General features: G+C 30.4%; 7 protein-coding genes across 9 annotated transcripts in view; 5 read left to right on the forward strand and 2 right to left on the reverse strand.

The window, feature by feature from the left end:
* Nucleotides 1-32,275: 32,275 nt before the first annotated feature.
* Nucleotides 32,276-36,104, forward strand: LOC141537929 (acetylcholine receptor subunit beta-like 1). The gene is made up of 5 exons (XM_074259134.1): nucleotides 32,276-32,350; nucleotides 32,447-32,583; nucleotides 33,458-33,612; nucleotides 33,714-34,806; nucleotides 34,902-36,104. Exons 1-5 carry the CDS (start codon nucleotides 32,296-32,298, stop codon nucleotides 35,058-35,060), a joined length of 1,599 nt encoding a protein of 532 aa, XP_074115235.1. The 5' UTR covers nucleotides 32,276-32,295; the 3' UTR covers nucleotides 35,061-36,104.
* A 560-nt stretch (nucleotides 36,105-36,664) lies between these two features.
* LOC141538133 (uncharacterized) lies at nucleotides 36,665-39,403 on the reverse strand. 2 transcript variants are annotated; one of them, XM_074259478.1, is made up of 5 exons: nucleotides 38,988-39,403; nucleotides 38,685-38,897; nucleotides 38,457-38,613; nucleotides 37,879-38,383; nucleotides 36,665-37,705 (listed from the first exon to the last, which is right to left on the reverse strand). In XM_074259478.1, exons 3-5 carry the CDS (start codon nucleotides 38,565-38,567, stop codon nucleotides 37,350-37,352), a joined length of 972 nt encoding a protein of 323 aa, XP_074115579.1. In that variant the 5' UTR covers nucleotides 38,568-38,613; nucleotides 38,685-38,897; nucleotides 38,988-39,403; the 3' UTR covers nucleotides 36,665-37,349. The 2 variants fall into 2 exon arrangements, with proteins under 2 accessions (XP_074115579.1, XP_074115578.1); XM_074259477.1 differs by having other exon boundaries at nucleotides 38,685-39,403.
* Nucleotides 39,404-39,544: 141 nt separating this feature from the next.
* On the forward strand, nucleotides 39,545-41,747 carry LOC141538132 (uncharacterized). Its single transcript, XM_074259476.1, has 2 exons — nucleotides 39,545-39,822; nucleotides 39,885-41,747. The coding sequence occupies exon 2, from the start codon at nucleotides 39,969-39,971 to the stop codon at nucleotides 41,076-41,078; it is 1,110 nt and encodes a 369-aa protein (XP_074115577.1). The 5' UTR covers nucleotides 39,545-39,822; nucleotides 39,885-39,968; the 3' UTR covers nucleotides 41,079-41,747.
* A 6,317-nt stretch (nucleotides 41,748-48,064) lies between these two features.
* LOC141537961 (uncharacterized) lies at nucleotides 48,065-49,471 on the forward strand. Its single transcript, XM_074259177.1, has 2 exons — nucleotides 48,065-48,795; nucleotides 48,858-49,471. Exons 1-2 carry the CDS (start codon nucleotides 48,691-48,693, stop codon nucleotides 49,398-49,400), a joined length of 648 nt encoding a protein of 215 aa, XP_074115278.1. The 5' UTR covers nucleotides 48,065-48,690; the 3' UTR covers nucleotides 49,401-49,471.
* On the forward strand, nucleotides 49,352-50,922 carry LOC141537960 (uncharacterized). Its single transcript, XM_074259176.1, has 2 exons — nucleotides 49,352-49,392; nucleotides 49,453-50,922. Exon 2 carries the CDS (start codon nucleotides 49,752-49,754, stop codon nucleotides 50,853-50,855), a length of 1,104 nt encoding a protein of 367 aa, XP_074115277.1. The 5' UTR covers nucleotides 49,352-49,392; nucleotides 49,453-49,751; the 3' UTR covers nucleotides 50,856-50,922.
* Nucleotides 50,923-52,500: 1,578 nt separating this feature from the next.
* Nucleotides 52,501-55,072, reverse strand: LOC141537959 (uncharacterized). Of its 2 annotated transcripts, XM_074259175.1 has the most exons (4): nucleotides 54,778-55,072; nucleotides 54,200-54,704; nucleotides 53,930-54,059; nucleotides 53,641-53,744 (listed from the first exon to the last, which is right to left on the reverse strand). In XM_074259175.1, the coding sequence occupies exons 1-4, from the start codon at nucleotides 54,886-54,888 to the stop codon at nucleotides 53,738-53,740; spliced, it is 753 nt and encodes a 250-aa protein (XP_074115276.1). In that variant the 5' UTR covers nucleotides 54,889-55,072; the 3' UTR covers nucleotides 53,641-53,737. The 2 variants fall into 2 exon arrangements, with proteins under 2 accessions (XP_074115275.1, XP_074115276.1); XM_074259174.1 differs by having other exon boundaries at nucleotides 52,501-54,059; nucleotides 54,778-55,071.
* A 12,014-nt stretch (nucleotides 55,073-67,086) lies between these two features.
* LOC141538298 (uncharacterized) overlaps nucleotides 67,087-72,089 on the forward strand; it is a 7,036-nt gene continuing 2,033 nt past the window's right edge. Inside the window, exon 1 of the mRNA XM_074259680.1 lies at nucleotides 67,087-67,572. Within this exon, the coding sequence (XP_074115781.1) occupies nucleotides 67,087-67,572 (486 nt within the window). The remainder of the gene's footprint in view (nucleotides 67,573-72,089) is intronic.

The following is a 72,089-nucleotide window of genomic DNA, read 5'->3' on the forward strand; positions in this document are numbered from 1 at the left end:
AATATTAAAGTCTGAATTCTTAATTATTATACTTTAACATTTTAGACATTTACATGGCGAATATTACTGTTTGAAATAGTATTTTCTTTCATGTAAAGAGTAAATTGTAAGGTTTAAATTGTAAATATTACAATGTGAATAGTAAAATCATGATTTTACTGTTTGAAGTGGTAATTTATAGCAGTTGATCATTACTTATTATAAATCGACTGTTATTTATTACAGTTTACTTTTTTCCGTGTACAATTGATCCTGTCCGACTCCTCATTCGAGAGCAAAAAGTACTTCGAGAGCAAAATTTACAAAAAGTACATCAAAATTTCAAGTTTAACTGCAAATAATATAAAGAATGATTTTACTTAATAAAAAATTTAATGATTCATTAATTGATTAAAAAAAACTGTACGTTTTTTTAGTTATAAAAACTTTATTTCTAATAAGCAAAAACGTGACGAGATATTTTAAAAGTTGATCTGAAGGATCAAGCAGGTATTTAGTTTCTTAGGAAGTAAAACCATTTAGCAGAATATTCTCATTACTTACCATAAATGCATTTATGGTAAATGTCATTTTTTATAAAAATTACTTTTATTGTCAGTGCTTGAATGTTAATGATTCAATTAAAATTTCACAATTAAATTTTGATGACACTCAAGTACACACACGCACATCTGACTAGCATTGAGTTTGTCAATGGAGTATACGAAAAAACACCAGCTTACTGTAATTTATGTAACCACAATTAAAATTACCGGGGACCTTGTAACTGTTGTTAATGACGTTACGATGATTAAAGAAAAGTGCTGAATTTGATGATATTTTTTAGACCAATTAAATACCAAGAGAAAGTTTCTGGGAAACTGAGACAAGTCTAGTTTGAAATTCTTGTCTAAAACTCCACCATTTTAGATAGTATTGACGTTATTGTAATTTTATTGTAATTTTTAATCAACTATTTTTCAATTTTGTTTGAATAGAATTGACAAGAAACACTTGAATATATTAATATTATCAATAATCTATTTATAAAACAAAAAATGGGTAATAAAATGATCTAAAATAGTTATTCTTGAGTATATTTGTACATTCTAATTTATTTCAAGAAGCTGAATGTTATCATTATGCCAGATTATCAGTTGAATCGTAATAAAGAAACACCTGATGTGGTCTGAAAATAACTAGAGTAGAATAATGACAACAAACTTTACATATCATCTACTTTGTTTAACACTTATCATACATTGACGAGTAATATATGAATAATTGTGTAAAAAAAGAGTAAGTGAACTTCATTTTTATTTAAATTTACCTGCGTCGTGAGTCGATTAACTTGATAAGATATGTGCTCACTTGATTACTCATCCTTTGTTGTTTTTAATTTACGATACAATAAGATTAAATCATTGTTTAACGGTCTCAATTTTATAATGTCAGGACAAGGATAAAAATTCAATGAAAACATCGCAATCATCATAATTAAAAATGCAATGACTTGGAAGAATTTATTTCAACAAGTTTCTGATAATTATTACAAAGTTTCTGAATTGGCACAATTACACAGTGAGAATTTTATGGTAACCCATGTAGAAAAATATTATATTGGACTATAATCTGAATATAATAATTTGTGCATATAATGAAATGTAATCAGATTAGATTACAATATAATCCATTATAATGCAGACCAAAAATTGTTTTTTGAGTTTACAAAGTTAATATTATATACTACTTTTTGTAGTATTTTTTATTAAAAATATTTAAATCAAAATGCTGTATCGTCGAAAATGCTTAGCCTATGGAAACAAAATTTTTTCTTCATACCTCGGTTGAAAGTACGTACTTTCCTCTCTAATGGCAGGAAAGAAAGTTTAACATTAACTCCCTGTGAGAAGTACACGCGCGCCCTCTGTAACGGCGGGAGGAAAGAATTTCTCATGCGTAATTACACTTGTAACTAGGGACTGTTTATTCCGTCACTATAGCAAATTCTTAACCGCTGTAATTTCTATTGCTACCTCTAACCTTAAAAATATTTATCAATGTTGTTTTGTCATCTGTTAAATAAGAAAAATTTCTGAAAATAATGTTCCTACCAGTAAACTATCATCAGAATACTCATCTAAAAATTTTAATTTGAATAATCAAGTTATGAATTATCAAAACTGTATACTCAGTGGAGATATAATTTTTAACTGCTCCAATATCAAGTTTGAAAACTGTGTATTTTATGGAAGGATTATTAATAATTACGATCATTCAAGAGAAAATTGAAACGATTAAAAAAAATGCAATAAGAGTTTTTCGCTTATAATATGTTTTGTTTGATAAATTTTATAATAACTAATATAGTTTGTTAAACTAATGAAAATAAATACATCTTTGAAAAAATAAAATTAATTTATTTTTAAAAAATATGACCAGACTTGACTCTTCGAATGTATTTGATGCCTGCCCCCACGACCAGCAGCACTCGCTTCGCTCGTGCCGCAAATGTCGGGGCAGGCATCAAGACATACTTATCTGCACTTGAAGTTAAAAAAAGTAAAATTGATAACGTACTTTCGACCGGCTATGAAGAAAAATCGTATACACTACACAGGTCGAAAATTCAACTTTCGGCCCTAGTAGTGTAATATACTATTTTTTAGAGTGTGGTGTGCATCAGGAATGAGCTTGAGTCTTATACGGAAAACGATTGAGGTACCAGCGGGTAATAAGGCCTAGCTAAGGGAGATTTTAAAAAAAATCGAAAATATTGCATTTAATTATTACAATGTATCATTAATTTTTAAATTAATCCATTAGCTATGAAATATAATGGAGTAATGGTAATTTTCACCATAAGCAAACACAAAATTAAATTTTTTCAAAAACCTTGCGAATACGCCTTATTTTACTACGGTAGGGTAGTAAAGCCTGCGAGTTGTACATACTGGAAATAGTTACACTATACTTGATAAAATTGGTACTAGAGATCAATCATCACTTAAATTGAGCAACAATACTTTTTAAGATATTGATAAAAATTAGAGCAATGATTATAAATTATTAAATATACAATTATAAAAAATGTTTACTATTTACTCAAATCGTTTTTTAGGAATTCTTCTGAGCTACTTTAGCATATGATGGATGATGAAATATTGAAGACAAGGAACGTTGTATCGGGACTCTATAAACTTGTAGCGACATTTCTATGCTAAACGCTTCTATTGGAGAAGTCTTTAGCAGAAGCAGTTATTTTAAATAGCATTTCTATCACGTAGGCCTTATTACCCGTGGGTACCTTAGATGTGGCTAGAAAAATTTCAAGTTTTGCTACGTTCTATAATAAACCCGTAAACAGTCAACACTATAATAACTTTCCTGAAGTAACCCTGCTGAACCCTTCAAGGAAAAACAATAAGTAAAAATGTAGACTCTATTATAGTAATCATAACTAAAGAAAAAAAAAACTTAATTAGATTACATCACAGAAATTCGAGAAACGTTTCGGAGCAGTTCAACTTGTTGATATCGAAGGAAAAATTCGAAAGTAAAAAATTCTGTTCGTTGTAAATTTATTAATATTTGACAATATCAATAAGAATGCTTGATAATAGATAGAATTGCGTGTATTAAGTAAATACAAATAATCAACATTGCATCTCCATATATATGACTGATCAATATATCGTTTTCCGTCATTTAAAGAAAAAAAAACTCACAGCTGTTACTTCTCGACGTCAATGAAATTTCACAACATGACATTAAGTTTAATATTGAAAACATTAATCTCAATCTCTCTGATATCATGTGTGTATTTATGTATATAATTATAAGAGATACTGACAAAAATTATTTATTAATATTCTTTCTATGTAAGTAATCAACTGCAAATCTGTAAATCTGCCCGGAAATTGTGCAACTCCTTGTACAGGTGGCAAACATGATATTTGTGTCTCCTGTGCCAATAATTGTAAAAAGACGTGTCAGGATCCGGATGGCCCAGATGCTTGTTCTGCTGTGAGTAATTTATAAATAAAATTTTCGTTTGCATGAAACCTTTTTTTCAAACTACACTTTGTATTGTCACAATAAAACTACTTTTGAATCTAAAATGAAATTATCTATTTTCAGGAATGCAAATTAAATTCATGTGAATGTCAACCTGGTTACGTCCGTGGCCCTGATAAAAAATGTATATTACTTCAGAATTGTCCCGTAAACTTTTTTAAAATTAAGTCAAAGTGTCCACCTTGCATGGGTGGTCTTCATGACAAATGTGTTGCATGTGCTAGTAGATGTCCTTTAACTTGTAAAAGTTTACCAACTCCCGCTGTCCATCGTTTTTGTACACGGGTATGTGATAAAATTACACTATCCCTCTGGAATGAAAATTACTCTTGGAAAAAGTTTATTTCAATTATTAATGGGAAAAATTTCCCGGATAAACTGGTCAGTGTTTTTTTTTTTTTTTTTAATAGAAATGAAAAAATAATAGTATAATTTTTTTTTTTTTAATTTTTATAAACGATTTTTTTTTGATAAATTTTTTCTATTATAATTCATTTGTCAAGAAATTCTAAAAATTGTAATATGAAAGTAAATTTTAGTAACATTAAATTTAATTACTTAAGGTATAACAACTACTTTAAGTAATTAATTTATTTCAATTAAACGCTATAATGCTAATAATTTATTATTTTTCATTTTTCACTCCAGAATTTACCGCCAAGTCTTAAAAACAGTATGATTAATTCATTGTATTGTTGTTCATATCCATAATTTATCAATAAAAAATAATAGGTTCACAGTTTTGTGGAAATATTTATTTGATGTTTATTTAAATTTTCACAACGTTTCGTCGGTTTTCCGACTTCCTCAGGTGCTAGAACAATTAAATACAAAAATTACTTTACAATCATGTTTGTATAATTACATTACAAAAACATTATCATAACATTGTACCATTTAGACAGTATAAACTTAACTCGAAAATTCAATTTATGACTAAGTCTAAGGATATAACAAAAACACATACCTCAATTATTAAACATCAATTGTTAACATCATGTCAAATGAATATGATTAATATTAAAATTTGGTTCAAGTTCCAACCCTTATTAAAAAAAAAAAAAAAAAAAAAAAAAAAAATTCAAAACGTGTCAAATTGAATCATTTTTAATTGCTTTGAACCATTTCGAATCGTTTTGAATCTTCTTTTTTAATGAGGGAGAAAAGTCAAATATTCAGAAAAATATGATTAATTCACACACGTAAACTTGAGAAGAAAAATCTCCAAATTTACTTCGTATGCAGAATGTTTTATTTTATTACTCTCGTATTCCGAGTGAAAAAAAATTAAAATTCACTCCCGATTTCTTAGAGTGCAATCACAATAGAAACAAATTTTTCAAAATAATTTTTTTTCCAAGCTTTTGTTCACATTTATTATTTTTTTTTCTCTGTTGTAGCCTTGCAAAAAAAATGCATGTGAATGCGAAAACGGATATGTACGCGACAATCTTGGCTGGTGCATTAAATCTGAATACTGTCCGAACTTAGACGATGATAGCAGTTATTATGATGATTATTATTGACAATTTCGTTCATTTTGAAATTTCATTTGGAAAACTGTATTTAGAGACATTTTATTTGACCGAGACTATAAATAGTTAAAATTTAGAATTAACATCTAATACAAGTGATTTAATCTGAAGAAAGGTAAATTGAAACCAGATTAGATAAAATCTGTCGCCGCAGGTACTAATCTTAGAGGTAAAATAGAAGAAAAGTGTCAGTGTCTAAAATAATAAAATCATTATAAATAGTGTTACTGCATAAACATAATAATACGACTGGCGTACTCTGGCACGCGCTTGGCAGGTGTTTATATTATTCTAGCTATTTAATGCTACGCACTGCTACCCGCACGATTACAAAGATAAAATTCAACTCGCTGTAATTATTATCGTCTAGCTTACGTATAACATGTGCAATCAACGGATTTTTAATTTTAACGTAGTTTTTTTTTTTTTTTTTTTTTTAATTTCGTAAAGCGTATTTTGGAAAACATTTTTCGATTTTACAGCATCAGTTTATTAATTAACTTAAAACTAAGAACAATTTATTAAGCAGAATTTATTAAAAAAAAAAAAAATAAACGATCTACATATTTATTGTATCACCCATGAATATTTATTGCAGTCACGTGGCGAGTACACGCTTACAACTTCATCCTAACAACAAACTTCCGTCACTTTTCCAAACCGGAAATGAATTAATGTAACTGATAAAACCAAAAAAGACTATTTTGTTTGTAATACGAATATCACACCTGGTGTTTTTTACATAACATAAATTTCTGACTTTTTGTAATTAAAAGGTCATATTGACTTTATTTTCGTGGAATTATTTTTATCCTCTATTATTTCATAATACAAAATAAACGAATTTAAGCTAATTATTGAATTGATTATCGCTTTTAATATTTGATACCTTCAAGAAAAAAAAAAGGAAAAAATTAAATTATATGATGTAAACTTGGCCCGTCATTGAGAAAACTGGAAAAATTTAAGTCTCAGAATGTAATTGTTATATTAAAATGTAAATATTACTTTCTACAAAGTAATTGAAGATAAAGAAAAAAAAATATTCTGGAGAAAAATTTAGAAAAATTCTAAATTTCCAAAATTTAAAATTTTTGAAAATCATCAAAAATGATGTTCAACATTGAATTCTTGGCTCATTTCTTAATCATTTAATACCTTTGATTAATTTGAATAAATACTGAAATTTTTAAAAGATTTTTTTTTTAAAGTTGAATTTCTTAATTGCGGTAAAAGAAATAATTTTATTTTTTCTCTTCCTGTTAAGTAAAACTAAAAGTAATTTTGTAATTTTGAGAAGTGAAAAATTTTTATTTATGACTAATTAATATTTAAATTGCGGCATAAATTGAATATTTATTTTATTATGTAAGTCGTATTTGCTCAATAAAAATCAATGTTTCGGAACAAAAAAATAAATTTTTTTTTCAATTATTATGTAAGCTAATTGCAATTACATTTTTTTCAAACAATCGAAGTCTATACTAATAAATGGAGAGCCCTTTTTTTGTCGGTTATACTGCGAAAACTACTGAGCCAATTGGAATAATAGTTATACCTCAAGATGCAGCGTGTTTCGGAGAAGGCAAAACAATACTCTAATTGAATTCCAAGTCTAGATCTAAAAATGCAATTATATAAAGCGCCCAGCGGAACACGGGTTCGAATCCCAAGCGGGTCTTGGAAACCATCTTGGTTAATATTCGACCCTTGCCACGTAGATTAAGATTTTCACAACCCAAAAAGATCTCAACGTACCACTCCCAATAGTTGAAGTCGGCGATATGACCACAGCAGTTAAAACCTACTCCAAATAATAATTAATTAGAAAAAAAAAAAAAAAACAAAAAAGATATAACAAGTATTTATAATTAAAATTAATCAATTACCCCTTATTTATTTTTTTTTCAACTTGCATAAAATTGAAATGAGTTGAAATGAGTAGTGTCGTTTCGTTGGTGAATTAAATTTTTTTGTTGTGTATTACACGACATACTCCTACTATATACAACTGTGTGTTATGTATATAGACATATGCAACATACAATCCGGTCGATCAACGGTATCAAGTTTTGGCAAAGGCCAACAAAGAACCCAAGACCTTAACTCCTTAACTTTTTTTTATACAGACCATTCATAATCATTAGCGCTATATGGTACTGTCGACCATGGTGACTTATTATGTCACTCATGTCCATTCATTATGGGTTTTATATATACAACAAATACAATTGAGAAAATAATAAAAGGTACCTTAAATAAATTTCATTTAATTTTTAATTATAATTATTAATCTTTCCGGCTCAATGATAAATTATTGTAATTTATTATCATTATTTTTTTAGGTTCATTATTTATTTTTTATAATCAAGAGACAGTAGTATGTTGTACTGAGCCTGCATCACAGAGTGATATAGCAAGGAACTACCGTGTCTCTTTGTATCGTGCCAATTTCTTTATATTTATGTCATATGTTGAGAAAAAAAGTGTATTATAATATTTCAAGAAAAAATACTTGAAGCAAGTATTTCATTTCTTTAAATACTGCCGACCGAAAATTTTGTCTAATTAAAGTAATGTTTAATCAAAATTATTGAAAATTCGAAGTCATTCAAATTACTTGCAACGAATGTATGTATAATTACAATATAAAATAGATGTTATTAAGAGCAATACCCTACTTGCATATATTTTTTCGTTTGATTAAGTCAAATTAACTGTTTTAGTTTGAAAATGAAATTTTACTTAAAAAAAGAGAGACTCAAAAATTATATATTATTTATTCTCGCCACTGGAAAAATCATCGTAAAATTTAAATATTCAAGCATTAAGAGGAAATTTGTGATCCAAATCAAAGATTCTTTCCAAAACATGATCACTATTTTTTGTTTGCCGCAATTAATTGTATTTAAATACAATCGCCAAATATCCAATTATGATTATCATAAACTTTCAATTATTGTAACAACAAAACCATACATGATAAAATTATTCGATCACAAGTAACAAAATTTGAAGGAATTACAAGTTAGGTAATTAATGTAAGTTATATGCAATTTATTTCGTTTACTACCGACTAACTAACTTTATTTAAATTATTGAAAATAGTTACCAATAAAATTTATAAATTTTGAACATTAATAGAAGTTTTCAAATATTCTGAGATGAGTTAAAGATGATATGCATCGAATATAATTATTGTCTGGTACTTAATTACTCGATCTCTCACTCTGATTAGGAAAATGTTAGACTACATGGCGCTATTAGACTATTGGCTGTCGCGGAACTATTAACTGTGAATACAATTTGTTTTACAAAATTAGCGCTTGTGTCATAAGGTAATTGATTAAAGTAAAGATTAAATATACAAAAAGTTCTTTCTGTAATAACATTAATCATATTTAAAACTTTTTAGTAATTTTATTAAATAGAAGAAATTATTACAAGTTATTTGCGTCAAAAAATAAATTTATTTATTTATTTATTCAAATTTGAATGCCAAAGCAAAAATCCAAATGGCAAAAATATGCCAGATGCAAAAATGCTTAATTAAAATGATAAATATTGAAAATAAGAAATTCAATTACTTAGTTTAATAGAAACTAGCAACCTTGCAGTTACCATGTGTCCGCCGTAACTTGTGAACTATAAATAAATAAAATTTTGCTTTATTAAATAACTTGTGTCAAATCGCACTTGAATTTTTTAAATATTGACGTCTAAAGATATAAGCTCATCCCGACGTTACATTAATCAAGAGCTTTTATTTAGGTACCTACATGCATTTTGATATATTTTTCTTATATACATATATGTAATATATAAAAATATGAAAAATTGATTGGGTACTCAAATGAAAGGTCTCGATGAGTTTATATCTTTAAAAATGTCAATAGTTCACAAGATACAAGGTCACTACTTAATTATATTTCTAGAAATAGAGCATTTTAGAATGAAGTCTAAATTACTTATCATCATAATTTGACTACCAGTCAAAATGATATAAAACCTTGAAAAGGCACAAATTCAATTCAAGTCAACCTTTGCAATAAGAGTAAATTTTACTAAAAAGAAAAAGCAATTTTATCAAATGATTATCCTGCACTGATAGTAGGATTCGTCTATATTTAAGGGATTATATCCAATTGTAATTTTGATTGGTAGTCTGGCACTCCGTTAACAACGGAATTTTCGAACGAAACTTGGTGTCGGATTCTACCGAATCTGTGGATAAGATCGAAATTTTTTTTTCTGCATATTTCGAATGTATATATATGTGTATATATATATATTCGAGAATATTGTCTGTAAATTTCAAAGTAATCCGGTAAATAGTTTCAAAGTAATGAGCGTATTTGTAAAGACCTCTCCGAGTGTTTGAAAGTAGGCGGAACCGTAACTTTAAATAATAGCCAAAACTTTAGATGCGTTTTTCTCGAAATGATGTTTTCAAAGTCGGTGAAGAATAGTTCTCCGAAACTACTTGACCGATTGACTTGAAATTTTCACAGAAAAGTCTTAGATACTTTTGTCAGGTAACGATCAAAGGAATAAAGTTTTTGATAAAAATTTCGATTTTTTAAGTCACTTTAAAGTGTAAATTTTCGTGCAAAAAAAGATTTTTTTTGTTGGGAAGCCGCCATTTTGTCTAAAATAAAAATTTTGACTATTTCTTCGATCATTACCTGTTTTTATCTATCCTAAAAGTAATCCTTTTGGTTTTTTTTATTTCAAATAATTTGGATCAGAGATATCTTCCTCACCGCCAGACACCTTTTTGTGGAGGACATTCAGGAGATCTTTTACAGGAACAACGGAACCCAATATTTTTATTAATAAAATATGAATTCTTAGAATACGTTAAATTCGCTAAATGTTCATATATTTTATGTATATATTCAATAAAAAGCCTCTCCAGAAAAAATTAACAAAAAAACACATTTTTTCGAACTTACAAGTGGATATAACCCTTTAATAAGCTTTATTAACTGTCAATAAATAATTTTTTCATATCATAGGATTTAATGAATATTTATTAAAATTTAAGAAAGTAAATAATTGTCTTCAAACAAATTAAATTATTAATAATTCATAAATCCTTCTATCAGTGTGTAGTCAAAATTTTTTTTGTTCTCTTGATAATATAGATTACTTAGAGTATCAATTAAAGAAAAAATAGTCAAATTTTTTTTCTTTAACCGGTGTTTTTATCAGCAAAAAATTTGAACAGTGATTTGTAAATTAAAGCTATTTCAAACAGGAAATTATACTTCCATTATCGTGAGTAAGCGCTCAAATATTTGCAAATGTGAATTTTTTATGTTCAACATTCAACCTGATAGACCATTTGTATTAAAATTTAATTGAAGTTTCCTTTTTACGGTAAATTGACATCAAAAAAGAAAAAAAATTTGTAATTTTAAATTTAAAAACGCTTGAAAAAATTGAATGTATTTTAATGTTCTTACGTAAACACCTACACAGTACGGTGCGAGTACTTGGCGCGATTGAGGCACACAGTCTGACGGTCGTAAGTCGTCTGCATCGTGCATAAACCAATCGTGAAGAAAAGAGAACGCGCTATACAACTACAACAGGGTATCCATTTCACGAGCGATGGAGACATCGCGAGGTACCTCGTTCGATTTCAAACCGTATGCTAATTTTCATGTACGAGTTTATACTGTGTGAGACAGAGGCTTGGTCTTAAAATGTTCTCTGTTTGCTGCAGAAAGACACTTAAGTGAGGAAATAACGATTTAGCACTTTTGTCGTTTAACTAACTCTTTTTCCTTGCAATCTAATGTCTGACGTCCGTCTATCAAATAATTTTAATAATTATAAATTTTATCTCATCAATGCAGAATGCCGTTTAAGTGTCATTTGTCATTATGAATTTAAAATATACACCTTGCTCATAAAAGAAATAAGTAAATGATAGTTTTTCACCTGCGCAGACTGCTGGCGCGTCGCCCGCATTTCTTACTGAATTTTTTTTAAATTTATTTCAACCTGTTCGATTATCTTCTTCCGATCAGAAGGCAAAAATAATTCGTTGGTAAGAAGAAAATCTAAAAAAAAAAAAAATTGAGTCAAATTAACAAATTACATTAATGAATACAATTCAAAGAAAGAAATTAAAACAAGCGCCCTCATACTTCCGGTCTGGTAGTAGGTCGAGTCACCGTTAGTAGGTATCCCCTTACAAAGTAGCAGGCGTACCAACGTTAAATTGTAGGCGTATAAAAATTCTAAAGACATAAGAAAGTGACAGCAATAAACAATAAACCACCTCGGGTATGTTTTTGGCGAACAAACAAAAAATTTATAATAAAATCACCGCATAAATTCGTTTAATGTCGAAATAAAGAATACGTCACTTTTAAAACGTCTTTTTTTTTCGCCTCATTCAGTCGGTGATTAATTTTAGTTTTATGTAAGCGAATGAAATTTTCTTAAATATTTATCGTTGTTTTTATAAGTCATTACGCGCATTTAATTTGTACTACAGAAAATAAAAGTTGGGAGAAAATAATGACAAATTTTTTTCAATTACAATATCTGCACAGAAAAAAAAAATTTATTTGAATCAAGTAAATAATTTTGAAAAATTTCATCTTCTTGACTTGAGTAGAAAAATTATTATATTAAGAAATTTTTCTTGGTTTAAGTAAAATTTACTTAATTTAAGAATTTTTCATGTTGACTGAAGACAATTAAACTCTTCAAAATTATTTTCTTGGTTCAAGAATTTTTCTCTTGATTCAAATTAATTTTTTTTTTTTAGTGTGGTGTCTTTGTGAAAAATTTTGAATGTGGTTAGAGAAATCAAGAAATTTTTATTGATACTTTTCGATTTTCTTCATTTCAAGTTTTTTTTTTTTTGCGAATTATTACTGAAAAAAAAAACACTCAAAATTTATGAATAAAGTTTTTTTTTTATGCAAAAAAAAATATTCAATACACACGAAATAATTCTAAGAAATTGAAAATTAAACTATAATAAAGAAAAAATGCATGTTTTGTAAATTTTTTTTAAATAAGATTTTCATCCTAAATACTTCAATGCGCATCGAATCACTCATAGTTGAGCAAGTCAAAACATCAGCACCAAATAAAGCGCTCACGTTGTTCGAAACAGACACTACTCAAAGAGTAAATCCAATTAGTATTTAATTTGAACTATCAAATATTTAAGTCAACTTTCTAGGTAGGAAAGAATTTTCTAACCACACGCCATCTGTAAGAGTTAATTGACACTAAACAAATTTTAGTCCATGAATTTACAGTCAGAATCTTGAAGTATTCTTAGTTTCTGATAGATCATCGAGTTATATAATTTATAATTAAGCTAGCGACAAGAAACTCGTAATTTTCGTATCAGTTTGGTGCAATGACACTACGTAAAATGTGAAAATGTTAAAAAATAGATTTTCACATTTTGTTACACGGTTTAAAAATTGAAAAATTAAAATTTCTCAAAAAATACGGTAAAATAAATGTTTTTTGATTTTTAAATATTTACCTACTTATATTTTTGAAACTAAGAATTTTAGCGATAAAAACGTGATCAATTTTGTATATTTCTATAAAAAATACTTGAAAAATTTAAACAACTCTCACTTTCAGTCAACAATAATTTACTCAACCCTGAAAAAACGTTCCAAAAGAATATTTTCCGAGCTCTTCTTATAATAAACGAGGGCTAAAGCCACAGAAGGGATAAAAGTAAAGCGTAGCTCGGAGCCAATATCGATAAGTTAGGCCGTGCGCTTAGCAAAAAACATTCAGAAAGTAAATACTTGTGTGAGTTTGCAAGAACTTACCCTCCCAAGCCCTCTTACAAATGTACTGCAGCATTACATTGTATAAATATGTTAGTTTTTTCATACAACATATACTTTTCCAATTTATTCGCATTCTCGTTACGCGTTTGTTCCTCCTCCATGTACTAAAACAGCGTTAAAGTATTACCCAGAAGATACTCTCAATACCTACTATACAACTATGCTACCTTCTATCTTTTACATACTCTCAATAGCAAAGGCTGAGCAAAAACACTTGGGGATGAAACTTACGAGATATTTTAAGATTTTATCTCGACCTTATCTTCGTAACGTTAGCTTGTACATTTTTTCTAGTAAATTAAATGGGTCTACACAGTTTGAATTTTACGATTGACTTAAGAATTTTTTTACTCAATCGTAAAAATAATAAAACTTTACTTACTTGAATGTATAAATCCTTATTTTTTAAATGCTCTTCTAAAAAATCGACAGCTTGAATAGTCTCACTAATTATCGGATGCTCCAGATCTCTGTCTAATTCCGATTGCCTTCTATTGACAACTGTTTCATAAATATCATCACTGTCATTGTAAGTATAAGTATTCGGGATGTTATTGGGTAGATGACTCTGACTGACGTTACAATTCGGATGATGATAGTTTTGCAAGTGAATGTTATTTATTTCAATCAGTTCCATAGCAGTCAGTTGATTATTTCTAGATTCACTGAACGCAGCTGCATGATCTACCGAAATAGGAACCACATTTTTATCCGTTCTCTTATTATATTCGCTGTTGCCTCGCTCCATCATCCAACGGAGTCGCGTTTTCTTCGGCCTTTTCATAAATAATATAGCCGGTAAATATTTCAAAAAAAAAGTGACTTTTTCACCAGCTTCTGCTGGTAAATAAAACTCTCCGATAACCAAAAATGATACCATTATAATTGGCACTATCAAATTAACTGGGTAGAACAACGTTTTCCGGCAAATCTTTATGTAAAATGTGATGTCAGTTTTTGTTGGAGCATTGGATTCTGAATATACATTCAAATATGCTGGCACTTTAATGATATCCCAGGTACCACTTTTGCTGTAATCTGATAGTGATACGTAATTTTTGTCGTCTAATAATCCAAGTGAGACTTGATCACCATTATAAATCAATAAGCCAAATTTCATTAAGCAAGTTTGTTGATCAAAAGGAAAATGCACATCTATTCCCCTTGCATGAACTTTGATAAAGAGCTGGTGGTACCCATTGCACATTTCTGTCTGAAAATATGATAATATTGCTTTTGTAACTGCTTCGTACTTCCCATCGGCACTGCAATCAAAAATTATTAAAATACGTATAATAATTTAATGTGAATTCTGATATTGATTATTAACAAACAGCAGAAGATAATTTATCAATTGACAAATTACTTATTGAAAAGAACGATATCAGGTTTCCAAATCTTATCGGGTGGCATTCTCAATTTTTGTATTCCTTGGTAGTGACTGGGATCCCACTGTAACTGATAGTCGTGCCAATGAAGTTCCAACCAAACATTGAATTTCATCACTTGATTTTTTTCATCCTAAAAAAATTTTCATTCAGAAAGATAGAGTTGTAGGCAAATAACTACTTGAGTAGTTTTCGATTATATTGTCACGTGATTCTAATTATCTAATAATCTCAGTAATACTCGCTTACTGTGAATATTGCAAATTACCTAATTAATTATCTGTTTACGGTAACATTTATTTTCAATAACATTAAAAATTATTGTCTTCAACGAACAAATAAATTAAAAGATAATAAATCATTAAACAATATAATTATAAGCATATAACGTCTCCTCATAACAAGCAACATGAAAAAGAAAAAGACATGGAGTAAAAAACGCAAACGATTGATTAATTGAAGTGGATACAAAGCAATAATAAAAAAAAATGAAATGATGATAGTTATTATGATTGTTACAATGATACGTAGCCTGTTAAAAATACTTGTGGCAATAAGTGTTGAATGAACAAATTCATGAGCGCACGTGCGATTGAGTTGAGTGGACATGATGCGTCTCATAACCAAGAATAGCATCAGTATATTAACTCTAAGAAGGCAGTGATAGTGCAAGAATTAACGTTAAAATAAATAAAAGTAATAACTGAGTAGGTGAGTCGATGCGCCAGTGCTCGAAGGACAGAGAGAGAAGATGAGTCCGATGATGGAGAAGAGGGAATTAAAAATAGAGATAAAAAGTACCAAGTGAGGAAAAAACATTAAAAATAAAGAAGGGAGAGAAATGCTGATGGGATTATAAGTAATGCGTTGCAGCACGTGGCCTCAGTGGTACACCACCTTCAACTCGTCAAACCTGTTTGGCACACTGCTCATGCAAGAGTGCGGGTGCAACAGCCCAAAGTACCACCAGATCGATTTTAATGTTAGCCTTGATAGAATCAAAATTGAAATTCTGTATTTGCATTTATAATGTGTAATTTACAATTATTAATTTTGGCTTTTGATGAATATTTTATTCATTTATGAGAAGAATTAAGTGATAAGTTATCAATTACTTGAGAGTACCCATCAATCTGTTGTTTTTGATATGATTTATCAAGGCATAGGATCGATATGACGTGTGCTAAATAGAAGGATGTCTCTAATGATTAGATGACAAACTTGTTCTAGATCGAGATAAAGACGCAAGTAGATTAATATAAAACAATAGGTAGATCAGATGATCAATGGCCAGAGTAAATGAACTAGACCCAAGATGAGTAGTAGTCTGAAGCAGAAAGTGTCAATGCTGAGTAAATGAGAGTTGTCGTGAATTCATTGGGCCAGATAATGTATCAGCCGGATCTTGATGAGGAGAGAGGAGGACAATAAAGACGAGATAATTGATGAGTTAATTGGGTTATTGCAGAGCTCTTGATGCTCGAATGATTTTAGTAGCTTTGTTGATCGACGAGTTGCTCAAAGTGTTTTTGAGAATTGGTGTAGCGACGGGTGATGATTGGTTCACTTTAATGTGCATCATGTGCTGGTAAAGCCTGGATGTAGTTAAGCGTCCTGATTGCAAGTACCAGTTATAGAAATCATAACATATTTATCCAGATATATCTCTGGTTTGAGTAAAAGAGAGCAGTGTACGTTGATTGGTACAAAAATGAGGCGAGGTGAATCGATTCCATGTTTGTTTTTTTGCTTGGTTCTACAACAACTAGATAAAACTCCACCCTCTCACTCTCTGCAATGTTGTGGAGCGTATATCCGATGGATCTTGTGGATACAAGCCGCGTCACTCTGTAGGAAGAGTCGTGACGACTAGAACACACTATCTTTTTCTCTCCTTCTCTCTATCTCTATCCAGCACTCTGGTTGTCTTTCTCTCGCGTTGTTGGATGTGGATATATAGATCGTGGAAAAGCGAGATATTATGCCGCAATGTGATTTACCGAAAGGATCATTTGACTTATAACTTTCATCTGTACTGTTAGCAGTGTAACGATAACCAGACCGCATTTTAAACGCAATTGTTGAGTTAACGTCCTGTTGGACCTGCACACTCACGTCAAATTGACCTACATCATCGACAACAACAATTCATAAATACATAAAACAGTATCTCATTTACCATTCTCCATCAAATACTCGACTATCATTTGGAATTTTCGTATTACGCCAACAACAATCATTCATACTTATTTGTTTCTCCACTGCGAAATCGTGAAAATATAAAATCAATCGTTGTCTGCCAAGTAAACATACTTACATTTTATTTCTACAAAAATTGTGCTAATCTATCTCATACTCATAACAATTCAATATTTCTTACTTGTAACAACAATGATCATTGATCAAAATCAATGTTATCGATAGCATTTGCATTACATTTTCCATCACACAATCGACATAATTTCGTTCATTGGAGATAGCATCGCCCATAAAAGCTTGACAATGATGTTTAATTATTGAATAACGACAAGATAAATCAAAGTTCAAATTTTCATATACTGGCTAGCTGACGTAAAATTTTTGCATCATCATCACAACAACATATTCGCAGATATGTATTCGCATTTGCAAATATTATGCATGCAAGCATGTATTGAGTATTGGATACACGGAGAAAACGATTTTCGGGTGGATCTCGTCCTCGAAAGCTGTAAAGTGGGACCCAGAAGTGATTTATAACCTTGGATGAATCATGCACGCCCGTAAGAAGGCCCAGGACAGCCATGTGTCGATGCCGGAGATTACGAAGATCCGTACCTGATACGAAACTTCTCAGCCAGTTCTTTGGTGTGTAGGTGTACGTAGTATGTGGGTGCGTATGTACCAGGATCACGGTCCACTAAGCGAAGGTGGATCGAGAGCCCGTTTGTTCGTTCCTCACTTTTTTATTCTTTAATTCCTCCGTATTATGATTAATAACAATATTTAAAAGTTATTTATTTTCAGGTTTATCATGTGTTTGCCGTTGGATTTTTCCGCAATAATTGTTTGGGATATGAAATTGATTGTCGATATTATTCACTGATAATGAACCGAATTCTGATGATTAATAAACAAAAATGAAATGAATAAAAATTGATTTTTTAGCCAGTCAGTGTACACATTGTATGAAAGAGCCAATCGGAGAAAGCAGTGTGTGTATTCATGTGAAAGCCGGCATCATCCGAACACTCGATATATTTACGTGTACCAGAAAAGACTCCCGCGCAGCCTAATGATCTTCGAGACGTCCGATTGCAGACAACAATCGATCCCCGTCATACATATATGTACCCTGTAGTACCCACGTATACTTCCGCCTTACTCAATTAGCTTAACACATGAAGCTAACACGTGAAGTCAATACAATATAATTAATATACCTAATGCTACTTTAAAGGTTATCAACTTAAACCTTTTGCGATTTCAGTTGAAAAATCCAAAAGTGCAAGCCTCATAAAGCTCATTTATTTTCATTTTTCTGACATGATTTTTGCAAAAACAAAGAATTTGAAGCCTCGGGGCACTATGAAAAAAAATTGCAGCGCTTTGAATTTTTCAGGGATTTTAGGGAACACTTGAAGGTTAAAAAATTACCGACGATATCCTTTGTTCATCCATTTTATTCAAAGTTGTACCAAGTTATCTAAATATTCTTAATTATGCGAATTTTTGTCGTTTTTTCAGTTAAAGTTTTCAATTAAAAAAAAATTTTTTTGTCAACAGCTATTCACGGTATCTTATAGAGAATATCGTTTCATTTTTAAAACCGTCCTTCGATTTCCTATACAATCATTATTTCTAGAGTTATTGATTGTCAAGGTGAAAAAGTACTTTTCTTGCTTTGACTGACAATAACTCCGTGGCAAATCATCGTACAGGCTTTTTGATTACGTCAAATTAAAGGGCATTAAATTTTCTAAAAAAGTTTTTCAGCGAAACAATGAAAAAAATTTTATTGAAGCCCGTAAACCTTTTTTAAGACGAGAAAAAATTTGGAAAACTTTTTTTTGTAGTTTTCTTAGGATTACTCCAGACTCAAACATGATAAAAAATTTTCATGGTCATATCTAAAAACTAGACACTTGGAGCTACAATTTGCTTTTTTTTTGCTGTACGATCATTTACCTCGGAGTTACAGCTCGTTGAAAGTCACCCAAAAATTTCGAATTTTTTTTTATCCCTTAATTTTTGTGACTAGTGTAATATGATCGTTTAATATTATTTTAATAGGATTAAGCGGCACGATAGTATTCAACTAACAGTTCTTTTGTTCAACTAAAAGTTCTTTTGTTCTCATAGTTTCGGACAGTTTAATTTCTTTGTTTTTTATAATTCATCTTACAAATCTACGTTCAGAATTATTCAAATAATTCAATAACAAATGACATTTTATTGATAAATAGTTAACAATTTATTTTTATATATTATTAAATTACATGTTATATCCAACACGAATTTGTAACATTAACAATTTCTGTTTCAGTAATATACTCAGCAATTTTGACTTTTAAAGAAAGTAAATCTGCGTCCGGTATTCTTTTCGTCCTTGACCATACCATTCCAAAAGAGTCTCTGTACATGATAGGATTATGATCAGTGCAAATAATCATAGCACAATAATTTTTGGTGTCCATTGCTAAGAACTTTTGAAAAAATGGACCTATTGGACAGAATCATTCATCATTCACAATAATTAAAATTTTACAGTTCTTATATAAAAAAGTTGGGCAATTCCTCCGGTGATCTGTCGGAAATCCTGAGGAGTTCATATTTTGACACAAATATGAATTCCAGAAGAATTCCCCATGAATTCCGGATGCAATTGTAAGTGATAATTTTTTTAAAAACTACAGTAACAATTGAAAAAAAAAAACTTTCTAGAATTAATAGGAATTTCATTCAATCTATTTTTAGCTTGAAATCAGCAAAAATTCCATTGAAAATCCTCAGGGTTTTCTCTGGAATTCCTCAGGATTGCTTTAGGTTATCATGATTGATGTTGAATGGACAAAATTGTTACCCATTTTTGCAAATCTATCTAGAAAACTGTCTGAATTTTCATCAACTGCTGAATGAAATTAATGAAACGTTTACTCTGCTTACCTCAAGCCTAAAAACCACAAAAATTCCTACGAAAGTCCGCAGAGTCTTCTCCGCAATTCTTCCGGATTCCCGTAAGAAATATTAATAATCCAAAAAGAAAAAAAAAAAACCAACTTTCTCGAATTCGTGAAATCCGGAAGAATTCTGGCAAAGTTTTAAAGAGCCTGTTGCGGAATCTTTCGGAGTTCTCCAAGAATTGTTTCTAAATTATAGAATTAACTACAATTCGTCATTCTATACAGAACTATATCAAGCCCTATCTACCAAAATCCAGCTGAAATTCTGCACAGGAAATCGTTTCTAGTAAATTAAAAATATATTTACATTTATTTTCCTTCCAATTGTTACTGCAGTGTTTAATAAAATTATCACTTACAATTTTATCCGAAATTCATGGAGAATTCTTCTGGAATTCAGATTTGTGTCAAAATATGAATTCCTCAGAATTTCCGGCAGATCACCGGAGCAATTCCGTAAATTTTTCACACAAGTTAATATCCTTATGAGAAATATCCACAGAACCATAAAAATTGTCAAATTAGCTAGTTTTTTACGCCATAGAAACGTTTTTAATCACTAACAGTGTTATTCATTCAAATTTTACAAATAAGTAAATGATTTCACAATTACCGTATATATTTGGCGAACCATTCATTTGCCAGAACCCCTTTAGTTCGTTTCCCGTTTTTAGTCCGACTACGTTCCAAGAAAGAGTTCCTGTATTTAAAGAGTTTGCCGATGTAAAGTTCATCGCAAACTGATTTGGTCCGTTCACAATAACATCAAAGTAGATGCATTTATTAGCTTTTTGTCTTACTGGTGAAGCAGCTACAGCATACCATCTTCCAGCAAGCTGTAAGAAAAGAACAATTATTTTTCTGCCCTCCGGCCGGAAAGTGGCAACTTTCTGGCCGCTGCGCTAAACGAAGTTGCCACATTCCGGTTACGTCGAGCAGAAAAATAGAATACACACCTTGGTCAGTAAAAAGTAAAGCCTCAGACCACATGTTTGTCAACCTCGGCTTCGCCTCGGCCAACAATTACATGTGATCTGAAACTTTTCTTATTTTACTGGCCTAGGTATGTAATATACTATTTATAAATTAACTGAACCGATTGCTTAGTTCTCAATAATCGGTATATTGCACGCCTTATAACGCGAAAGCATTTGAGATAGTGCTCTATTTTCATTACGTCAAGGTCAAGTTATTTTCTGATCTTAAAATGCTTTCATCACAACCATAATTCATTTATAGGATATGACTAGACGAAAGTCTAAAGAACACTCTAAATAATTAATCTCATATTTTCTAAAAAATTATATCTTATTGCTTCTTTGAAAAAAAGAGTGTGTGTACTCATGTACACGCGTTAGAAGTTATACTTCTTTGGCGTATAGAAAAAAAATAACTAAAATTCAGTGGTGATTAACGATAAATATTATTCTAAAATTAATTAAAAAGATTACATTTAAATGAAAAACGTTTTATTTACGTGAAAATATGACTACATAGTAAAAATATACAATCATTATGACTATGAATTAAATATATTTATAAATATTTTAAATAAACTATTTTATACTTGTAGATTCTTCTCGTAGTGACTGAATAGGAACGTGAGTAACAAGAGGTTTGTGGTAGCTAAAATATGATATAAATAGTCTTGTTGAAACTGTAGATAAGTACCTTGTAAATACACCATCAATAGTGGTGCCATGCCGTGTTGTTGAAACTGAAGTGTCATTATTAATTGATAGATTTAAATCGTCATTAAAAAATTTTATCAGTGACTCAGAAGTCTTTGAATTAAAGTTTATATTAAAGTCTCCACTCAAAATCATAGGTAACTTATCCTCATTTTTACCCATATAAGATGCTCCAATTGTTGGGAATGGAAATAATGTTCTTTTCAAAAAATAAATAATGTCTTCAATTTTTTGATTTGGAGAAATATAAATTGCAACTAAAACAATTTTATGACCATCTTCCATTACACACTCCGCTACACAAAATTCACCTACGGTCGACTTTGATGAACTTACAAATTCGGACTGTCTGACTGTCATATCAATGCAAGGAGTAATAATATTTGTAGTATCGTTTGCATTGTGATAAATAGCAACTCCTCCAGCTCGATGATTTGATCGTTTATATTGAACGATGCAATTAAAATGTGGTATGCTAACTGATTCAGCGTCATCCAGCCAAGTTTCATTTAACATCAAAATCTGTGATTTTTGTATAACTGAATCATTTAAATCAATGGAGTGAGCGCGTAAACTTTGACAGTTGAAAGTATACACTGTCAATCCTTTTCTCTGGCTAATGAAATTTAAGATATCGCCCTTGATAGTAATCAAACGATTATTCGAGAGTCGTTGAAATTCAGTTCGCAGATTAGCGACTGCAGTTGAAGGTCTTCGTCCATGAAAAAATGTTTTATCATTATCTCTTGTAGTGATGTATAACCCATCGACACTTGTAACGCGTGATAAAGCGACATAAACTAATGATAAGGGATGTGTTTTATCATATTCATAGACAATTTCAGGGTATGTACTCCCTTGCGACTTATGAATAGTTGTTGCACAGGCACAAACTAAAGGTAAATGCGAACGTTTAACATTAATCGTTTTACTGTTATTTAGAGAAATAGTCGAAGATCTTCTCGTGATAGGCACTGCTGTTTTACTAATTTGATGCGCAGCTACATGTCCAGCGACTTTTCTTCGAATTTTTTGACCAATCTTCAATGAGTTTGGGAACTCAAGCCACGCAACATTGACGTCTCTATCACCATTATATTCTATATAAACTAGTCTACCAACAGCCCCATTTGCTAAGCCATCAGACACGTCTATATTTGTTGTTATCATGTAGAAGACGTTTACCACAAATACAGTTTCGTAAGGTAATCCTCCTGATTTAATAAAAACACCAAAATAACGTTTATTTACTCACACTGTTTGATTATACTGTAACGAAACACGTGTTCTAACTTAGGGATGCACGATTCAAAATCGATTCTTACTAGAATCGATCTTTTCCTGTTGTCGATTCGATTATTTAGATCGATTCTTCAGAGTCGGAATCGATCGTCTAAAAATAAAATGGCGACGATGACCGGGAATTTTGAAAGATAGTATTTTTTAAGTAATTTAAAAACTTGATTCTAACATTGAGATAAAATTTTTTTTAAATATTATAACAAATTAATTGTAGCAGTTAAAATGAGAAAAAATCCCACTTATAGAAATTATTCAAATCAACAAGTGTAATTTTTTAACTCATTTACTATATAAATAAAATACAAATATGGTGAAATATCCAATAAATTCTGTGTCATTGAAAATTTTTATAATCGTATTAGAAAAAAAAATTTATCGATAGTCCTTCTCAAGAAGATGAAAACGCAATTGAGTTTTGAACCGAGAAAAAAAAATCTGCACCAGTTTTATCATCGATAGCCTTAGAACACCTCACGATTCCTGCAACTTCTGTCCCGTGTGAAAGACTTTTTTCTATTGCTAGTCATATTGGAAATGCTATCAGAAATCGATTAAGTGCTGACCATTTACAGCAAATATTGTTCCTTAAATCCCTACCAACAGCGGAATGGTATTTCTAATAAGAAAAACTTAATTTTACTTTCTTTTAATAATTTTATTATTCTTTTTGAAACTAGAAAAAATATTTATTTTTTTATTAAAATATACATTTAACTAATAATACTTTTTATTTGATTAATATTTAATAGCAGTATTAATATTTAATTAAATCAATTTAATTAATAATTAATTAACTCGTTTAAATATTAGAAAGCATTTAGTAAAAAAATTATAATTCACTGTTATTAAGTGCAATAAAATATTATTTTCAATCTAGAAGAAATGTCTATTTTAATAATTGAAAATGCATTAGTATAAGCCATATTAATTTTTAAATTAATTCATTATAATGATATGGAATTCTTTAAACTTGAAATTTACGCCTTCATTCAAACGATCGATTATCAGTGGATCGATTCTTTCACACTCGATTTTATCAAGGATCAATTCTTTCGATAAAATTTATCGCGATTGTCGAGATCGATTTTTCTTTTGGAATCGTGCATCCCTATTCTAACTTAGAACTTCTAAGTACAAAAATACTAGAATATACAACTTGAACATAGCTATCGACTTTCATGCCACCTAGAACTAATTTCATACTGTTAAATTTGGGAGTCGGTGTGCGCGCGCATCGTAAAAATTCACCCTCATCAATTTTCTCCAACGCGCCAAAAGAAGTATAACTTCAAAAAGAAAAAAAAACGTTTAAAAAAAGTTTTACTTGAACGTCTGGCCCGTGTAAAGAAAAAAATCGCCTCAAAATTATCGTTTGTTTAAGATCTTAAACGTGACACAAACCAAGTCTTTTTTAAGACGCCAAAAAAAAATTCCGAGAGCACATTTTTGAAATTTGGTAAATAAACAATGCGTCAAAGCTTTGTCGTCTGTTCAGTAGTGTACTTGCGCTGTATTTTTCTTATCTAAGACAAAAATACCACTAAACATTTCGATCCATACTTTAAAACACAATTTGTTAAATTATCAGTAAAATACACATATTTCATTTAAAAAGTCAGTAATACGACTTGCTTCGTTAAAATTAAATGAGCGTTATGAGGCGTGCACTTTGGAATTTTTTAATTTTTACCTCGTTAAGATCAATATTTTTAACATTGCTGTCACACGAAGTAGGACATCCACCTGAGCATAATTGCAAGTACAATAAAATTAGGCCAATCGAACTAAATTGACAACTTCTTCGGAACATTTTTAAAAGACGGATCAAAAGTCAATGCTATTGAAGTCAATTTATTGTAATTAAGAACGCTTGCTTTTATTAATCGACACAGACACTTGGTTAGAATGACGAATGCTAGACAACTGGAAAATAAATCGCAAAGCAGACATTGTGGGGTTTTTTTGTCTGAGCTATCAAAAATTTATCGATAAGTAACTGTCATTAGTTGAAGTTCATCTACGTAGAATACTACAAAACGTATACAAAAAATTCCCACGTAGAGCTGATAGTATTGTACTATGATTTTTATTGGTCTGATTATTTGAAGTGTAGCGGGAAATTTTTTTTTTAAGTAAAGAAAACCGATTAATAATTAATATATTTGTCAATTGAATTTGTGAGTGTGAATATTTACGTTGATAATACAATGATGCTTTAATCTCCGGCGGGGAAGTTTTTTAAATAGGAAAAAATGATTAATAATCAATCATTATGGGGAAACTTCTTTCATAAAATAGGAAAAAACATAACTATAATTATTAATAGATAGTTTTAATTGAGATATTTTAACTTACAGCACATTAATCGATCAAAGTGTTTGGGATTTTTATAATTCCAAACTTCAAGTGTTGTGTTAATGACAAGCTTGGGGCTTTCGTTAATATATTGTTTAACGTCAATTTTGTTGCACTAATTAGTACAGTTTATAATTCAATCACCATTAAGCTCAAAAAAGTTTGGAAAATCCAAATGAGCATGCCTTAAGCGCTCACGTCATACACAAATTATTTAAATCGTCAGAAAAATTATTCTTTTTTTTTATTTGAATTTTCCCGCGAGTAGTATTATCCCCTTTGTAGGTCGAGCTAAAGAAAAATTTTAACAGATGATAAAACAGTTAGTAATTATACCATCATGTATGTATAGTTTCTGCTTGTTTATAGTTATTTCAATCCTGTTTTATGAAAAATAATATAAATGGCTGCCGAAATCGCAGAAAAAGTCACCGAACTGACAGTCGAAAAAAATTAACTGTATCGAAACGGAATTATTTTGACACGCAATTTTGACAAGGGTTTTGACAAACATCCTCAGGAATAAAACAAAAAAAAATTAAATCGCGAAAGTGGTTTTTGACAAAGTTGTAGTGTTGTCAAGCCCATTGCACCCGTGAATACCACGCTCTTATTCACTTTTCATCAGAAAAAACTCGTTTTTTCTGAGAAATCTTATTTAATCGATAAGAAAAAATTTTTTAACGTGTTCTGTAGTTATTATTATTTATTTTAATATGCTTTTTATCCATAATTTTTTTCGTTTAAATTATGAAAATCACGTTTTAATCGAAATCACGATTTTTAGGCGAGAGTAGAGCATACCTGCGCGCTTCGCGCTTAAGGCATGCAAAAAGTTATTTTAAGAAAGTTTTTGAGAGACAATTATTGCAGAGATTATTTTGAAATTTGCAGCATATTTATTCATACCTCAGGTTAATATACAAATCTCTTTATTGATCAAAACAAAAAAGTTTCCCATTACTGCAATTATTACAGACTTCCCAAAACTCGAAGTAAAAAAAAAATGTTTGTTCAAATAGAAATTATTTCTCACACAATTACTAAGAATAGAAAAAAATTAAAATAAAACAGGCGAAAGGGTCATCATTTTTCTGCATGCCAAAATTACAATTTTTGTCAATTAAAAAAAAAAAAGAGGGTCATTCTATTGAGAAATAACTACTAAAAAAAAAAAAAAAAAAAAGAGAAAAATTAAATTGATAACATTGCTTGTTATTGAGTCAGAATTACAGCAATTTTGAAAAATATTAATTTTACTTGTTTTGATAGAAAGATAGCCAGGTTACAATGTAAAAAAAATTATTAATGAACAAAATCGATACATTTTAAAGTCAATTAATTGAAAAATGTTATAAAAAATAATCAGCGATACTTAAAGTATAAATGTTGTAAAAATACCATAGAGATTGTTAACACGATAGCTCTGAATAAAAAAAAAAAAAAAATTAATCTAATTGTTTTTTAGCATTGTAGCTAGTTTGATTCTCACCTTAGAAATTTCGTCCTTCGATCGAATATATTATGTTTGAAACAAAATTCAAAATTGAAAACAAATTTAAGTTCCAGAAAAAAAATTTTTTGTTCAATAAAAATCAATTTTCGTTCAATAATCTTGACTAAAAAAAAAAAATTGAATTAGAAAAAAGTTTTCAAAAAAATTTGATGTAAAAAAAAAATTTTTATTTGTATTAGTATAAAAAATTTTTTTTAATTCGAATTTTGACAAAAATTAGAAAACGATTTATAAATTGTAATTTCTAAAATCTCTAAATGCGCAATTTTGTGATTTTTAAACGAGTCAAAACCATTTTTATTTTATTTTTATGCAATAAAAGAAATAAAAAATTTACTTCGCGGAGTGAAGTCTATTTATAATATAATTTAAATCCTTCTCAGAGTAAACCAATTGAAAATTACCTACTCCGCATTCACTCCGAAAATTTTTTACAGTGCATAAAATTTTTTGAAACTAAAATCATCAGATATCTGAAAATTGTTAGGCTTATTGTTAACAAACTAATTTAAAAAAAAATTAAAAGAAAAATTTCTATTCATACAATTAAAAAAATTAAACATGCAATTTTTCAAATACATTTTTTTAATTCTCATTCAACCTATGAAAATTAGAAAATATTGTGTGTAGAAATAAATCTGCTTAAAAAAAACCATCTTTAAAAAATAAATAAAAAAAAAAAGTATTGTACCTGTCAGTATGTTTTGGCAAGTTCCTGACCGCGGCACCTGGCGTCGAGTCCTTGAAGCATGTAAAGGACTACCACTTCTTCCGGATGTCGGGGGATCCCTACTTGTGTATATTGAGATTCTCCCCCGCAAGTCACCGATCATTGACTCGCACTGGCGTAGTCTTGAGTAAATTTTTTTTCTGAGATAATATTACGAATTTTTTCTTTTTGCATATTTACTGTTATGATTATCTTACGCAGAATATATTAAGTATTTATAAATTATTTTTAAAGTGATTTCAAGAGTTAGTAAGAGCAAATAATTTGTAATTATAATCAGGTATTAGATGATCATCGTCGTGATTTAAGATGATATATGATATTGATCATAGATCGGCGATTACAATCTCTCGGCTACTGAGGTTGCTCTTGCTCTTTTATGATACAAGATTTATACAAATACATACGTATTATGTGCTTGTGGAACATAAGGTGGCAATTCTTGAGAAATAATGACTCTATAAAACCTTTTAAAATTTATTTAAAATCAATAAATTAAGTTGAGTAAATAACTTAATACAGTTTTATTTTTTTTCTTGAATATGAATATGTGAATTGTGATAATATTTAAATAATAATTTTTAATTTTAATAAAAAAAAAAGATTTTAATATTATTTACGGGGTACTGTTTAAACAACCTAAATGCTATGATTTAATTTAATTTTTAAATAAATGCTTTTAATTAATTTTTTTCCAAAAATATCATTAATTTAAAAAAGAGCATGTGTACAGAGTACACATGTTAGAAGTGAAACTTCTTTGGCCAACTCAATTTATAATTCATTAATTAACAGTTAATAGATATCAAAGACAGGTACATAAAGGATTTATGCATATATAGTATTGAAAGAATTTAACTGATATATAGTATTGAAAGGATTAAATGAGAAAGATTTACGCTATTTATGTCACATATTCTTTCAATTTATTTCTTTAATATGTACATCATCTGATGGTATTTGTAATGATATGGTTGTCACTAGAGCCTTATGGTAACGAGAATATGAAACATAAGTTCTTGTTTCAATATTTTCTAAATTTCTCGGCAAAAGAGCAATTTCTACCTCATCGCCTATCAATAGACTGATTAATGCTTGTAATTTTATAGTCCAACATGACAATAATATTGACCTCCTGGACTACTCTTCACGTTGCAATGCCAATGTCCTCACATCTATTGGAACTAACTCTAGATAATTTAATCAATGCAGAATATCATTCTCCGGCACCAACATAACCTCACAAATTATATCGAATAATTAAGATTACTATACTTTTTTATTATACTGTGCAATGTGTTTCAATATTAAACACCCTAAACTTATAACCAAAAAATTTCTTCCTTTCCTTTTTTTTTATTTTTGTTTTGTTTTTCTTTTATATTGTTTTTACATGCAACATGTGTTAATACATATCAACATACATCTTTGTATATTTTTGTAACCTCATAACTGACTGTACAGGCTGTCAGGTTTTGTTAAATAAAGAAATAAATAAATAAATATCTTGTAAAAATGGAATCTATTGTGGTTCCGTATTTAGTTGTCGACATGTTAGGATTATTATTTAATTGCAGACTAAATTTTTCATAAAAAAAGTTAATTGATGGTGTCGAATATTAAAATATCTGAATAAAAATGTTAATAAAACAGTATAAACAAACACGAGGTTATAAAATACATAATAATAATAACATTTAAGAGCAGTGTACCTACAATCTAAAATATAACGCATGTGCACATGAAAATAACATTTCTATAGTGTAAAAGTATAGAATTCCTTTATATCTTTATCTTTTTCTCTCCGACTACGTACATATATGCGCCTTTTAATGTGACGCTCATATTATTATTATTGTGATGCGACCTTGAAATTTTACCCTCAACGCGCGCAAAGAAGTTTCACTTCAAAAAGTTTTTTAGATTTCAGAAAAAATAATTTTAAATCAAAATTTGCAAATTGTCGATCTAAAATTGCTTTTTTTCCGAATAAAAAAAAGTTTTTAAAGTAAGACTTTTTTTTTACCATCCCAAAATTTTTCGTTCATCTATCGTATGTCGCATTACAGCTGGCCACGGAGTAGGGATAAATTAAAAAAAATTTTTTTTTGAAATATTGAAAGTTCAATGTTTCAAAAAAATTAATTAGATAAAAAGTTATTTTTTTACTCATTTAATCTTAAAAATTTTAGAAATTAAAAAATTTTACTGAAATTACTATAAAATTTACCGGAGTCTCCAGTAAAAAAGAATCTAAGTAACGGTACTATCCACCAACTTTGCGGCGCTGCAATCGCTCTAGACTTAGCTGTCTACAAAACTTCACAAGTCAGTGATCAGTTGACGCTGAATCAGAGTTAATTCTAACAAACTTTTTTTTTTTTTTTTATTTATTTAAAGTCGCATAAACTACTAAGCTCATGAGCGACTTACTAGGGGGGAACTTTTGAGATTGGAACTCGTTTTTAACTTTTTTGGGCTCAGCAGAATCATACACTTAAATATTGAAAATATTCATTGGTGTACGCCGGACTCGAACCCGGTCCAATGCATTTTGGAAAGCAAGGGCTGGATCCGATAGGCTACTGCGCGCTTTCTAACAAACTTATACTATTTTTTTTACAATAAAATTTTATGCAATTAGTTAATTATTAATTCTGAAGACGTACTTTAATGATATTCGTAATTATTTATTGAGATGTGCTATAATTCTATGTAGGAAAAAGGGGGGCAAAATGGGCCCCTTAAAAAAAATGAAATCCCTAGTGTTTTTACTTTTTTTTAGTCCGTTGCCAAATATTTTACCTTAATTTGCTCTGTTCATTGAAAATAAAAAATTGAAAATGTGGGGCAAAATGGGTCACCTTCAGAAAGTTTTTATATTATGAGTTTTTCAGCTTGTTTTACTTTTTTTGGCGTTTTGCTGAGTTTATGGTATTAATTTTTTTGTGTCTATCGAAATTAAAAATTTGAGAAGAGTGGGGTAAAACGGGCTCCCAAAAAACTCAACATGTTTCTTACTCCAAGCTTCAACTAGCTAGCACCTAAAGCTAGATTATAATTTTTCATGTTTTTTGAAATAATATTCTCATTCAACAATGAGATCAATAAAGAGTATAAAAAAGTGATCAATACTTATTATTATAAGAAAAAATAAGCTACATCATGAAATACAATTAATGCCCCATAACTTTATGAATATTAATCTTGAAATAATTTACATATTATATACGGTGTCGGACGTAATGCCTTTAAGTTGTTCTGGACGTTGGAAGCTCAAGTGTCGGAATAATTTTACGATTGTATTTGTAATGTTTAGATTATAAGGGAGGATGTAAGGGTTACAAAAGTACGTGACATTATAATGTATTTTATAAGTAACTGCATATGTAAGTACCTACACCAGAGAGACCCAGAGTGTGTATAAAAGACGGACATAACATCGAGGACGTAAACTACTATGGATTATTGTCGTTTTATGTTCATGAGTCCTGGCGATCATGAGCTCAAGCTGCTTATTGTCTGGCACTTGCTTGCTTTTGCTTTTGAGGTGGTCTCTTATCTTAAGTAGTTACTTTAAATAATATTTTATAAACTATATTGTTTCTACAGTGTTCAAAAAAAATTATCTAATATTTATGAGACTTTGAAATAAACGTCTGTCTTTTTAAAGTCATCTGCACAAAAATAAATGGTCAATGATCAAAAAATTGTAATAAGTTTGGAATCTGGATAAATTCAATTTTTCCTTTTACAAAAAGAATTTCCGTCATCGCAGCCGTTTGCTGACCCACTGTTGTATTCTTGGTAAACTTGTTGCTTTGCTGGATCAAATAAATGCTGGTGCAGTGTAAAAGTACAAGAAGTACGTCACAGAAAAATGTTAAATATTAAATAATATTAAATAAAATATTACTAATATCATAAAGTGAGATGCAACATCTACTTTTCACGAGGGTGGTTTTTTTTTCATTGCAATTTTTTTATTTTATTTGTCTTGACGTTTTCCCGCACAGAAATAAAAGCTTTATCTTACCTCGAAAAAACTGCCTTAGCCCGAGAAAGTTTTCAAGAACAAAAACATTTTAATTCAGATAAATGTTTTTTTACTGTTGACAATTTAGATTCTTAAATTTTTATAATTTTTAGTCTTACTTATAAATACAAAAAACATTATTCATGCAATTAAATATAACTGAAAAATTTATAAATTAAATTTAAGAGTCTAATTTTATTATTTGAATTTTTCCGAATATCCGATCAATAAAATTAAAAAAAAAGTTTTCATTGATGTATTGTTAGTAATAATTTATCATTGTAATACTTATTATTGAGGAAATAAAATTAGTTTTGTAAATTAAAGTGTTGAAATGAATAAGTATAAAACTTAATCATAGCTAAAATGATTTTATCGCGTCAGAATTATCTCGGAGAAGTTAAACTTGGTAAATCAGATAAAAATATAAAGAACACTTTGTTTATCTTAGAATATAACGAGGGCAAAGAAAATGGAAATATAGTATAGATGAAAAACAGAATAGCTTAAATATAAGACAACACGCACACATGTATTATATAATGGGATTGTGGTACAGCATCTAGATTTCGTAAGGGTAGTTCCCCTTATTTTTTTTTTTATTTCATCTAACTTCCCCTAAAATTTTTCCGACAACAGAAAAGATCCAGTCTGACTATAGCCTTCTTTCGTTCATCATGTGCTCGTATCATTTTTTATATTTGTTTATAATTTTTGGTTTTTTTTGTTTTTGTGAGTAACAAAATTCAGTAAAAATTAATAAGTTACAAAGAATTATTTTCAAATATTTCGTGACGTTTTCTAAAAAAATTCTGTTCTGTTATTCAGGTTCCTGCACGGAGGATGAAGAAAGGTTGGTCCGAAATTTGTTCAGAGGATACAATAAATACATACGGCCGACCCAAAATATGACCGATAAAGTTCACGTAAACTTTGGATTGACGTTTGTACAACTTATTAATGTAGTAAGTGTTTAAAAAATTTTTTTTTAAATTAAAAAATTTTGACAATTACAAATACATTTTTTTAATGCTATGAAATTTTCCATAGATGAATTTTAAATATTAAAAAGAAATTTTTGTGTAAATTAATTTGAGATTTTAATAAAAATGAAAATTCAATCTGACAGTGAGGTGTGATTAATGTAAAGTTACAGTTAGTTACATATTGATTTTTTCGGGGATTCGGGAAGAGAGGAAAATTATATTAGGGTGAAATGAGTCATCAAATTCTCGTGGATTGGAAGTCCACACGTGCATGCGCAAAATAAGACACGTTTGATGGAAAGTAAACACGGAAATTATAGTTTATTTATTATTGAACGGCGAATCGCTATTTTGTTATAGGAAATTGAAATTTGGTTGTTCCCAACTTTTTATTTTTATTATATGTACTAATCTAGCAAGAAATTCAAGTTAAATCCTCCAATTTGGTAATTTCGCATTCCGATAAATGAAATGGATTTATTACATAAATTCTATCAGGTATCAGAAAATAAAAATAAAAGTCAAAAAATCTTGACAGCAAGTAAATTTGATTTTAATAGAATCAAAAAAATTTGAGGCGTTTTTTGATCTCTAAAAATAATATATAGTCAAAATTCAATTGCTCAGAAAATTTGAAAATCTTACAAAAAAATAAGTTATCCTCAAAAAATTTTACGTTTTTTCCGATAAATTTAATTGAGAATTCATGAATTTTAATTGACGTTTTTTCCAACGAACTATCAGGTTATATGTTTTTTTTAATGATTAACAAAAAAATCCCTATGATTTTGAAAAACTACTCAAATAAATATTTGTCTACAACTTAATTCTTTCTGAATAAAAATTGTTTTAGGATGAAAAAAATCAAGTGATGAAATCTAATGTCTGGTTGGAACTTCATTGGCACGACTATCAGTTACAGTGGGATCCCAGTGACTACCAAGGAATACAAAAATTAAGAATACCACCCGATAAGATTTGGAAACCTGATATCGTTCTTTTCAATAAGTAATTTGTCAATTGATAAATTATCTTCTGCCGTTTGTTAATAATCAATATCAGAATTCAGATTAAATTATTACACGTATTTTAACAATTTTTGATTGCAGTGCCGATGGGAAGTACGAAGTACGTTACAAAAGCAATATTATCATATTTTCAGACGGAAATGTGCAATGGGTACCACCAGCTCTTTATCAAAGTTCATGCACAATAGATGTTACTTATTTTCCTTTTGATCAACAAACTTGTTTAATGAAATTTGGCTCATGGATCTATAATGGTGATCAAGTCTCACTGGGATTATTAGATGACAAAAATTACGTATCACTATCAGACTACAGCAAAAGTGGTACCTGGGATATCATTGAAGTGCCAGCATATTTGAATGTATATTCAGAACCCAATGCTCCAACAGAAACTGACATCACATTTTACATAAAGATTCGCCGGAAAACGTTGTTCTACACAGTTAATTTGATAGTGCCAATTATAATGGTATCATTTTTGGTTATCGGAGAGTTTTATTTACCAGCAGAAGCTGGTGAAAAAGTCACTTTGGGCATTAGTATACTCTTATCGCTTGTTTTATTCTTATTATTGGTCAGCAAAATTTTACCGCCAACATCTTTAGTGCTTCCGTTGATTGCCAAATACTTATTATTCATATTTTTGATGAACCTGTTCGTTATTTCAATGACTGTGATAGTCATCAACTGGAATTTCCGTGGACTAAAGACTCATCGAATGCCGTCCTGGATGCGTCTAGTTTTTTTGAAATATTTACCGGCTATATTATTTATGAAAAGGCCGAAGAAAACGCGACTCCGTTGGATGATGGAGCGAGGCAACAGCAAATATGATAAGAGAACGGATAAAAATGTGGTTCCTATTTCGGCAGAGCATGCAGCTGCGTTCAGTGAATCTAGAAATAATCAACTGACTGCTATGGAACTGATTGAAATGAATAACATTCACTTGCAAAACCATCATCATCCGAGTTGTAACGTCAGTCAGAGTCATCTACGCAATAACATCCCGAATACCTATACTTACAATGACAGTGATGATATTTATGAAACAGTTATCAATAGACGGCAGTCGGAATTAGACAGAGATCTGGAGCATCCAATGGTTAGTGAGACTATTCAAGCTGTCGATTTTTTAGCAGAGCATTTAAAGAATGAGGACTTATACATCCAAGTAAGTAAAGTTTCATTGTTTCAATTAAAATTTTAAATTAATAGACCTTGTTTTAGTTATTGTAAAATATTAATCTAATGCTTATTCATTTTCAGACAAGAGAAGACTGGAGATATGTTGCAAAAGTATTTGATCGTCTGCTACTTTGGGCATTTTTCCTATTCACAGCAGCAAGTTCAGCGTCTATTTTATTGAGTGCTCCACACATTTTCTCATACGTTGACCAAGATGAAATTATTAGAAAATATCAATAACCTTATCTTATACATCTCTAGCAAATGAAAAAGAAATTGAAATTTATAAAGATGTATTGGCTCGGATGTTTTGAATTTTTATACATATATGTATAAGTTTTTATATGTGTCTTTAGATTTTCGATGTATCTTGGTGTCTTTCTGTTATACTAACTTTTTGAAAAAGGTATATAATAGTTTAAGGAGGAATTATAGAAAAAAATAACTCTTAATAATTTACAAATAATAAGTCTGAAAACTTTCAATTACTTCAATTTTTGTTAGTTCTTTACATAGAAAATGATGAATAACCATCTCATTGCATTTTGCAATTATTATAAGCTTCTGTTTGTCTTTGAAACAATACATTTCTTTACTTAAACTCAAGAAATGTTAAGAAAATTTAGAATTAAGTAACCATTGTCTACCTCAAGGTAGCGTTGAGCAAAGTAAAACCAAAACCAAGAACAAGTCTAAACCATTTTAGTAACAGTCTCTGTTTTGTGTTTAGGGCCTTGAACTTTCTAAAATACCATTGACACTCCCTGTATTTGACTCGTCTTTTTGGCCCCACTATACTAACTTAAGTCTCGTCTGCGCAAGTCTGTGCAGCCTCATGTGCAGTCTTCAGAAAATATACGTCAACAATAATCCGTACCTAACCTCATTCTCTATGTATCCAATATATAACGCCGTTGTATTCAAATTTGCCCGCCACAATATTTTTTTTTTTTTTTAAGCTTGGACGAAAACTCGTAGTGGGAGACAGGATCATCAAGTACAGGGAGCGTCGACTGTACTTACAATTGTGGTCTTGGTTTTAGTCTTGCATATTCAGTCTTGATCTTGATCTTGCTCACTTATCAATTTACTATTATATATGATTATACACTATTTCCTACTTACTAAAATAAATAAAAAGTTCTATTGAAAAGCATGAGAAAAATCTGAGAAACGGTGAATCTTGCCATCCCTAGAACTTTCCGCTATGAATTTAAAACGCTCGGTAAATTGTTTACTTTAAAGTTTTGAGCTCTAAAATACAACTTGTATACTTTTCCAAAGTCTTTCAGCTTAAGAATTTCGTAGTTGTAAATAGATACTTTTGTGAAAATTATAAACTGTGATATCTTCCGATCGAAATCAAACGTTTCTGATTGGGCTTAAAGCATTCAGCACAATTTTTTAAGCACTATAAGATTATTCATTACCTACCAAACAATTTAACGTTAAATTTCAAAGTCATGTTAAAATGACACTTTTTGGAATTATTTGAAATTAAATATCTCTCGGACGATTTAACCGATTTTGATACGTTTCACGGTAATCGCCAGAGTTGTTTATAGTACAAAAAGATTATTTCTTAATCGCTAAGTAATCTGGACAGAAATTTCGAAGTTATTTAGAAAAATCACTTTTTTGATTTTTTTTGTCAACGATATCTCACGAACAAATCACCAATAATTGATCGTCTTTTTGTTGCTAAGATGATAGCAATATTTCTTCTTCTTTTTTTGAGTGAATTATGAATGTTCGAATTTTCAAACCAAAAAGTATCGACTTAAATAAAAAAAGATGAGTTAGAGACATACCTTTTAAATAATTGTAATAAACCAAAACAAGTGTGCATTGCTACTTTTTGATCAATTTATTAAATACTACGAAGCATAGATATAGATTTTAATTAAATAATAACATTTCGGTTTTAACACAAAAACCTGTAAATTTTAGATAAATCAATTTCATAAACACAACACATCAGTAATATTCTCTCTTCAAAAATTTTTAGACATTTTGATACTGAAAATTTGTAGATAGAATTACTCTAGTAGTAATTGAAAAATTGAAAATTACACCCAAAAAACCAAATTACATACATCTCAAACATAATAATTGGTAGTGAAATTTAACATAACTTATCTACTAATTTGTTCATTGATTTTTTCTTGATTAGAATCATTCGCGACTAGTTGACGGACCAATCCGACTCGAAAAAAAAGTAATTTGTGGTTGTGACCTCAATCTTTCTATGAACTGTCGTCGCTCCTTTTCCCGTCTTATATATTTTGAGTGATTGTGGTAAACAATGAGTTCAATTCCAAATATGAATAAACTCCAGAACGAAATTGTCGCAAACATAATAAAATAAAATATCAAGTTTTCAAAGTCGATACGTTCATAGTTTTCAGCTTCTTTGATTTTCTCCATCTTCTTCATCTTTTTCTGTAGATTTATCGCCTGATCGACATGATCAATTAATCCTATTTCTACCGGTATTGAACGAGCTTTGTCAATTTTGTCCTTCAGAGACTAGTTCTTCTTAGTCCAAAATACGTAGTACAATTTGAAGACACTTTCCTTTGATACATAAAGATTCTTGAGCTTTAAAGCCTCCATAAGTAGCCATTTAGTAAGGGTTACACAAGCGATAGTTGAAGTTTGTTGGGCTGCGGTTATACATTTTTTCAAATTAAGATCACTTGATGGATGCAAGTATTTCTGATCCTCACCGTTCACCCACAATTTTTCATTCATCATGTCATTTATCAATATCGGATCATAAAACACATGGTATTTGTTATCAAATAAGTCCTTTAAAGTTTCAACATTACGTCGGGCTGGTTGCGCTAGAATTGCCGAGATTTGACCGTGAAATTCGGGCATTGCTACAAAAATGAATAAAAATCCGAAGAAATAAGTGATCTTCATTGAGAGACGTTTGATTGGAGACATTATCCCCATTCCCAGTGACATGCTCACAATGTAGTATATTAGCTCAACCGAACCTTTAATTTTTTTTTTATTTAAATCTTAATTAATTACTAAACTGAATAATTACCTTTCGGATACTCCATACTGTATAGTGTCGGCTTTGTTGTATTATTGCCATTTGAAGTTTTAACTTGATTCCAGGGTAACGGAGCGAATTGTGTGTAAGGGTTCAGAGTGTAGAGTATGGTTGAATTTTGATCCTTTTCATAACGCAAGTAATATGATACCAATATATCGAAGCTTGCAAGAAATCCAAGAACCGAATCAGGTCTTGTAACATAAAACTTTTCAGAAATGTCAAGAATGAAAATTGGTGACTTTATACTCCAAATTGTTGAGTCCATAAAATCAAAAATAAGTGAAACCAACTTCGGCATAGATTTAAACAAAACGACGTACGTAGGATAGCCAGGATGATGCCCTTCAATTGGCTTACGTTTGAAATTACCATCCACTATAATCAGCGGATTTTCATTAACAACATTTGCACTGACAACTTGGTCAACAACTAAGTCAGAACTTATTATCACTGGATTCAAATTATCCGTAAAACATTTATTAATCAATTCCATCTGTTAAAACAATGAACAATATTTAAAATGATCTCAAATAAGTAAAATTAATTTGAAAAAATACCACACTCACCGTATGATTGATGAGCCTCGTTTTGATTTCTGAAGCGTCAATGTGGCTTCCATTTGAAAAGTGCCCAGTAAATACACAACAGCAGCATAAAATGATTTTTATGAATCTCATTGTGTAGCTAATGATGTACAATTCAGAAAAGTGACCTTAGCCAATGCTAAAAAAATCAAAAGAAATTTTCAGAATTTATTACTATTTCTCTAAAAGTGCAACGTGATTACAACTTACGAGGAAGCAACCGAATAGTTTCAAGTCATGTTGTCGACTGAATTGAATGCTTTCAAACGTATAACTTTGTTTTAAATTAGTTGTCTGTGACAACAGCAACTTATAGTGAACTGAGTATCGTTCGTATTTGTGTGGTGCCTTTTTACAAGGGACACGTCATCTAGATCAGCTAGGTTATTTCCTTAGGAGCACTCATTAATACTTTTATGAACCCTGCAAAACGTGCACTAGTAACACCGGACTTTCATGTATTTAAAAGTATAAAAAGTTGGAGTACATCAGTGTTATATAATAAGCATTTACTTCATGAATATAAATTCTCCGAAAATAATTTTGGACAGTATTTTTCTATTATTGGAACGTTGATTTCATCAGAGCAAAAAGTAAATGTACAGAAAAGTCCCATTATTTTTACTGCATTATACCGGTAGAAAATAATAGACGTGAAAAATTAATGAGATAAATTGTTAACTTTTGGATGAGGCAGCTGATATTTGCAGAAATTTTTATAGGCCAGTATACTCCTTATTGAACATTGTATGACGCCTTTAGAAGATGCTAAAAATTACGAAAAAAAAAAAAAAAAAAGAAAACATTTTTTCAACAACGGTTAGAATTTTTAATTTAATCTTGAACTTTAATCTTGTTCCTATGATCTCCGTCTTAGCTTTAGTTTTATTTTTCGGTCTTGCGTTACAACTGTTTTTCAACGTTTAATAATATTCTGCAATAAAAAACTTTGATACTATCGTTGTTTATTATTTTTACAATCGATGCTACTGCCATTTATTTTTTTTATGTTCGTAGTATTGGAACAATCGATAAGATAGTGTATGGAACTGACTATTGAATCATCACTCTAGAAAGAGCAAAACATTGTTATACATAATCAGACAAAAAAATAAAATTCACATTTATGTGCTTTGATAGTTTCAATTTTCAGTTGCTACTAGAAACCAATAATATAACAAATAATAGCCAGTACTGAAAGACCAGTTGTTATCAGACCATTCCAACAAACTCTTTTGCCTCAATGGAGTTGGTAAAAAAAATGCTTTGGTTGTTGTCTGTGATAAATACATTAGACAAAATATCCGTTTCAAGTGCATCGATTCCATCAACACTTGCTGCTCAAGTGGTAAGTAATAAGTCAAAGTGCATAATAAGGAAAATCGATACTGAATTCTTTTTTATTGACAGAAAAATATACTGTAATCGTGTTTTGCTGATAGACTGAACCCAATAGTCATCAGCGATGATTTGACCGAAATCGTTTACAAAGAAATGACCGGCTTTCCAGTTCTCGTGATCAATAAAGGTTTCAAAGCTAAAATTATCAAACCGTACTTTAGTTCAAGATATCCGACATATGTGTTGGCGGTACATTATGTCAATAAACTAAAAACAACTCTCCAGGAATTCGCGACTTTGTCTACATGGAGCATCGAATCAATTTTTTTCGTCGTTCGCTACAGTGAAATCAATTGTGATGTTGAGGGACGGAAAGCAACATTATTCCCAGCTTTGAACGTCTCTTCAGTAGTTAACATCTATAGAAGCGACATTTATTCGAAGAATGTGTCACTATCTGCTTCAAATTTCATAATCAGTGGTACATATGACATCTGCTTAGATATAATGTTTATTTCTACGCCGGGTTATGAATTAGTTGATGTTTTTGATCCGAACTTTCAGAATGAGCTGTTCATATTATCTCACAAAAATGGCGCTCAAATGCCAATTGAAAACAGTCCGTACGCTTGGATATCAAGTATTGTAATAGTCAGCTTTTTTGTCCTATTACTATCTTATACTCCAATAATTATTAATGAAATAAGTAATCTTAACAATTGTAATGCTGCTGATGTCGATAATGACCCTGAGTATGGTAATAGTTTTTTAGACACTTTAAGTTTTATTGTAAATGCTGGGATGATGACCCCTCTAAATAGCCTGTCGATGCGTGTTATGTTTGTCGTTACGACACTGTTAGTATTTATTGTAAGTCCCGATATACAGGGTAATTTAATATCAGCAACAACAACACAAGAATATTCTTATCCGAAAAGTATTAAAAATTTGTTCGACTTAAAGTATAATGTATATATCAACCCTAATTTGAGAAATACTTTCATAAACAAAAAAGACGACTTTAATACCAGTCTAGGTCTTTTACACTCTCCAATTCGTTCTATTTATAAATGTCACGAACGAATTTTGTATGACCCTACCACTGCTTGTGTCTTTCTTAATGCAAAGCAAATTGAAATTGTCTTTAAATATGACTTTCCTCTTACAATGATATTTGAAATCGACAAGTACCTTTTCTTCTGGTCAAGAAAGAATTGGCCCTTGAAAAAAAAAAGTAGATATTGTAACTTTGCGATTTCATGAAACTGGTTTTATGGGGTATTGATCAAAACAAGAAATCTATTCGCCATTGAAAAAACTCAGAGCAAAAGAAGACAGTAAGAGTATGTCTGAATACATTCCGACTGAATTTGAAGATTTAAAGTTCTTGTATATTTGCTTAGTATTGTTCACACTCTTGTTGTCGGTTCTTGCTCTAATATTTGAAGTATTCATAGCTAGAAGAAAGATACGACTGCAACAAAAGTTCATTAACGAAAGACGGCGCCGAGTTGAAAGTAGATTACAGACATTCAAAACCGATAATCTTAATGACAGATTTCTACAAGATAAAGTTAGAATTGTCAAGGGGCGGGTTGTCATTTTGCCATAGTGTGGAGAAATTGTAAGTTTTCAGAGTTATTTTGCTAGTAAATAAAAGAGCAAATTGCGAAGTGTGTCTATTCACAGCTTAAAAAATTATAGTTTTATTCATTTTCATTCAATCCTGAATGGATTAAAAGTAGTAGATATTCATCTGAACGACCTAGAAAATATATTACTATACGTTTTCGTTGAGTAAATTTTAAATTTTTTGTCAAATAATAAAGCAAAGTTTAAATGTTTTAGACAATAATCAATATAAGTGTGCTTAGAATCTATAACACAAACTTGTATAAAAAATAAAATTGTTTGATGCTTGCGTGATAATAATGACAATACTTTTTCGTAGACTTGATAAATGATTCTCTTCCAATTTATTGTAGAAGTAGTTTTTATTAGAGAAGAAAAGAATAATATATTAAGATTGAAGAAATAATACACTACTGGAAAAAATTAAGGGATCAAAAAAAAATTCCAAATTTTTTGGTAGTTTTCAACAGGCCGTCACTTTGAGAGAAATGGTCGTACAGGAAATAAAAAAAAAGGAAATTGTAGCTCCAAGTATCTAGTTTTTGGATTAGAACTTCAAAATTTTGTAGCCTCCGCGGTTTCTGAGTAATCGTAGAAAAACCAGCAACAAAAAAATTCTCAAAATTTTTTTAGTTTTTTTTTTGGTCTACGGGCGTGGAAAAAATTTTTTTAGCTTAACCACCATAAAGATCGGATACTTTGTTCATTTAGCTTTAATTTCTTTTTTTAAACACCCTGATACGTCCACTCCTCGCTGAGATATCGGTCTTCAAATGAAAAAGGATCTTTTTGTCTTTGATTATCGATATCTCAGCAACCAATGATCGCACAGAAAGTTAAAGGTGGGTTTCAAGAACTTGAATGAATTCTCCTTAACGACTGTCCATTGTTTTTTCGAAAAAAAATTTTTTCTTTCCGTCACATGAATTTGAAAATGCAACAAAAAAAGGGCTTTTAGTGGTTTTTTGGAAAATCAAGCGCTGGATCGAAAATATTGAGGAAACCACTAATGTTAAGTGTGCCTTTTACAGTTCAATATGTCCACAAAAACCCTACAAAGAATCAAATTAATCCAGCCAGCCGTTTTTTTGTTTCACTTGATCGAATTTTTGAAAAAATTAAAGGATCACGTTTTTTGCTCTGAAAAGCTCATAATTTTTAAAAATGAGAAAAAAAATGGTTTTTTCGAGCTTTTTCCACATTTTCGTTCCAAAAAGTGCTTAAATTTAAAAAAAAAAAAAATTTTCAAAAAAAAAAATTTTTTCGAAAAAAAAATTAAAAAAAAAAATTTTTTTTGGAAAAATTTTTTTTTTAACAAGTTAAGGAAACTCAAAAAACCATCGCCCAATGATTTTTATCACCTTTCCACCCCTGCATTCCTTGATTCTACTGATCTCCTTTTAATTAAATTAATAAAAAAAGTTAATACCCCCAATCGAATTTCGATTTTTTTCATACGCTTTTCGGAGTTTTTTTTTTTTTTTCTTTTTGTGAATCCTTAGCAAATCGCTTCATTCAACAGTTTTTTCAAAACTAATCCCTCTGCGCTAAAAAAATTTTTTTAATTTTTTGGTCAAAATTGAAAATTTCTGACTTTTGATTCTTAATCATGGTTAGACGACATTTATCGGAGGTGGAAGTCGCTCGGTTAGTGACTCTTATCGACGAAGGTTACACTCAACATGCAGTTGCTATCCGGATGGGTGTAAGTCAATCTGTCGTATCTCGAGCTTATACCAGATACCAAGAGACGAATCAATATCATCGTCGCCCCGGACAAGGTCGCCATCGAGTCACTAATGCCCGCGATGATCGAACAATTGTTAGAGAAGTTCGACGACAACCTTTCGTCAATGCGAATATTGTCGCTCGAAACTTCCCCAATCGCAGACAACAGCAACAACAACAACAACAGCGACGACGGCATCAAGTGCGAAACATTTGCTCTCGAACAATCATCAACCGTCTTCGTGAAACTGGGTTACACGCACGACATCCTAATCGTGTACCCCTGTTGACAGCAAGACATCGTCGAGCTCGTTTAGCGTATGCTTACGATCATCGAAATTGGAACTTGAGGGAATGGACAAATGTTTTATTCACTGATGAGTCTCGTTTTAATCTGTATGGCAACGATCGATGTCCTCTCGTTTGGCGCCGTCGTGGAGAACGTTTTCGCCAGAACTTTGTCCGTCCAGTCGTTGTCTACGGCGGTGGATCAGTTATGGTGTGGGGCGGCGTTTCACGAAATTGGAGAACACCTTTGGTAATTGTACGCGAAAATTTGACAGCTAGACGTTACATCGACCAAATTTTAAGGCCCATTGTTCTGCGCAGACGACAACATCTGAGGTCGTTCATATTGATGCAAGATAATGCACGTCCACACACAGCCAACATTACCCGGCGCTTCTTTGAGCGGCATGACATCACATTGTTGCGACACCCAGCAATGAGTCCAGATCTCAACCCCATACAGCACGTTTGGGACATAATGGGCCGTCGGTTGCGCAGAGAGTATCCAAATTTGCAGAACTTAGCTGCTTTGGAGCGCGCGCTTCAGCACATTTGGAATACCATTCCGCAGCCTCAAATTACCGTCTGCATAAACATGGCTGAACGTTTGAGAGCCGTTATTGAAAACAGGGGTGGTAATACCCGGTATTGAACCAACAAAAACCTTCAGAGAATGAGTTTGGAGTCATTAAATACGGTGGAACTGACGAGCCACCGGGTCTCAATTCTCCTGAAATACCACACACACACACACACACACACACACACACACACACACACACACACACACACACACACACACACACACACACACACACACACACACACACACACACACACACACACACACAAGCGTTAATCCGACCGCGCGACCTCCACGTGGTACGCTTTGGATAACGCTAATGCCGGCGGTAATTGTTTTCTTAAACTTTTCAAGAGAAAAAATTTCAAAAAAAATTTTTTTTTTTCAATTTAAGCACTTTCTGGAACAAAAATGTGGAAAAAGCTCGAAAAAACCATTTTTCTCTCATTTTTAAAAATTATGAGCTTTTCAGAGCAAAAAACGTGATCCTTTAATTTTTTCAAAAATTCGATCAAGTGAAACAAAAAAACGGCTGGCTGGATTAATTTGATTCTTTGTAGGGTTTTTGTGGACATATTGAACTGTAAAAGGCACACTTAACATTAGTGGTTTCCTTAATATTTTCGATCCAGCGCTTGATTTTCCAAAAAACCACTAAAAGCCCTTTTTTGTTGCATTTTCAAATTCATGTGACGGAAAGAAAAAATTTTTTTCGAAAAAACAATGGACAGTCGTTAAGGGGAATTCATTCAAGTTCTTGAAACCCACCTTTAACTTTCTGTGCGATCATTGGTTGCTGAGATATCGATAATCAAAGACAAAAAGATCCTTTTCCATTTGAAGACCGATATCTCAGCGAGGAGTGGACGTGTCAGGGTGTTTAAAAAAAGAAATTAAAGCTAAATGAACAAAGTATCCGATCCTTATGGTGGTTAAGCTAAAAAAATTTTTTCCACGCCCGTAGACCAAAAAAAAAAACTAAAAAAATTTTGAGAATTTTTTTGTTGCTGGTTTTTCTACGATTACTCAGAAACCGCGGAGGCTACAAAATTTTGAAGTTCTAATCCAAAAACTAGACACTTGGAGCTACAATTTCCTTTTTTTTTATTTCCTGTACGACCATTTCTCTCAAAGTGACGGCCTGTTGAAAACTACCGAAAAATTTGGAATTTTTTTTGGTCCCTTAATTTTTTCCAGTAGTGTACTTTTTAAAAGAATATAAACGCGCTGAATCTTATTTCGTTCTTTCTAGATATTTAAACTGTGTGTAAGCTTGAAATATTTCCAATTTAATTTATAAGTTGATTTCCTACGACAAAAACAGTAAAAAATAAGCATTATGAAAATGTTCATAAATGTCTTGCAATGTTTGTGTAAAGATTTCTCTGTAATTGAAAACTTACTGGTTAACTAAGACTAACTTTTCCTAGCGGTAGAGATTGCCATTAGATATGCGTCTGAGTCTGGCGATCACCTATGTTAAGCAGTATTCACTGTTGTTAGTACTTGGATGGGTGACCGTTTAGCGAACGCTAGCTAGTGCGTCGATCTCTGCGCGCGCTAGGAAAGTAGACTAACGTTTCGATAATCGATAAAGAAGAATTTCTCATCGGTTATCAAGTACTTGGCCCTGCTATGACTGTACTGGCATGGGTTTTCTTCTGCGACTCTCCTCTGTCACTGTTCCAAGGATCTGTAAAGAGGTGAGGAACAGAGTGAATGAGGTACAGAAAAGCACAAGTCGGTCCACAGCCGCAACAAAAAGACAGATAAGAAAGGCAGTAATCATGCAAATAAAGGTTCAGGGTATAAAAAGGCTTGAACTGCCTGTACACATAACCTAATGATCTAACTACTTACTTTTTTCGTCGTCACTTGCTGTATTTAAATCTTCCAAACTATTTGTGATATTTCTGTATACTATTGTTAATAAAAGTCATGTGTTACAATCATTAAAGAAACATTCACTGATTTTAAATTATTGATAAATACCAATTCACATTACTACACAGAAAAAAATAACTTGGTTTACGTAAATATTTTCCTTTGAAATTTCAGTCTTGTTTTAAAATCTTCACAATTCCTAATTAAAGAAATTGTAACACTTGAAGAAATAAATTAAAACTCTTGTATGGAGTTGAAAAAAATCTCCATTCAAGAATTTTTGTCCTGGTTTACATATATTTGACGCAACTATTTTATTCTTTTGGTTTGAGGCCAGTTAAATCCATTCATAATGATATCGACTTCTTTGAATGAAATAATGAAAAATAATGTTTTGTAGCCCGTAGACCTTGTAACGGGAGTAGTTTATTAAAAAAAAAAAAAACAAAAAAACATCAATTTCTATATTTATTAATAAACAAGTAAATCAGAAAATTTCATGACGCTGCAAAAATTATTTCAAGTCCGAGTATTAGTTTTGTAATCTTCTCTGAGGGCACGCACGGTCGCGCTCCGCACTCGCAAGTAAAGCGGAAATATTCAGTGATATAACGGAAATTTTGCAGCGATAGAAGCATTCAAAAACCTGACCTTAAAAACTATACAGATTTCAGATATACCTGTGAGAAAAGCTTTCCTTTTAGTCTAGCTCTTTTATTCAGAATACGTTGCAGATCAAGGATACTTCACACGCCGATAGAAAATCGTCCAAGGAGTGGCTGGCCAACGGTGTCTAGTTTATGACATCTATAGGAGGCAGTTCATGAATTACGGCGCAAGACTGAGTTAGGAATTGAGCCATTATGAGTGTCAAACACGAGCTCAAATTTCACAATGTTGAAGATTTTAAGACATATATTATAGGTATATATTTAAAGCTGCATTGTAATTAGAATTAATAAATGGCTAGGTCAGCCAAAATTTCAAAAGCTAGCAACCATAGTGAGTAAGGCGTAGTAATGTAAGAAAGTATAGAATTACTAACGTTACAACCTCTTTATAGATGAGAAAAAAATTGGAAAATTTTGTTTTTGTAGTTTTTTGAGGATGACTCGAGACCTAAACATGATAAAAAAATTTCATGATCATGTATTAACACATGTTGCATGTAAAAACAATATAAAAAAAAAAACAAAACAAAAATAAAAAAAAAAGGAAGAAATTTTTTGGTTATAAGTTTAGGGTGTTTAATATTGAAACACATTGCACAGTATAATAAAAAAGTATAGTAATCTTAATTATTCGATATATTTTGTGAGGTTATGTTGGTGCCGGAGAATGATATTCTGCATTGATTAAATTATCTAGAGTTAGTTATAATAGATGCGAGGGCATTGGCATTGCAACGTGAAGAGTAGTCCAGGAGGTCAATATTATTGTCATGTTGGACTATAAAATTACAAGCATTAATCAGTCTATTGATAGGCGATGAGAGGGAGAAATTGCTCTTTTGCCGAGAAATTTAGAAAACATTGAAACAAGAATTTATGTTTCATATTTTAGTTACCATATAAGGCTTTAGTAACAACCATATCATTACAAATACCATCAGATGATGTTGTACATATTGAAGAAATTAATTGAAAGAATATGTGATATAAATAGTGTAAATTTTTCTCATTTAATCCTTCCAATACTATATATGCATAAATCCTTTATGTACCTATCTTTGATATCTATTAACTATTAATTAATGAATTATAAATTGAGTTTGCCAAAGAAGTTTCACTTTTAACATGTGTACTCTGTACACACGCTGTTTGTTTTTTTTTGCAGTACGATCGTTTACATAGGAGTTACACTTCGTTGAAGATCACCCAAAAATTTGGAAGTTTTTTGATATCCAATAATTTTTATTTGATATGAATTAAGAATAATAATATCATTCCCGGTTAAGTACGATGGAATATAGTGGAACAAAAAACAAAAAAAAAACAATAATTACTTTACTTACCCACAGAAATGAGAAGGTCGTGCAATCTGTTCAAGGATTACCCTGAATTTATTGGCAATTTCAAAGAAAATTTTTTTGATTTTAAAAAACAAAACTGCACAAAATATTTTATTTCGACAAAAACATATAGTGAAGTTATAACAGATATTCTCATTTATCCTATTTTTAACGGAATTCATAGTTTTTAATTTTAACTCGCTCATCAATGCTTGTGGATTGATTTCTCTTATTACTATTCTCAACTTCTTATTGAAAAATTTTAATATTAAATACTTCAATGAAAAATTACGATACAAAATGATCAGTTAAATAAATTTGTCTATTAGCATAAGTGCCTGGTTATCATTATTATTTCTCAAACATGCAACTTCAGTTTATATATAAGTAATGAAATTCTGTCCAGGATATTATTTATTTATGCCAATTATATGATGACATCAAGTAACGCTCTGCAATAAAAGGCTTTGATACTATCAATGCTAATTTTTCTCAATAACTGTAAGTGCTAGTTTTCGATATGTTTGTAATATTGAAACAATCGATGACGACGTATGCGACTAATGAATTACTACTCTAGAAAGAGCAAGGTCACTTCATGTCATCAGATAAAAAAATTAAATGCACGCTGAAGTGTTTTGAAGCTTTCAATTTTCAGTTGCTACTAGAAACGAATAATATAACAAAATAATAGCCAGCACTGAACGACCAGTTGTTATCAGACCATTGCCGGAAACTGTTGTGCTTCAATGGAGTTAATAAAAAAAATGCTTTGGTTATTGTTTGTGATAAATACATTAGACAAAATATCCGTTTCAAGTGCATCGATTCCATCAACACTTGCTGCTCAAGTGGTAAGTAATAAGTCAAAGTGCATAATAAGGAAAATTGATACTGAATTCTTTTTTATTGACAGAAAAATATACTGGAATCGTGTTTTGCTGATAGACTGAACCCAATAGTCATCAGCGATGATTTGACCGAAATCGTTTACAAAGAAATGACCGGCTTTCCAGTTCTCGTGATCAATAAAGGTTTCAACGCTAAAATTATCAAACCGTACTTTAGTCCAAGATATCCGACATATGTGTTGTCGGTGCATTCTGTCAATAAACTAAAAACAACTCTCCAAGAATTCGCAACTCTGTCTACGTGGAGCATCGAATCAATTTTTTTCGTCGTTCGCTACAGTGAAATCAATTGTGATGATGAGGGACGGAAAGTTCTCGAAATTTTGTGGACAATGGATCAATTGACGGCTTTCTACATTTGCTTCAAGCCTGGAAAATCGATTGAAAGCACAGACACGATGATATACACAGTGAATCCGTTTTCAAATCGCGCTCCCTTGCCGTGGAAAGAAGTTTCTCACACGCGACCAATTACCGAGTCTTATCAAGATCACAACGAAAATAAGCGACCTACACTTTACAAACGACCATACGAAAACGGTAATTGATAATTATTTTTATGTTTGATATTATGATATTTATCAGTATTACTCTTTTTAGAGTCAAAATTATGTCTCAGCTTAAAGTTTGACAAAACAGAACATCTCGACGGCTACCCAGTCACCGCCCGCAGGAAGACATCTTCAGAAACAGAACAGTTTCTAAACATAACGGTCAAATTAGAGAAACTCCATAACAGTATACCACTATCTTTCTTCAGTTATTTTACAGCATTATTCTCAGCTCTAAACGCCTCGTCAGTAATTACCACCTATAGAGGCGGTATTTATTCTAATAATGTGTCATTATCCGCTTTAAATACCATATTCAGTGATGAACATGACATCTGCTTAGATATAATGTTTATTTCTACGCCGGGTTATGAATCAGTTTATATTATAAATCCAAAAGTTCAAAATGAGTTGTTCATATTATCTCACAAAAATGGCGCTCAAATGTCAATTGAAAACAGTCCGTACGCTTCGATATCAAGTATTGTAATAGCCAGCTTTTTTGTCCTATTACTATCTTATACTACAATAATTATTAATGAAATAAGTAATCTTAACAATTGTAATGCTGCTGATGTCGATAATGACCCTCAGTATGGTAATAGTTTTTTAGACACTTTAAGTTTTATTGTAAATGCTGGGATGATGACCCCTCTAAATAGCCTGTCGATGCGTGTTATGTTTGTCGTTACGACACTGTTAGTATTTATTGTAAGTCCCGATATACAGGGTGATTTAATATCAGCAAAAACAACACAAGAATATTCTTATCCGAAAAGTATTAAAAATTTGTTCGACTTAAAGTATAATGTATATATCAACCCTAATTTGAGAAATACTTTCATAAACAAAAAAGACGACTTTAATACCAGTCTAGATCTTTTACACTCTCCAATTCGTTCTATTTATAAATGTCACGAACGAATTTTGAATGACCCTACCACTGCTTGTGTCTTTCTTAATGCAAAGCAAATTGAAATGGCCTTTAAATATGACTTTCCTCTTACAATGATATTTGAAATCGACAAGTACCTTTTCTTCTGGTCAAGAAAGAATTGGCCCCTGAAAAAAAAAGTAGATATTGTAACTTTGCGATTTCACGAAACTGGTTTTATGGGGTATTGGTCAAAACAAGATCTCTATTTGCCATTGAAAAAACTCAGAGCAAAAAAAGACAGTAAGAGTTTGTCTGAATACATTCCGACTGAATTTGAAGATTCAAAGTTCTTGTATATTTGCTTAGCATTGTTGACACTCTTGTTGTCGGTTTTTGCTCTAACATTCGAAATATTAATAGCTAGAAGAACAATACGACTGCAACGAAAGTTGATTAACGAAAGACGGCACCGAATAGCCAGTAGGTTACAGAAATTTCAAAAAGATAATCTTAATGACAGATTTTTACAAGATAAAGTTAGAATTGTCAAGGGGCGGGTTGTTATTTTGCCATAGTGCAGAGAAATTGAAAGTTTTCAGAGTTTATTTGCTAGTTAATAAAAGCACAAATTGCAACGTGTGTCTATTCACAGCGTAAAAAATTATATTTTTTTTCAATTTTATTCAATCCTGAATGGATAAAAAGTAGTAGATATTCATCTGAACGACCCAGAGAGTATATAACTATACGTTTTCGTTGAGTAAATTTCGAATTTTTTGTCAAACAACAATGCAAAGTTCAAATGTCTAAGACAATAATCAATATAACTGTGTTTTGAATCTGAAACACAAACTTTTGTAGAAAACAAAATTGCTTGATAATTGCGTGGTAATCCTTACTATACTTTATGGTAGACTTGATAAATGGTTTTCTTTCAAAAGTATAGAAGTAGTTTTCATTGAAGAAGAGAAGGACGATACAGTAAAATTGAAGAAATAATACTTTTCAAAGAAACTCAAATGATCTATCTACTTACTTTTTTTGTCGTCACTTGCTGTATTTCAATCTTCCGAACAATTCGTAATATTTTTGTATACTAGCGGCATGATGGCCAAGCGGACTAAGTCATTATCCCGGTAGTTCGTTCGCACATCATGCCGTGAGGCGAGGGTTCGAGCCCCGACGGTTGTTAAAATAGTTTCAACACCAACCGTCGGGGGTCGCTCCGGTAGCCGAACTGTACTGGCATGGGTTTTCTCTGTGGTTTCCCCATCGCCACTATTCCAACAACCGATCGAAAGGGGTGAGGAATAGGGTAAATGTAGTACAGAAAGCACAAGTCGGTCCACAGCCGCATGGAGAATAAAAGAAAGATATTTGCAAAAATTTGAAAGTGAGAAAAGATATATGATTATAACAATTTGAATCCAGGAAAGAAATTTGAATAAGGTTGTGAGACAATTTGAAAGTGAGAAAAGATATATGATTATAACAATTTGAATGCAGGAAAGAAAACCTCGAACGCAGAAAAACAAATCTGAGTAATGTAGTAAGACGGATACGCTGAGGTCCAATGGTGTACAGTGTACCCAGAAAGTCGGCAGCACAGTCGCTGAGCGACGGCTGCCATCGACTTGGCCTTGTAAAAATATGCCCATATATACAAGTAAAAAGTAGATCATTATTTCTGTATACTATTGTTAATAAAAAGTCACTTGTAACAATCATTCAAAAAAAGGTTTACTATTTTTAAATTATTAATAATTGCCAATTCACATTGCTACACGAAAAATCTGAAAAACGATTGACCCTAAAGGCTATCCCTCCAACTTTCCGCTAATTCTATATCTAAGCGCTTAAAATTTTAGTTATGACGCTTTTGAGTTCTTCGAGCTCAAAAATATAATTAATATGTTATTTCAAGTTCTCTAAACTATAAGAGTTAGCGGTCTTTATTTTTGAGCTCGAAACAAAAACAAAATGGAAAAATTGCGAAATTCTGAATTTGCATATCTTTTGAAAAAATTGTTTGATACATAAGTATCAAGTTAAAAAAGAATCAGTGAAGTTAGAGAAAAATTTTGCGGCTAATTGTCACACATGAAAATGAGTAAAAATTAGATTTTTGATATTCATTTTTTTTAAATTATGAAGTTGCGTTCGTATTCAGCTAAATTGAAATATTAAATTATTTACATTCTCAACACATTTTAAGTCTCGATAAATAATTTTAATAAACACAACACATCAGTAATATTTTCACTTCAATAGTTCTTAAATAATTTAACATTGAAGATTTAAAGATAGAATTTCTCTATGAGTAATGAAATGATAAAAAATTACACCCGAAAGATAAAATCACTTACATATCAAACACAATAATTGGTAGTGAAATTTAACATAACTTATCTACTAATTTGTTCATTGATTTTTTCTTGACTAGAATCATTCGCGACTAGTTGACGGACCAATACGACCCGAAAAAAAAGTATTTCGTGATTGTGATCGCAATCTTTCTATGAACTGTTGTCGCTCTCTTTCCCGTCTTATATATTTTGAGTAATTATGATAAGCAATAAGTTCAATTCCAAATATGACCAAACTCCATAACAAAATTGCCGCAAACATAATAAAATAAAATATCAAGTTTTCAAAGTCGATACGTTCATAGTTTTCAGCTTCTTTGATTTTCTCCATCTTCTTTATCTTTTCCGATCTTTGATTCAATATATCTTCATTGCGACGGTTGATTAATCCTATCTCTACCGGTATTGAACGAGCTTCGTCAATTTTGTCCTTTAGAGCCCAGTTCTTCTTAGTCCAAAATACATAGTATAATTTGAAGACACTTTCCTTTGATACATAAAGATTCTTGAGCTTTAAAGCCTCCATAAGTAGCCATTTAGTAAGGGTTACACAAGCGATAGTTGAATTTTGTTGGGCTGCGGTTATACATTTTTTCAAATTAAGATCACTTGATGGATGCAAGTATTTCTGATCCTCACCGTTCACCCACAATTTTTCATTCATCATGTCATTTATCAATATCGGATCATAAAACACATGGTATTTGTTATCAAATAAGTCCTTTAAAGTTTCAACATTACGTCGGGCTGGTTGCGCTAGAATTGCCGAGATTTGACCGTGAAATTCGGGCATTGCTACAAAAATGAATAAAAATCCGAAGAAATAAGTGATCTTCATTGAGAGACGTTTGATTGGAGACATTATCCCCATTCCCAGTGACATGCTCACAATGTCCATAATTCCTTGGCTAACATGAAATTCATTGTTCATTATTATGATCAGTATAAGGAGTAACAACACAAAGATTGTGATACAGATAAATTTAAGGTTTATGTTAACTTCCCTGATGACCATCAAATAATCAGTCTTTTTCGTTAATATTGAAAAGAGTATTTCATGGTATTCCGTCACAACATCCATTAATTTATAATTAGTATCTGCAAGTTGAGTTAGTTGGTTAGATGCATCATACTGACGACCGAGAAGACTTTCATCAAAACCTAATTTTATCATATCGATAGTCAAATAGTTATAGATGACATGAAATGATGTTTTTAGGTTTTTATAATTTGATAGAGTGTGTAATGTGACATCTTGTGTCTCTTTAAGAAATTTTACGTACTCATTAATTTTTTTCTGTTTATCCTGTTTGGTTAAATTTTTTAAATCAATAACTGCGAACAATTTTATTTCATGACCGTCCAAGTATTGAGTTTTATCAAAATAGATATTTTGATGCTTTTTCGTCAAATCTGAAAATGAATTAAATTCATTTAACAAAGAAACATTACTCAACTTTTTCTTTCTTTTTTAAAAGTAGTATATTAGCTCAACCGAACCTTTAATTTTTTTCTTATTTAAATCTTAATTAATTACTAAACTGAATAATTACCTTTCGGATACTGCATACTGTATAGTGTCGGCTTTGTTGTATTATTGCCATTTGAAGTTTTAACTTGATTCCAGGGAAACGGAGCGAATTGTGTGTAAGGGTTCAGAGTGTAGAGTATGGTTGAATTTTGATCCTTTTCATAACGCAAGTAATATGATACCAATATATCGAAGCTTGCAAGAAATCCAAGAACCGAATCAGGTCTTGTAACATAAAACTTTTCAGAAATGTCAAGAATGAAAATTGGTGACTTTATACTCCAAATTGTTGAGTCCATAAAATCAAAAATAAGTGAAACCAACTTCGGCATAGATTTAAACAAAACGACGTACGTAGGATAGCCAGGATGATGCCCTTCAATTGGCTTACGTTTGAAATTACCATCCACTATAATCAGCGGATTTTCATTAACAACATTTGCACTGACAACTTGGTCAACAACTAAGTCAGAACTTATTATCACTGGATTCAAATTATCCGTAAAACATTTATTAATCAATTCCATCTGTTAAAACAATGAACAATATTTAAAATGATCACAAATAAGTAAAATTAATTTGAAAAAATACCACACTCACCGTATGATTGATGAGCCTCGTTTTGATTTCTGAAGCATCAATGTGGCTTCCATTTGAAAAGTGCCCAGTAAATACACAACAGCAGCATAAAATGATTTTTATGAATCTCATTGTGTAGCTAATGATGTACAATTCAGAAAAGTGACCTTAGCCAATGCTAAAAAAATCAACAGAAATTTTCAGAATTTATTACTATTTCTCTAAAAGTGCAACGTGATTACAACTTGCGAGGAAGCAACCGAATAGTTTAAAGTCATGTTGTCGACTAAATTGAATGCTTTCAACCGTATAACTTGGTTTTAAATTAGTTGTCTGTGACAACAGCTTTGCAATATGTGTGACTTTGTTTGGAATTGTTATACACGACAACTGTAGCTCACTATGTCGGAAAACATCGTTAAATTTTACAGCGAACTTCGTGGAAAAGACACGTCAGCTAGGTCGGCTTTTACTCGGTCTTTGACAAAGAATTCTTTTTATTTCCATTAAACTGACTAACGTCGTTACTAGGACTGCTAAAGCTCTGGAAACCATCGATCGAATATCGCCCGGGAGTTATGGTCTAAGACTTTCGTTTCACTAATCTTCCATCGGTTAGCAAACAAAAGCAATCATTATAAACTTAACCTTCAGGTATTTCTGTGCTGTGCAACCAACGCGTCAATTTATTCAATATGAGAAAAAGTAAAAAAATAGTAAGTTAAAAATTTACATCAACGGTCCATACGATGAAGATATTAAAATAAAAACTCAGATTAGGACCAAAATTTTTATTTTTTCAATTCAGGTTTACTTTCAATGTTTGGATACTATCAGAAAGGAAAAAAATTTTTTAATTCAGTTATTAATTTACTTTTAATATAATTCTCATTAGAAAAAATTTTCTTTTTCAATGTTCAAAAAGTGGATTGGTATGTGATATATCAAGCAAGTATTTGAGTATTAATTTACACATAATAATCTCGAATAATCTTCTCTACCTCATAAATACAGATTTAGTCTACTCATTCCTGCAGCAATTTCATTTATTGCCTTAAAAAAAAAAAAAAAAAAAAGAAGTGAGTATTAAGATTCAAGTATATTTATTAACCATGAACACAATCAAGCAAAACAAGTTCCTAGGAACTTGGAGTGCATTAAAATTTTGAAGACTACTAATTGAAAAAGTCACAGCATACTAGACGCGCTCAAGGTTCAAGTTATCGAGATAAATTTGAATCATACGCGATTTTTTGCTTATCAGATGAGCCTCGAGTCTTCATCTGTGCACGCGCTCCAGGTAACTAGAGTGTTGGCACGAAGAAAATTTTTCACACCTTCTGATAGGCACAGATCGCTCGGGGATAGTGTAGTATAACTTTTGCGTAGGCGTTTGTGCGTTTCATGAGCATGTATATATATATATATATATATATATATATATATATATATATATATATATATATATATATATATATATATATATATTGGAGATACATTCTCGCGTAATCTGGGACTCGTTTTCTTATTTGTAAGTACATTATACCACTTGGTCATGAATTCCAACATGCTTCAGAAGTCATTGGTATATCTCCTTCACGTATAAAATCGTAATTCAACTAACAATATATTATTAAATATTATTCTTACTCCGTCATTTTATCAATTGCATATTGCAATTCTCAATAAAAATTTTAAAATTAGTTTTAAAAAGTTTGATACACCTAAATTTGCATGCCTGAAGTGCTTGTGTCATACTTAAACTAAATTGATTAAAGTTGCTCAGATACACAAGAAATCTTCACTCATTAACCTTGATACTATTTTGAATATTTGAATAATTTTAAATAGAAAAAAATAATTGTCTGCTGCACAGTAATACAATTAATTATAATAATAAATTAATTGAAAATAAATTAAAAATTTTTTTTTCAATTTTTCCGTGGATAGTATTTATTTCATACGAATTAAACGCCCTCGTTCGTTCCAATGCGTGAAAATTATAATAAAAGAACTAATTAAAGACTTTACTACTGAACGAAAAGAATTTCATGTTAAATACAATTAATATACTAAATATAATTAAACAAATCAATCATTCATACCAATAAGTATAGTAAAAGCATTTTTTACAATTTTTTCCGTTCTTATTTCATTTTGTTTTCACTGATTGTAAATAGCTGATTACTTTTTCTCAAATTTTTTGTTTACACTGTTCTATTAGCCTCATTTCTAATTTCTAATTTAAATATTGTTAATATGTCCATGTGGACCTGTTTAACTCTTACATGAACTTTATATGACTATTTTTTGAATTTTTGCCATTTGGCTGTTGCCTTGGCATTCAAATCAAATAAATGAATAAATAAATAGATAAACTTGATAAGTTTACTCGGGACTAAGTTCGGCCGAACAAACAAAGTATTTACTTGGGAAAAAATAAGTATGTGACGTATATGTAACGTACTTTTTTTTGTCCGCATATATATTTTATCAGTACGGGAAGTAGGACTTTTATTCCACAACGTCTGATAAGTTAGATGAGGAAATTAAAAAATCAATTGGATTGAAAAATTATTTTTTCAAAAGTCATGGTGCTTATCCCTTCATTAATATTATTAAAATTCACACCATTCTTAAAGAATCATTCTGTTTTATAAATTTCAAGAAATACAATTTTTTTTACATTTTTCGAAAGTATATACATCTAGAAGTAAGGTATCGGCGGTTATATAAGGCCTAGCTAAGGGAGATTTTGAAAAAAATTTAAAATATTGCATTTAATTATTGCAATGTATCATTAATTTTTAAATTAATACATTAGCCATAAAATATAATGGAGTAATGATAGTTTCCACCATAAATAAACACAAAATTAAATTTTTTCAAATACTTTGCGAATAGGCCTTATTTTACTACGGTAGAGTAAATAGGCTTGTGGGTTATACATACTGGAAATAGTTATACTATACTTGATAAAATTGGTATTGGAGATCAATCATCACTTAAATTGAGCAACAATACTTTTTAAGATGTTGATAAAAATTAGAACAATGATTTTAAATTATTAAATATAAAATTATAAAAAATGTTTAGCATTTACTCAAATGTTTTTTTAGAAATTCTTCTGCGTTACTTTAGCATAAGATGGACAATGAAATTATTATGTGATAAATTTTCTGTTTAATAGTAGCCTACTATCAGATAAAATCAAGTAGAATTTACATGATTTTTCATATAAAATTTCTTGATAAAAATAATAAAATTTTATTTTATGAAAGAAGGTGGACCTTCTTAAAAACTCTGCCGTCTATCTTACGGCTTAGAACAAATTTTATTTTGTTTAAGAAATTTTTTTATTGAATTAATTTTTTTATAAAGTGAATTTTTTTTTATTAAATAAATTTTTTTATTAAATTGTTAATTTAATTATTACACAAAAATTCAGATAGATACTAGAACGATAAAACTGGTCAAATTTTATGTAAAAAATTAAACTACACTATCAAAATAAATAAATCAATAACAATTATCGTGATTTTTACATTTGATCTACGAAATATTATTAAGGAGTAGAATTTATTGAGTACAATACATTCGTATCACCTGATATCGTGAAATGCTGCCAGAAGTCCAATTACCAAGCAGTTCGTACCCATCGTCACGCTTAAAATGCATTAGTTTCAACTTAAAACAGAAACACATGGACCAACTGTTCTATTTCGTTGTTGCGTCGCATCAGGTTTTTTATTTTATTGTACTTAATTTTCAAGGGTGGAATCCTTTTCAAATAATCCGACCTGCATGGGGTGCATGGTCGATATATTTCACGGGTTCTCTGCACTGAGGTAGGGTATATTAACCATATTAATTTACACCAGTCTAACATAAATTTGCTCCACATATCCATATACTAATGTTAATGCACGTAGTGACTCATGGCATCCATCCAAGGAATTTAATTAATAGCCTCCATGACGGTCTACGACCACATGGTGCTTCTATAACTTGAAAAATTATTCTTGTTTCGATTCTCCGTAAACATTTAAAAAATGGAATTCGAATAATTATTCGATTTTTTGCATGTCAAGCGCGAGCACGAAACTGTTTTCTACACGACGAAAAAAAATAGGAATTTTCCCTATTTTTGCATAAGAAAAATTCCTATGTTGACATAGGAATTTTTCCAATGGTAACATAGGAATTTTTTCTTTATTAACATGATAGAAATATCCATGTGACATAGAAAAAAATTTTTTTTTCAATTAAAAAAAAATAGAAATCGAAAAAACACTATTCTGAAATTTTCAGGATATTTGTAGAAAATGTGAAAGTTTCATATGTAAGAAAGAAAAAATAAATTAAAAATGTTTATCATAGAGAAATTCGAAGTTTTTTTTTGAAAATCTAAAAAATAACGATGAAGATAGGTTCGAATATTTTTTTTCTATTTTTTCCCAAAAAGAACACTTAATAAAAAAAATTTTAAAGAAAAAAACGTCCCGATAAATCAATTTTTGAAAAAGTTATGACAATTTAAGCCACACCGTCCATAATTTGCTGGATTTTTAATTTTTTCGAAATGTAAAGCAAAATTTGAAAAAAATTTCCTCGAATTTTTTATCACAAACCAATTGTATATCACTGTTTTACTTTTAAATTATCTGAAATTGCTCAAATGAGAAAATTGTTATGTAAATTTGTATTTATTTAATTAAGTTACATAAATTTTTGTGACAAATGAATTTTGCCTATGTCACATGAATATTTCTATCATGTTAATAAAAAAATATTCCCATGATAGGATTAAAATATTTCCTATGTTAACATTGGAAAAATTTCTATGTCAACATAGGAATTTTTCCTATGCAAAAATAGGAAAAATGCCTATCGCTTTTTCGCCGTATGGAGTCCACTTCTGTATAACTACCAAAAAGCCTTAGCAAGGATCAATTTTTTCATTATTTATGCTGGATAAACTTTTTCCAAAAATTTATTCTCTCATTGGACCAAAAACTTGCAAAACTTAAAACATATGGAGCTTAAAATTTTTTTTTCATTTTTCAGAAACTGAAATCAGCAAACTTCTGACAATTTTTTATGATTTTTTAAAAATTAATTTGCAAAAGGAAACATTTAGACAATTGACTTTCATAATTTTCTCGAAATACCTTAATGTTGATTTTTTTTACTTCTCAATTTTTTAAAATAAGCTACAAAATATCTGAAAACTTTTCAAATATCTGACAATTTTAATATCATCAGAAATTAATGAAAATTTTTTTTCCAACTTTTATATAATTTAAATAATAATTCTACATGCACTATTAATATTTATCTCCACCCAGAAATCACAATTGGACTAAAATAATTTAAAAAAAAATTAAATACTAAAAATAATTATGCTTACGCTATTTGTGTGCTTTAATGATTTATTCAATAACGTTGACAAACTTTTTTTTTTTAATATATTTGACTTAAAAAAAAAAAAAAAAACAAAAATAATACAAAATTATTTGAATACCCGTCAAACAGATAAATTATTAATCCATAAATAAAAATTTTAGTTATAAATTAAGTATAATGTTTACTATAAAATACGAAATAAATAATGGAAGTAACACTTAATATTCCTCATCAGAAACTATTAAAGAGTATTAATACCACGGCATTTAATTTTAGAGATTATGATGTCTTAGTAAAATGTATTTTTCAGTATTTACATATTTATTTATAATTTTTACTTTATTTAATATTTATTTTCAGTGTCAAGTGTTTTACGACTTTTCCGGTGCATGATGACGAGGCGTTAAGCGCCATAAGAATGATAATAATAAGAGATATACACAGCATTAAATTTTTCCTACTCATAATTATTGATTTTTACGAGACAAAATCTCATATACAGGTGCGATAGAGATCTTTTTAGTGAAGCGACCACCAACGTCCTTCTATAATATACATATAAAATAAAACATTATAACTCTCTTTTAAAGAATATATTCTCTCTATTATAGGGTCTCTGTATCATTATTCTCACCTTGGAATTCCATTGCGTACATTTTAACGATAATATATCTACATACGTAGAGTAGTAGCTAACATTTTTACTTTTTATTTTTAATTTCAATAAAATTTCTTATTTTCAGTATCAACATCACTCTATCACGATAAATTTATTTATTTTTACCTACATAAGTGTAATAATTTTATAGCTTTGTAATTTAAATTCAAAAAATTTTATTTATTCGTTTTTTCTTCTAAGCATAATAAAATAATTTTTTTTTCTTCAATACTTTAAAATTACAGATGACGATAAAAATACATGACTTACTTTAACATCATAAAGTGCCAAAAAAAAAAAAAAATTCAGAGAGCAGATTTTTGAAATTGGGTTTTCAAATTTGTTATGAAAGTAAGACGATATCACAGTGACAGCTCCGGAAAATCATTATAGAAAGTCTTAAAATAGTCTAAAAATCGTCTTAAAAAAATCTTAAAATAGTTTTAAAAAATTAAATCTTAAAATGGTTTTAAAAAATCTTAAAATAGTCTCAAAAAAATCTTAAAATAGTCTTAAAAATTTTTTTCGGGACTATTTTAAGATGAGCTAACAGCAACAGAGCTCCGGAATATTAAAACGAAGCATCTTAAAAAAGTCTTAAAATTATCCGGTAACAAGTTTTCAACAATTTAAAAAGAGCGTACTCAAAAATGTAGCGGTTAGAAAGTCGTAAAATTGTCTAAAAATAATTTTAATCACAAATTCGCGAACCAAATTTCAAAAATCTGCTCTCAGAATTTTTTTTTGGCGTCTTAAAAAGTCTTGATTTGTGTCACGTTTAAGATCTTAAACAAACGACAATTTTAACACATTTTTTTTTCCACACGGATTAGTTTCGTTTATTTCTACAATTGTCCGCCAGGGAGACTATAAGTCGAAAAAAACCCATAATTTAGTAACCTAACTTAAACCCATAGTTAACCTAGCACCCAAAGATCCAGTACCATTTTCTTCTCTGGGTGGACAATGGCGCAAAAGATTGAAGAGTATTTGTATTTTACTTTTATCAATTTTATTATGGAAAATGAGATTATGAGGAGTGCACTTTTGGATTTTCCAAAGTTTTTAAAATTGGAATGTTCAATATTTCCGATGTAATGATCATTCTAAGCGAATTCATCTTTTACTTCATGAAACTTGGAGTAATTTTTACCAGTTGTTTTATTAAAATCTATGACTAAAAATTTTGAATGAAAAATGTCACAATGGATCAATTTTTCCGGAAATTCTTTAAGTACTCATATTATTTTTAATTTATACGGAATGAGTAGTTAGATTATCTTAAAATTTTATTGAACAGTGTTTAATATATTTATACCTACTTCCGTATCTTTGAATGCTTACAACAGTTATTTGATCGATAGCTGGAAAAACCGATTTGATAACGTTAAAAGTTATTCTTTAATTTAGTATTGCAACATAAAGTAAGACTATTGAATTAATTACTTTCCTGATTAGAATTTGAGTCAACTAAAATTCAACGATTTTCTTTTCTGTACTATTAAAATTATCACGGCATTCATATAAATGTGTATACATAATAAAAAAATCTACTAAAAACGTGATGACAAAATTTGAATAGTGACACGTTACTTTTATTATTTTACTGGCTTCAAGTAACATCATAAAAATTTAATTCCTTTAACTATTTATTGTGCAAAAAATTTTTGTCAAATTAGAGAACAGTTTACTCCATACGGAAAAAAATTACAAATTTTACCTTAACAATGAGTAAGTACATATCCCTCTTATAATTTAGAAGAAAAATTTGAAAATTTATCATGTAAGTAAACTATTTGTAACGTGATTAGTTAAAGTTACATGAAATATATGCAAACGACTTTAGATTAATTTTAGAATTTTAGATTATCTGATGCTTGGAATATTTTTAATACTTACAAATATTATGCTGATTGTTGCTGTTTCGATGAAAGGAGTACACAGTAAATGGAAAAACTCTGTCACGGTACAAAATATTTTGCTGGAAACATTTGATAGGACAGTAAATTTAAGTGATAGGACAGGAATTCTCGTTGGTCCGAAAACTCCTATTTATTTATTGAGATCCAAATCACCCAATTTATACTAAAATAGTATTAGAATAAGAAAAAGAAATCGGCGTTATATTAAAGAAAAAGTGATTCCAATTCCTGATATTGTTTATCCGGAAATTTTGATAATTGTCGACTATCATTTGTACAAAAATTACAATCGAAAGACAATTATTCCTTATTTATTAGCATTTTGGGACAAAGTTGATGTAATTTTTAGTTCATTAAAGAACCCGAAGTTTAAATTAAGTATTGCTGGAATTGTTATCACTCAGGTAAGCACAAAAATTAATATTAATATACTGTAGCATTAACTAGTAATTATCTGAATAAATAATTCAAAATTTAAGGACAACATTGTTTTTGAATCATTTATTCCATCGAATTCATCAGAATTGATTACAAGGATGCGAAAAAAAAAATGAATTTATGGCTTTCTAGGACGAAAGAAGCAATTTCTTTTGAAAGTTATGACACTTACGTTATTATGACTCGGTAAGTTTTTAGTTCCATACATACGTGATTATACTATTTTAATTAAACAAATAATATTTGTAGAAAACGAGATAAGAAGAATGGTAATAAGCAAGTTCTGGGAATGTCGGGCATTCAAACTGCTTGTGCTACTCCAGAGTCGAATCATGATGTAGGAGGAATAATTTTTACGCCGGGTGATGTACAGGGTACTCGGACTGCTGGACATGAATTGGGTCATATGTATGTTAATTATTTTGGAAATTACAACATTAATCGATTTTTCCTGTATGTAAGCGACCAAAAATTTTGCATACAATTTACAAAAACACACACAAATTGTATTTTCGAGCTCGAAGAGCTCAAAAATGTCATAACTGCAATTTCGAGTGTAGGTATGGAATTGGCGGGAAGTTGCAGGAATGGCCTTTAGGATCAACCGTTTTCCTAATTTTTTTAAGGAAATTCATAACTTCTTCAAAATAAACTACATTAAAATTGTCCGTCTAAGTCTGTCGCTTTTATATATTATCAATAGACATAACAATCAGCAATTTATGAGAATTACATATTTCCTTTAACTGTTACAATTTTTATTAACACTTTACTTAAATTATTAATTACTTACTTGCTAATCTCTCCAGATTTGGAGCGGAACACGATAAACCCAATTGCGGAAAATCGTATCTAATGGCAACTTTTGATGGAAATCCTACCGATTGGTCACAGTGCTCGATAAACAGTTTCCACGAGTCTCTCAAGTGAGTATTTTTTTTTTACTTACCTGATAAGAATATCAGAAAGTATTTTGGTATTTCAGGCAGCAAAATTGGACCTGTTTATACAACAAACCGAACCACACGAAATTTAATAATCCTGGTGTCTATGAAATTTTTGAATCATTTGAAGCAGAAATAGAAAATAAAGATTTCTTCACTGTGCTGATGGATGATCAAAAAGAAACATTCAATTTGAATGAATTTACGCATTCAAAAGAAATCGTTGTTTATTACATTGATGAAATGCTGATAATTGAACAAGGTGGCTCTGATTTAGCCGGCGAAGTTATTGAACCGAAAGAGTTGCAGTATCGAATACCTGATTACAGAAAACTGATATTAAACCCTAAAGAAATAGATCCGTGAAAAGAAATAAACATTTACCATGAAGATAATAGTATCTATGCTTATCAAGGAAGTAAACCAATAAATATTACCCAAAATAAAGCACCACCGATTTTGGATGTCTCCTATATGGATGATTACACGGGTCAACATGAAATTTGACTTTGATTGCAAAGCATTAAATTTCGGTAGTTTAGGTCGTAATAAGACGGAAAAAAAATATATGGCATGAAAAACTTTGCTTTTGTGCTTAGAAGACTGATTGAACGAAATTTTTAAAAATCTCGGATTTTCATTTTTGATTGAAAATAAAACTATTGAAATAAAAATGTTTATTATTTTTATTAAGTTTTACTATCAAATTAGCTTACAGAAAAGTGGAAAATAACTTAAAAGTGCACACTTTTACTTTTTCTTTTATGTTCATAGCTACTTTCTCTCAATAAACCCCAAATATTGTCGCCCATGATGTTTTCATTGTATTGGCCTTGATAGCGTTGTTCAAAATTCATGATGTCCTGATGGAAACGTTCTCCTTGCTCTTCGGAATAGGCTCCCATATTGTTTTTAAATTTATCCAAATGAGCATGCAGCATATGTACTTTTAATGACATCCTGCAGCCCATGGGCTTAAAATTTGTAAGCATATCCTCAACCTACTTCGTAATTTTCAGTTTTATTATTTCCTAAAAATCCAGAAACTACTGCTTTAAAACTGTTCCAACTTGCTTTTTGAGTACGATTCAGCAACGTTGGAAATTTTTCATCTGCGAAAATCTGTCTTATTTGCGGACCAACAAAAACCCCAGCTTTAACCTTTGCTTCCGATAACTTCGGAAAAAATTTTTTTAAGTATCCAAAAGCTTCTGAAGTTTCATCCAGTTTTTTAACAAATTGTTTCATCAACCCTAACTTAATGTGCAAAGGTGGCATTAACACCTTTTCCGCTTCAACAATTGGCTCAAATTTGACGTTCTGTTTTCCGACACATAATTCTGTTCTTACAGGCCATGACCGTTGAATATAGTGTTTAGAATCCGCTCTGCTATCCCACAAGCACAAATAACACGGATACTTTGTATATCCACCCTGTAGCCCCATTAAAAATCCCACCATTTTAAAATCTCCAATCAGCTCCCAGTTATATTCACGATACTTTACAGATTCAAGCAAAATTTTGACACTTTCATAATTTTCTTTAAGATGTACTGAGTGAGCAATTGGAAGAGACGGAAATTTATTTCCGTTGTGCAATAGAACTGCTTTTAAACTTTTTGTAGAGCTGTCAATGAATAAACGCCATTCGCTAGGGACACAGGGTATGCCAATTGCTTCAAACATACCTTTAATGTCATTACAAAAACAAAGTCCATCTTCCTTCGTGAAAAACGTTGCAAAACATTTCATGCCTAGTCCGCTGATCCGTGATCTTAACATCATCAAGCAAATTCCACTGTTTTAACCGAGAGCCTAGAAGCTCTGCTTTATTCTTTGGCAAATTTAAATCTCTAATTAGATCGTTCAAATCTTCTGAAGTAATGAGATAGTGTTTTGGTTGTTCAGGTGTAGGCAAAAACTCCTTATCGAAATTACTTTTATAAGAACTAAAAGATGAGCTACTTTTCTGCGATAATTTTTTTGGTGGCTCAGGTACTGGTCGTGTCAGGTCGTGAGCAATTGGAGCAGAAGAAGATTCGAGGTCAGGATATTCAATAGGTTTTGCATTTTTACCTCTACGTCTTTTACTCGGATTCACCATACAAAAGTAGCAGTCAGTAATATGGTCTTTTGGTTCTCGCCAAATCCTTGGTATTGCAAATTTCATAGACCTTTTCTCACCTCGATACCAACCTAAAAATATAAAAATAAGTATTAATATGTCTATTATTTTGGATTCATCGCTTAATTAAATAAAAATTGCTTACCTTCCAAACACCTTTTACAATAACTACAAGTAACATGTGGAGCCCATGGCTTATCTTGATTCCGTACAGGACAGTCAAAATATGCTTCATAGGCTTCACAGAGAACGTGAGATGTCTTTAGTTCATATTTCACGTCTCGAACTTTAATAAATTGACCACATATAAAACAAAATGGATCAGCATCGTATTTGCACTTTCGTGACGACATTTTAAGTTATTCTGGGCTTGTAAATAACACCTGATGGTTGTTTATCACTCGGGTGCCATCTAGCGGCGCAGTGTAAACGTTAATACCCCACTCTCACCGCGCGGTCTATTTAAAAATATTAAAATCAATTAAAATTTATGAAAAAATTGAAAAATTAGTATTATTATTATAACTATCACAAAAGCAAACTTTATACCGGAAAAATATATTTTCTTTTCGTTTTTGTGCATAGCTAACTGGAAAATAATAGTATAAACTTTAAGACAAAGAACGAAAATTTTTTTTGTAGAGTCGTGTTATCAGCTGAAATTAACAGACGATGATTTTGACCCAGAAAAACTAGTTTTGATTTATTATCGTGACAATAAGCTTCATGTGACGCAAAAAAATATTCCAAAAAATGAATATTTATTTGAAAAAAAATATTGGAAAGATTTAAACTACGTTGGATCTGACCGGACGATTATTTATTTTTCTTTGTCCAATGACTACCATAACAAAGTACGGGCTGACAATCAAGCATCGTGATGACCTGATTTACATTTATCAATTTGAAGAGCCTGATTCAAACGGGCGTGAATATGAGCCTTACACCGTAAGATATTTGCCTGATTTTAAAGTCTTGGAAAGTGATGTAAAAAAAACAGTTGATTTCGAAGATAGTTTTGAGACCAAAATCACTCGCAGGATAAATACCAGCGACTTAAATTCGAAGAAATTGGTGTTAATAGGGTTTAAAAATGGCCGCGTGATTGTTAAGCAAATATCGACGTCTTTTGAGGAAGATCAAAATGTCTCGAGTGATTATAAAAATTTACAAATAATAACCGCAGATCGTAACACGATTTTGGTGCAATCGAGTAAAATTCCTAAGCGGAATGAAATTCAGATTCGACATGATAATGGTAAAATATTTGTCTGGCAAGGATCTGATCAAATTCTGGAATTGAACATTGATAGACCTGACATTGTGAAGATTTTAAAATCTGATTATTTTGATTATATGGATTATTTCAATTGACTTGAATTTGAGGAAGATGGAAATATAACCATTAATGAATGAAAAATCAATTTGAGAATTGAAATGTATAATTTTTTGTAAAATAATGATGCTCATAAATTAAAAATAATTTATCTCATAAAATTCAGAGTTTCTCAATACAAAGTCAATCACAGACTTTAGAAATTACAGCCAGATGTTAATATCGATATATAACCTCAAAGTAGCAAAGTAGCCGCGTACTTACGCGCGGGATACCTCGGTGGTGTTACGACGAGCGTGTGGGCCACCCACGGCGTCATCTTATCCGCGATCTCTCTACAGAATCCTCAAGATATCCAAGCAGTGTGTTATACAGAGAAAGATAAAGCAACAAATACGTATAATATAAGTTATAAGAATAAATAGAGAGAAGAGAGAAAGATATATCCAGAGAAACTGTACTGCATTAAGTTAAGAGAGACCGAGAAAAATACATAGTCCGTACTCATCTCCTGGACAAGAATCATTTCCAAGTCGCACCACGTGCTCGCTACTTCTCAAGTTCCATATCCTGTTCTCCAGCAACTAATGTACTACTCCATACCCATGCTCATGATACTCTCTGCAGTATTGTTTTCTTACCACACGAGCCAGAAGCTATCGACTTCTTCTTCTTCATCTTCTTCTTCCTTATTTTTTCTTCTTTCTTCAGAAGAGCACGGACAAGGCGCCGGTCTTGCGTTTTATTTATTTATCACTTTTATTTATTTTTATTTTTTAATTTATTATTTTTATTATTATTATGCATAATTTATTTCTTATTGCATAACAACCTAGAGACTTTATAGGAATGTAAGCTGTATTTATCATCTTTTAAAAAATTATATTTTCATATATTATCACTATCAATATAACCTGCAGTCATTTTAAGACCACCGATAATTATGAATTATGAATAAAAAATTTTGGTTTAATGACTTTTTGATATTTTTACATAGTATACATAGTTTGATTACGTTTAAAATAAATTTGAAGACTAATAATGTTTTTTTAGGATCAATTATTAATAATTTGAGGGACAAATGTAGTGGAATAAACTTATAGAACTAATCATAGTCGAGAGTAGAGTACAACCTCAACGCTTCGCTTATGAGGCATGCAAAAAATTGACAGGTCTCAAGACTTCGCCGGAATGTATTTTTTGGCGTGTCAAAAATTACCAAAAACGCATTTTAGTACATTCTACCCACAGAGGCTATGCGAGGTTTCAAAGATAACAAAAGAAATATTCTGGCCAAGTTTCAAAGTCTTAAAAGCTATGTAGATTGGTAGATACAAATTTTTAAAATTTTCAACCCTCCTGCACAATCCTCTGGGGATGGAATATCATAAAATTAGTTCTTAGTAAATTCAAACATGCCAAAAGAAATATTCTGGCCAAGTTTCAGAGTTCTAAAATCCATAGATTGGAGGATACAAATTTTTTTCAATTTTTAACGTTCCCTCCTCAGCCCTCTGGGGTGGAATATCATAAAATTAGTTTTTAGTAAATTCAAACATGCCAAAAAGAATATCCTGGCTAAGTTTTATGCCTACAAGAGCTATAGTTGGAGAGTGAGAATTTTTTTTAATTAACGCCTCCCACGACCTTTACTCGGTGAAAAGAATATTCCTACACTGATAGAAAAACAATCTTGATTCAAGAAACTTTTTTTCTTCAAAATTTGAACTCTTGAAACTAGATATAGATATATTTCTTTCAAGAATTTTTGTCTCTTGGTTCAAGATAGGCGATAACATTGATTCAAGATGTTACCGACTTGTGTTAACAATGGCTTTTTTTTTGAGTCATTAATTTACTTATTTCCAAGAAATAATTTTTTTTCGGTACAACAATTAAAGACTATTTAGTTTTTGAAATCTACTTTGATGAATTATTTTGAGTTTTTTAAACGATAATGTTATTTTGGTTGAAAAACTAAATGTATCGATTGAAGATAATATAGCTCTTAAGCCAAGAAAATCTAAATCAAGACAAGAAATTCTTAAAGCAAAATAATCATTTGTCTTCCAAAATAAATTCTTAGATCAAGAAAATATCTCTTGAGTCAACATAAATTTTCTATCAGTGTACCAAATTTCAAGTCTCTAGATCTTATGGTTCTTTATTGATTTGGAAAAAAACAATTTTTGGTAAACAACTTACGAATTATCTTTCAAAATTCCTTTTTCCCAAATCTAGAAACCTTTTTTCAACAAAAAGGTTATCATGAGAAAAAATTTTTTAAGATGACAAATAAAATTGTTTTCAATTTTCAACAAATTAATTTCTTGTCACAACATTGCTCATTTTTTCCAAAAAAGAGTTTTTTTACTCAATGTGAAGGTAAATTTTTTTTTTTTTAAATGAAAAATATATTTACTTATAGAAAATCAGTTTTCAATTTACTGCCATGTTCCGTCTTCATCCAAATAATCTCAATATCTCTGCAAGCATACAACCTGAAGATATAAAAAATGAGAAGCAGTTATACAAGTGATTGGTCGATCTTAAAAATAGAAGCTACCATCCCGCAGTATATAATTAGATGATATTTAGTGAGGACTCAGGTGTACACCTGTTAAATCTCGGTGATCGAGGATCAAGCATACCTCATCCTCTTTCGTCTTCTTTCACTTCTTCACTTCACAACATATCTTGATCCCCTCCTTGTTTCAGCGTTCCTCTTCATCGTCTCATTCATCTCCCTCTCATCCTCTCCATATTGAAAAGACACCAGATAAAAATAAAATCCGAGGGATCTTGAAGGGTGGTGAGCACAACATGGCCGAGTGTCCGGTTCCCTTTGTATCGGCTACCTGTCTTGAGACATCCTATTCCTGTTCGGATTCACGCGTACCTTACTCAAGTACATCAGCCGAATGAAAGGAGAAGATTTAGAAATAAAAGAATTGAGAATGGTTAAAAAAACTTTATGCGAGACCCTTCGCCAGATTCTTTGATAGCACGCACATTCTTGCTCGTACATCAGATATTTGATAGCTTAACAAATAAGTCGAACTACAGTTTTTAATTCATTTTTTTTTTAAATCAAACCAATCATCGAAAAAAATGAAAATTCAAAATAAATATCTCCATTAGTATTACATAGTTACATAAGAGCTGAGAATTTTTATTATTTAGATCGAAGTGCACTGAGAAGAAAAATTTTCATTGAGAAAAATTTCTTGAAATGAAAATATATATTGATAATTATCAAGAATTTTTTGTCTTGCCTGAAAAATTGGTCGAATTTATGAAAATTGTTTTAATTTAATTCCAATAAAATTATTCTTGTGAAAAAAAATTTTTTGATATCGTCTGCTATATCCACTTTTAATTTTTGATAAGTCGTGATACGACTTAATATGCGTATATATAATTTTTCAACTAAAGATTCAAGGAATAGATGTTTATGTCGTAAGGCCGTGAAGTGGCGGTTTTCTGACAGCGACGATATTTCGATATGAGCTTAAGGTTTGTGGCGGAAAGGTTCGGAACGGGTGTAATTTTAACGTCCGAGGCGTAGCCGAAGACGGAAATTTACGCTCGTTTTCGAACATTCGTGTCACAAACACACGGTGAGAAATTTCTGTAGAAATTTACTATGCATACATAAGAAGACTGAACCTTAATGATTCAATTCAAAATATTACCATAAAAATTTAAGAATATCATATTGTACCAATCAATATTTACTAGGGACCATAGTAAATTTGAACATGCAACTGTTACATAAACATATATAAAAAATTTTCGTAAACTGACAGAACAAAAACTGTTAGTGTACTTAAAACTTTTCATTATAGTTGCATAGTAAAATTTCTGTTGCTCAGTCGACAATAAAAATTTATAAAATAGTCTTACAATTTAGTCACGTGTACTCAGTTTAAATTTAAAATTGTGACTATGAAATTTTCATATGTCCCATAGTAAACGTATGCGCGTCAGTCGCGACGCGCGGTCTTACATTTTTTCGTGCTGCTTTATTTTGTGAACATAAGTGTACAGACGCTATCAGTAGTGGTTAACAGTGTGTGAAAATTGCAATAAACACTAAGTTTTAAATAAATACTTATATTAGTTCAAAAATCTATCAACACATCAATAATTAGTGAAATATTGTAAGATTCATAAATAATAAAGGTAATTAATAAAATATTTAATAATTTACCGTGAAAAATTAAAATGTAAACAAACATTTTATGGTTAACCTGCAACTTTCATTTTTCTAAATGAAAATTAAGTTAGTCGACATCTAAAAATTTTTCGAATTTTTTTTTTATTAAAAAAACAATTAAAAAACAATTACAAAATAATTAAAAAAAATTTTCATTTGTAAAAAACTTGAAAAACTGGAAGTGCAATTTTTAAATTAGTATATTACACTACTAGGGCCGAAAGTTGAATTTTCGGCCTGTGTAGTGTATACGATTTTTCTTCATAGCCGGTCGAAAGTACGTTA

The sequence above is a fragment of the Cotesia typhae genome, unplaced genomic scaffold, assembly GCF_013202065.1.
Source record: "Cotesia typhae breed Kobodo isofemale line unplaced genomic scaffold, CoteBio_Ctyphae contig_20, whole genome shotgun sequence".
Classification (NCBI taxonomy): Eukaryota; Metazoa; Arthropoda; class Insecta; order Hymenoptera; family Braconidae; genus Cotesia; species Cotesia typhae.

Excerpts from the sequence above, each read along its gene's own strand:
- LOC141538133 (XM_074259478.1), bottom strand. The coding sequence starts at position 38,567 with ATGAGATTCATAAAAATCATTTTATGCTGCTGTTGTGTATTTACTGGG. Across the intron at positions 38,384-38,456 it reads CGAGGCTCATCAATCATACG|ATGGAATTGATTAATAAATG; the intron begins GTGAGTGTGGTA and ends TTGTTTTAACAG. Across the intron at positions 37,706-37,878 it reads CAGTATGGAGTATCCGAAAG|CAATGCCCGAATTTCACGGT; the intron begins GTAATTATTCAG and ends TCATTTTTGTAG.
- LOC141537929 (XM_074259134.1), top strand. The coding sequence starts at position 32,296 with ATGTGCTCGTATCATTTTTTATATTTGTTTATAATTTTTGGTTTTTTT. Across the intron at positions 32,351-32,446 it reads TTTTGGTTTTTTTTGTTTTT|GTTCCTGCACGGAGGATGAA; the intron begins GTGAGTAACAAA and ends TCTGTTATTCAG. Across the intron at positions 32,584-33,457 it reads TTGTACAACTTATTAATGTA|GATGAAAAAAATCAAGTGAT; the intron begins GTAAGTGTTTAA and ends AAATTGTTTTAG.
- LOC141537959 (XM_074259174.1), bottom strand. The coding sequence starts at position 54,888 with ATGAGATTCATAAAAATCATTTTATGCTGCTGTTGTGTATTTACTGGG. Across the intron at positions 54,705-54,777 it reads CGAGGCTCATCAATCATACG|ATGGAATTGATTAATAAATG; the intron begins GTGAGTGTGGTA and ends TTGTTTTAACAG. Across the intron at positions 54,060-54,199 it reads CAGTATGCAGTATCCGAAAG|ATTTGACGAAAAAGCATCAA; the intron begins GTAATTATTCAG and ends ATTCATTTTCAG.
- LOC141537960 (XM_074259176.1), top strand. The coding sequence starts at position 49,752 with ATGTTTATTTCTACGCCGGGTTATGAATCAGTTTATATTATAAATCCA.
- LOC141538132 (XM_074259476.1), top strand. The coding sequence starts at position 39,969 with ATGACCGGCTTTCCAGTTCTCGTGATCAATAAAGGTTTCAAAGCTAAA.
- LOC141537961 (XM_074259177.1), top strand. The coding sequence starts at position 48,691 with ATGGAGTTAATAAAAAAAATGCTTTGGTTATTGTTTGTGATAAATACA. Across the intron at positions 48,796-48,857 it reads CAACACTTGCTGCTCAAGTG|AAAAATATACTGGAATCGTG; the intron begins GTAAGTAATAAG and ends TTTTATTGACAG.